This window comes from Hordeum vulgare, chromosome 1H, assembly GCF_904849725.1.
Source record: "Hordeum vulgare subsp. vulgare chromosome 1H, MorexV3_pseudomolecules_assembly, whole genome shotgun sequence".
NCBI lineage: Eukaryota > Viridiplantae > Streptophyta > Magnoliopsida > Poales > Poaceae > Hordeum > Hordeum vulgare.
The window spans coordinates 27,973,617-28,045,705 of record NC_058518.1 but is presented as its reverse complement, the minus strand read 5'-3'; the positions used below and the strand labels follow the sequence as shown (position 1 = coordinate 28,045,705).

Genomic DNA, 72,089 nt, shown 5'->3' with positions numbered 1-72,089 from the left:
GTTCCACTACATCAACCGCGTTCTCTTACGCTTCTGCTGTACGATCTACAGGGGTACGTAGATCACTCATGCCCTCTCGTAGATGGACATCACCATGATAGGTCTTCGTGCGCGTAGGAAAATTTTTGTTTCCCATGCAACGTTCCCCAACATAAGATGCGTGAATCTGAAAATTGTGAGGAAGAAATTCATGAAGTGATTCACGAGGGCTCCTTGGATGAAAAGAATGATTGCAATGATTTCACTATAAATCCTATTAGTGACAATCATGCTAAAAATATGCAAAACCCTAAGCTTGGGGATGCTAGTTTTGCTTTGTCCACTACTTGTTGCACTAATCGTGATTGGGGTGATGATCTTTCTTATGATCTTGAAAATTTGTTCAAACCTCATGATGAATATGATATTTGCAACAATATTGGAACTGGGTTTGGAGAAGTCATGACTTTAGATGATAATCCCACTATTTTTGAAGAGCATCAACTTTGCATGCATGTGGATCATGAAAAGAATATTCTATGTGATAGTTACATTGTTGAATTCGATTATGATCCCACATGTAATTGCTATGAGAGAGGAAAATATCGTGGTAGAAACTTTCATGTTACCAAATTACCTCTCGTTTTGTGGAGATTCATATTGTCTCTTTATTCTTCCTTGCATATGGCAACTATTGGTTGTCTTGACAATCTGTTTTGCTATAAAATACCTATGCATAGGAAGTATGTTAGACTTAGATGTGGTTTTCACATGCTTTAGGATGCTTTCATTGTGCTTCAATTCTTGTCTTTTGTGAGAGCATCATTGAATGCCTAGCTAAGGGCGTTAAACAAAAGTGCTTGTTGGGAGGCAACCCAACGAATCTATCCTTTTTCTTTCTGTTTTGTGTTTTCCACACTTTCATAATTCTTTTATGATTGTGTTTTTTGTGTTTCTTTTTTGCGTTTGTGCCAAGAAAAACCGTTATGATTAGTCTTGGGGATGATCGTTTGGTCATGCTGGAAAAGACAGAAACTTTCTGCTCAGGAAAATAATTTACATTTTTTCTGTAAGAGCTTTTGAGTTGATTCTTTTTGCTGCTGATTGCTACGCAAATTCTTCAGACTGTCGTAATTGTTCATAATTTTTTAAGTAGCAGAGGTATACGAAATATACAGATTGCTACAGACTGGTCTGCTATTAACATATTTTGTTTTTGTTGTGTTGGTTGCTTATTCTGATGAAACTACGGATGGTATCGGGGGGTATAGCCATGGAAGATTAAAAGTACAGTAACCCAACATCAGCACAAGTAGAATTTAAGTTTGCTACAGTACCTAAGGAAGTGGTGGTTTGCTTTCTTGTACTAATGTTATCACGAGTTTCTGTTTAAGTTTCGTGTTGTGAAGTTTTCAAGTTTTGGGTGAAGTTCTTATGGACAAAGAGATAAATAGTGGCAAGAGCTCAAGCATGGGGATGCCCAAGGCACCCCAAGAGATGCAAGGATGCCGTAAAAGCCTAAGCTTGGGGATGCCCCGGGAAGGCATCCCCTCTCTCGTCTTCAATCCATCGGTAACGTTACTTGGGGCTATATTTTTTTTCACCACATGTTATGTGTTTTTGCTTGAAGCGTCTTGTATCTAGGAGTCTTTTATTTTTGTTGTGTCACAGTCATCCTTGCTGCACACCTAGAGAGAGAGACATGCACACACCGTGATTTTGTCGAGCTTCACTTATATCTTTTTGTAGACAATTCAGCTCACATGTGCTTCACTTATATATTTGAGCTAGATACTTTTGCTCTGTGTGCTTCACTTATATCTTTTAGAGCGCAGCAGTGCGTGGCTTGGTAGTTGATCTATGCTTTCAAAGTAGTCTCAAAAGGGGTAGTTATCCAAAGGGATACGAAAACTTCCACCTTCATGTGCATTGAATAGTTAGAGAAGTTTGATTCATCTCAATTAGTTTTGAGTTGTGGGTATGGTAATATTGAAGTCATGCTAGTAAGGTGTTGTGGATCTAGAAAGACTTGTGTTGAAGTTAGTGATTCCCGTAGAATGCACGTGGTGAACCGCTATGTGATGAAATCTGAGCATGATTAGTATATTGATTGTCATCCTTTGCGTGGCGGTCGGGATCGCGCGATGGTTTATACCTACCAACCCTTCCCCTAGGAGTATGCGGTGAATGCTTTGTTTCGATTACTAATAAAACTTTTGCAACAAGTATATGAATTCTTCATGACTAATTTTGAGTCCATGGTTTAGATGCACTTTCACCTTCCACCAACAATACCTTCTTAGTGCCGTGCAACTTTCGCCGGTGCACAAAACCCACCATTAGCCTCCCTCAAAATAGCCACCATACCTACCTATTATGGCTTTTTCAAAGTTATTCCGAGATATATTGCCATGCAACTACCACCATGACATGTGCCACCATGTCTACTTTGCCTTTGCACGATCATAAGATAGCTAGCATGATGTTTCCATTGATGTTTATGCCATGCTAGATCATTGCCACGGTACACTACCGAAAGCATTCCATATAGAGTCATCGTTACTCTAAGTTTTGAGTTGAAAGTGTGATGATCATCATTAATGGAGCATTGTCCCATCTGAGGAAATAAAAGAGGCCAAAGAAGACCCAAAAAAAGAGGCCAAAGAGCCCACCAAAATAAAATAAAATAAAATAAAAAATGAGAGAAAAAGAGAGAAGGGACAATGCTACCACTTTTTCCACACTTGTGCACATTAAGCACCATGATCTTCATGATTGAGAGTCTCTCGTTTTTTCACCACCATATAGCTAGTGGGAAATTTTCATTATATCACTTGGCTTGTATATTCCAATGATAGGCTCCCTCAAAATTGCCTTAGGTCTTCGTGAGCAAGCAAGTTGGATGCACACCCACTAGTTTTCTTTAAGAGCTTTCACATACTCGTAGCTCTAGTGCATCATTTGTATGGCAATCCCTACTCATTCACATTGATATCTATTGATGGGCATCTCCACAGCTCATTGATATGCCTAGTTAATGTGACTATCTTCTCCTTTTTTTGTCTTGCAACCTCCACTACATTCCACACCATCTATAGTGCTATAACCATGGCTCATGCTCATGTACTGCGTGAGAGTTGAAAATGTTTGAGAAAGTAAAGGTGTGAAACAATTACTTGGACAATACTGGGGTTGTGCATGATTTAAATTCGTTGTGCAATGATGATAGAGCATAGCCAGACTATATGCTTTTCTAGGGATAACTTTCTTTTGGCCTTGTTATTTTGAAAGTTCATGATTACTTTGCTAGTTTGCTTGAATTATTATTGTTTCCACGTCAATAGCAAACTATTGTTTTGAAGCTAATGGATCTGAACATTCACGTCACATAAGAGGAATTACAAAGGACACCTATGCTAGGTAGCATGAAAGCATCAAAAATTCATTCTTATCACTTCCCTACTCGAGGACGAGCAGGAGTTAAGCTTGGGGATGCTTGATACGTCTCAAACATATCTATAATTTTGATGGTTTCACGATGTTATCTTGTCTTCTTTGGTTGTTTTATGTACCTTTTATATCTTTTTTGGGACTAACTTATTAATTCAGTGCCAGTTCCTGTTTTTTCCGTGTTTTTGACTCTTTCCAGATCTGATTTTGGAACGGAGTCCAAACGGAAGAAAAACCCTGAAATGATTTTTTCCCGAACGAAAGAAGACGAGGGAGCTTTTGGGCCAAGCCAGGTGGGATCCAGGGAGCCCACAAGCTCCCACCATGCCACTAGGGGGAGGCGGCGGTGGGCAAGCTTGTGGCCTCCCTGGCTGCCCCCTGACCTAGGTCTTTGGCCTATAAATTCCCAAATATTCCGCGAAAAATTAGGGGAGCCTCGAAAATACTTTTCCGCCGCCGCAAGCTTCTGTTTTCGCGAGATCTCATTTGGAGACCCTTCCCGGTGCCCCGCCGGAGGGGACTTTGGAGTTGGAGGGCTTCTTCATCATCATCATCGCCCCTCCAATGACTCGTGAGTAGTTCACTTCAGACATACGGGTCCGTAGTTAGTAGCTAGATGGCTTCTTCTCTCTCTCTTGGATCTTCAATACAATGATGAATTGTGGATTTGTAATCAGATTATCTATGATATATATTTGAGTCTTTGCTGATTTCTCATATGCATGATTTGATATCCTTGTAAGTCTCTCCGAGTCTTGGGTTTTGTTTGGCCAACTAGATCTATGATTCTTGCAATGGGAGAAGTGCTTGGTTTTGGGTTCTACCATGGGGTGACCTTTCCCAGTGACAGTAGGGGCAGCAAGGCACACATCAAGTAGTTGCCATCAAGGGTAAAAGGATGGGGTTTTTATCATTGGTTTGAGATTAGCGCTCTACATCATGTCATCTTGCTTAAGGCGTTACTCTGTTCTTATGGACTTAATACACTAGATGCATGCTGGATAGCGGTCGACGTGTGGAGTAATAATAGTAGATGTAGAAAGTATCGGTCTACTTGTTTCGGACATGATGCCTATAGAAACAATCATGGCATAGATATCGTCACGACTTTGCGCAGTTCTATCAATTGCTTGACAGTAATTTGTTCACCCACCGTCTACTTGCTTTCATGAGAGAAGCCACTAGTAAACACTACGGCCCCCGGGTCTATTCACATTCATCGTTTACACATCCGCTTTTACTTTGCTCTGTTACTTTGTTGCTTTCATTTCTCACTTGGCAAACAATCTATAAGGGATTGACAACCCCTTCATAGCGTTGGGAGCAAGTTTTTGTGTTTGTGCAGGATCTTGAGATACTCCTCCACTGGATTGATACCTTGGTTTCTCAAACTGAGGGAAGTACTTACCACCGCTACGCTACATCACCCTTTCCGCTTCGAGGGAACACCAACGCAAGGCTCCAAGGCCACGGGGGAAATCCTTTGCATACTTGCCTAGGAAGTCCCTTAAGGCGTAGCCGCAGCTGAAGGATTCCTGGTGCCGTTGCTGAGGAGTATCAAGCAACACTCCTATTTCTGGCGCCGTTGGAAGGTCTTTTGTTGCAGTAGCAGGGTGGACCGGCGCTTGGGTACTGCCCTTACTTGGACAAGCATCCTACTTATGATTAACCCCTCTCGCAATCATCCGCAACTACGAAAGAAGAATTAAGACAAAGTCTAACCATAGCATTAAACTAGTGTATCCAAATCAGCCCCTTACGAAGCAACGCATAAACTAGGGTTTAAGCTTCTGTCACGCTAGCAACCCATCATCTACTTACTACTTCCCAATGCCTTCCTCTAGGCCCAAATAATGGTGAAGTGTTATGTAGTCGACGTTCACATAACACCACTAGAGGAAAAACAACATACAACACATCAAAATATCGAACGAATACCAAATTCACATGACTACTATTAGCATGACTCATCCCATGTCCTCAGGAACAAAAGTAACTACTCACGAAGCATAATCATATTCATGACCAGAGAGGTAATGAGTAGCATCAAGGATTTGACCAGAGAGGTGATGACGATGGCGACGATTTCCCCCTCCGGGAGGGAAGTTTCCCCAGCAGGATCGTCCTGCTGAAGCTCTAGATTGGTTCTGCTCAAGTTCCGCCTCGTGGCGGCGGCGAATCCACGAAAAAGCTCCTCCTTGATTTTTTTTCCTGGACGAAACCCTTCATATAGCAGAAGAGAGGGGTAGTGGGCTAGCAGGCTGCACACAAGCCCCCTTGGCGCGGCCTGGGGGGTGGCCGCGCCGTGCAGGCTTGTGGTCACCTGCTCGCGCCCCTCTAGCGCTTCTTCGGCCCAGTATTTTTTATAAATCTGGAAAAAAATCCTCGTTGATTTTTATGACGTTTGGAGTTGCGCAGAATAGGTATCTCAACTTTGCTCCACTTTCATGCCAGAATTCCAGCTGCCGGCATTCTCCCTCTTCATGTAAACCTTGCAAAATAAGATAGAAAAGGCATAAGAATTGTACCGTGGAGTGAAATAACAGCCCAAGAAGCGATAAATATCAACATGAAAACATGATGCAAAATGGACGTATCAACTCCCCCAAGCTTAGACCTCGCTTGTCCTCAAGCGAAAGCATAGCTCAATAAATATGTCCACATTTTTAGGGAGAGAGGTGTCGACAAAACAAGATACGAACATGCATGCATCATGATCATGATCAGAACAGCAATACAAACATATAATCTCTCATGCTAAAGTGATAATTCCTTCACAAAGTAAAGCATGGATCAAGAACCTTACCGAGAAGTAACAACCGATAGCCTTTAGTCATTGAAGCAATTGCAATTTATCACAACATTAGAAAGAGTCAAATAAGAGCTTGTAAAGCAAATCCACATACTCAATCATTCTTTCGTTCTCTACAATTGCCACAACTCACGTGGTACTCATGAGATCAAAGTTCCAGCTGGACACAGAGAAAGATAGGGGCTTATAGTTTTGCCTCCCAACTACTTACCTCAAGGGTAATGTCAACAATAATAATTCATGAATACTTACCTCCAAGTTGACATATGAATATAGATCTTTCCCAAGAATATGACGTTAGCCAATATAAAGGCGAAATAAGGAATTGGTGAAGATCACCATGACTCTTACAACGGCAAAAAGTAAAGCTACAAGATAGGCCCTTCGCAGAGGGAAGCAGAGGTTGTCATCCGCTTTTGAGATTTGGATGTGTGTCCTCTTAGTGCGGAGGAACGTCACTATATATTGCCTCCTGTGATAAAGAACTTTATTATGCAGTCTGTCGCTTTTATGTCTTCCTCATCACAGGTTCGTACAAAGCTTATTTTCCACACACTAACAGATCATACATATTAGAGAGAAATTTTTATTGCTTGCACCGATGAAAACTTACTTGAGGGATCTTATTCAATCCATAGGTAGGTATGGTGGACTCACATGGCAAAACTGGGTTGATGGTTTATGGATGCACAAGTAGTATCTCTACTTAGTGCGGGAGGTTTGGCTAATGTGAGTGGAAGCAATCGTCACATGCTAAGGGATCTCTAATCATATAACATTGTTCGGAGCCAAGCAAACACAATTCATTATGTTGTCTTCCTTGTGCAACATCTACTTCTAGGCATGTGGTAGTTTAGTGAGTGTTCACAATCATAGATGGTGTCAGAGATGATATATATGTGAACCTCTCCTTCTTTATCACTTCCTATTAATTGCAACAATGACAAGGTCTACGTTTGCCTACCCTCAACAAGTTTCAATCCTCATTCTTTTTATATGTGAAGCAATCACTTCCCATAAGATCATTACATGATCTTTCATGCTTTTTTTCTTTTCTCACTCTTTTGATCATGGCAAGAGGCAAAGCCCTTCAACTAAGACACTCTTTATTATATGGCTTACGAGCTCGAATACATAGGGGGTGACACTAAGCAAAACTCAAGACTAAAACACTAAGACTTTTATTCTACTAGATAAAAAGAAAACTAAAAAGGAAAACTAAAACAAAGATAAGGCAAAAGATGTGATGGTGATACGATACCGGGGCAACACCACCAAGCTTGGCAAAAGCCAAGGGGATTGCCCATACCCTTGCTTAGGTGTCTTCCTTTGGAGGTGATGGTGGTGGAGTTGTTGAAGCGGTCTTGAGCTTGTTTAATTTCCACTTGAGCATAAAATTATGCTCCCTCAGATCATCATTTTCCTCTTCAAGCTTCAACACCCGTTGGCATAATTCCTGCTTACTCTCCTGCAAGAAACAAGAAGGGATAAACAAAGTCTTAGACTTCTTCCTTGAGTCAGGGCGGCTCGACTTCTTGAACTCCACATGTGTGTGTCCAGGTTGGGGTAGAGGAGCCTCCTCTTCATCAGAACTTGTTTGTTCCGTCCCCTTCGGGTCATAATCTTCTTCCTCATCAGTGGTCCAGCCATAAGTATCCAAGTCCCCATAGACCTTGGGATTAGCAAGGTAATCTGCCATAAAGCTCTCCTCTGAATCTTGAGAAGACATCTTGCCCCAAATTTGCGGCAGAAAACAGGCTCGAAACGAAAAACAAAGGGAATCTGCGTGATGCAGGGTCAGACCAAATGGGAGTATATATAATGATTTTTTTTCAGACCAGAAGGATACCCCGCATGAAAACGGAGTCCGGGAGGCGCACGAGGTGGCCACAAGCCCTCCCGGCGCGGCCAGGGGGTGGGCCCGCGCCGGGCAGGCTTGTCGCCTCCTCGCGCACTTTCCGGACTACTTCCAATTTTTGTATTTATTCAAATATTCCAAAACGGAGAAAATTTCCTACTCGAAAAGTTTTGGACTCTGTTTTCTTACCGAATCACATACCTCTTCGTTTTCGGAGTGTGAAACAGGATGATAAATATCCCTTAGGTATTCTTCCGAAGTTATGGTATTGATAATATTGCTTTCAACATTTATGGCATCACCTGAGATATAATGCTTGATTCTCTGCCCATTTACAACTCTCGGACAATTACCTTCCGTGTTGTTGATCTTGATAGCACCGGAACGATATACTTCATCAACAACATAGGGACCTTCCCATTTAGAGAGAAGCTTGCCTCCAAAGAATCTTAAACGAGAGTTATAAAGCAAGACATAATCACCTACATTGAACTCACGCTTTTGTATCCTCTTATCATGCCACCTCTTAACCTTCTCTTTGAACAACTTGGCATTCTCATATGCCTGAGTTCTCCATTCATCAAGCGAGCTAATGTCAAATAACCTCTTCTCACCATCAAGTTTGAAATCAAAGTTGAGCTCTTTGATTGCCCAATAAGCTTTATGCTCTATCTCAAGAGGTAAATGACATGCTTTACCATACACCATTTTGTACGGAGACATGCCCATGGGATTCTTATAGGCACTTCTATAAGCCCATAGTGCATCATCGAGCTTCGTAGACCAATTCTTTCTAGACCTATTGACAATCTTTTGCAGAATTAGTTTAATCTCGCTATTGCTTAGCTCTACTTGACCACTTGACTGAGGGTGGTATGGCGACGCAATTCTATGGTTCACATTGTACTTAGCAGGCGTTTTACGGAAAGCACCGTGAATGAAATGTGAACCACCGTCGGTCATTAAATATCTAGGGACTCCAAATCTTGGGAAAATAACTTCTTTAAGCATCCTGATAAAAGTGTTGTGATCAGCACTACTAGTGGGGATAGCTTCTACCCACTTAGTGACGTAATCAACAACAACTAAGATGTGAGTATACCCGTTGGATTTTGGAAAAGGTCCCATATAATCAAAGCCCCAAACATCAAATGGTTCAATGACAAGTGAATAGTTCATAGGCATTTCCTGACGTTTGCTAATATTACCTATTCTTTGACATTCGTCACAAGACAAGACAAACTTACGGGCATCCTTGAAGAGAGTGGGCCAATAGAAACCTGATTGCAATACCTTGTGTGCAGTTCTATCTCCCGCATGGTGTCCTTCGTAGGCCTCGGAGTGACACTTCTGTAGGATTTGTCCCTGTTCAAGTTCAGGTACACAATGTCTAATAACACCATCTACTCCTTCCTTATAAAGGTGAGGATCATCCCAAAAGTAGTGTCTCAAGTCAAAGAAGAATTTCTTCTTTTGTTGGTACGTGAAACTAGGTGGTATGTATTTGGCAACGATATAGTTTGCATAATCAGCATACCACGGGGCACTATGTGAAGCATTGATGACATTCAGTTGCTCATCGGTAAAGCTATCATCAATAGGTTGTGGGTCATCAAGAACGTTCTCCAACCTAGACAAGTTATCTGCTACTAGGTTATCAGCACCCTTCCTGTCATCAACATGCAAATCAAATTCTTGTAGCAAGAGAACCCATCTGATAAGTCTAGGTTTAGCGTCCTTCTTCTCCATGAGGTACTTAATAGCAGCATGATCAGTGTGAATAGTGACTTTGGAATCAACTATGTAAGACCTGAACTTTTCACATGCAAACACGACTGCTAAAAATTCCTTTTCCGTAGTGGCGTAGTTTCTTTGCGCACTGTCTAAAGTTTTACTAGCATAGTGAATAGCATTCAACTTCTTATCAACTCTTTGCCCTAGAACAACACCAACAGCATAATCACTAGCAGCACACATGATTTCAAAAGGTAAGTTCCAATCAGGTGGTTGAACAATAGGTGCAGTTATCAAAGCCCTCTTAAGTATTTCGAAGGCTTCCTCACAGTCATCGTCAAAAACAAAAGGAATATCCTTTTGCAAGAGATTGGTAAGATGCCTAGAAATCTTAGAGAAGTCTTTAATGAACCTTCTATAGAAACCAGCATGACCAAGGAAACTTCTTATACCTTTGATATCTATGGGGTATGGCATTTTCTCGATTGCATCAAGCTTAGCCTTATTGACTCCAATACCTCTTTCAGAAATTTTATGTCCTAAGACGATGCCTTCATTAACCATAAAGTGGCACTTCTCTCAATTCAAGACAAGATTGGTGTCTTTACATCTCTGCAAGACTCGATCAAGGTTGTTGAGGTAATCATCAAAGGAAGATCCGTAAACAGAGAAGTCATCCATGAAAACCTCGACAATCTTTTCACAAAAGTCAGAGAATATAGCCATCATACATCTTTGAAAGGTGGCAGGTGCATTACATAAGCCAAAAGGCATACATCTATAAGCAAAGGTACCGAAAGGGCAGGTGAAAGTGGTTTTCTCCTGATCAGATTGTGCAACTGGTATTTGGGAGAAACCAGAATAACCGTCCAGAAAGCAAAAGTGTGTGTGTTTAGGCAGGCTTTCTAACATTTGGTCGATAAAAGGCAAAGGGTAATGATCTTTCCTAGTGGCTTTGTTCAATTTCCTAAAATCGATCACCATCCTATAGCCAGTAATAATCCTCTGTGGGATCAATTCATCCTTATCATTAGGGACAACGGTAATGCCTCCCTTCTTAGGGGCGCAGTGCACCGGACTCACCCAATCGCTATGAGCAACAGGATAGATAATACCCGCTTCGAGGAGCTTTAGTATTTCTTTTCTTACTACTTCTTTCATCTTAGGATTCAATCTCCTTTGATGATCAGCAACTGGTTTGAAATCAGGATCGGTTTTAATCTTGTGATGGAAAAGAGTAGGACTAATGCCCTTAAGATCATCAAGAGTATATCCAATAGCAGCATGGTGCTTCCTTGGAGTTTTTAGCAACTTCTTTTCTTCATGCTCTGAGAGGCTAGCACTAATTATGATAGGATATATCTCTTTTTCATCAGGATAAGCATACTTAAGAGTATCAGGCAACTGTTTAAGCTCGAACACAGGATCACCCTTTGGTGGGGGTGGATCCCCAAGCGGTTCAACAGGCAGATTATTCTTAAGGATAGGATATTGTTCTAAGACAACTCTATCTATCTCATCCCTTTCATCCATATGCATATCATTTTCATGCTCAAGCAAGTGTTGCTCTAATAGATCAGTAGGAGGCACGACAATAGAAGCTAAGGCAATAGTTTCATCCTTACTAGGTAACTCCTTTTCATGAGGTTGTCTACCAAACTTGGAGAAATGGAACTCATGTGACACACCTTCAAAGCCAACAGTGACAGTTTGCTTCTCACATTCAATATGAGCATTGACGGTATTGAGAAAAGGTCTACCAAATATGATGAGACAAAAGCTATCTTGTGCGGTAGCAAGAACGAGGAAATCAGCAGGATACTTCGTTTTACCACACAAGACTTCAACATCCCTAACAATTCCCACAAGGCGGATAGTATCTCTATTGGCAAGCTGAATAGTGACATCAATAGGCTCTATCTCAACAGGTGCAATCTCATCTTTGATTTCATCGTATAAGGATTGAGGTATTGCACTAACACTAGCACCCACGTCACATAAACCATGATAACAATGATCTCCTATCTTAACAGAAACCATAGGCATGCCAACAACAGGCCTATGTTTGTCTCTAGCGTGAGGTTTAGCAATTCCAGCAGCATCATCATAGAAGTGAATATTATGTCCCTCGACATCATCGGACAGAAGATCTTTGATGATAGCAACTCTAGGTTCAACTCTAATTTTCTCAGGGGGTGTAGGTGTTCTAATATAGCATCTACGTATCATAGTTGAAGCTTTAGAATGATCCTTTATCCTAACAGGGAAAGGTGGTTTCTCAATGTAAGCACTGGGAACCACAGGATCATTATAGGCAATGACTTTCTCTTCAACTGGAGTGGGTTTAACCACATTGACTTCTAAAGGAGGATGATATTTAAACCACTTCTCTTTGGGGAGATCAGTATGAGCAGCAAAGGATTCACACAATGAAGCTACTATCTCAGAGTCAAGTATGGTACAAAAAATTCCATTTGAAGTCAATATCTCTCTTCATAAAAGAACCGGTACAAAAAGTGTCAAGCATGGTGCAATCATCATGAGAAAGCCGAGCATAGAAGTTCTGAATGATAATTTCTCTTGAGAGTTCATGATTGAGGCATGAATATAGCATTGATTTAAGCCTCCCCCAAGCTTGAGCGATGCTTTCTCTGTCACGAGGCAAAAAATTATAAATATAATTCCGATCACGATGTACTAAATGCATATGATAAAACTTTTGATGAAATTCCAATTTCAACCGATTGTAGTCCCATGATCCAGTATCATCACATAGCCTATACCATGTCAACGCCTTATCCTTCAAAGATAAAGGAAAGACCTTATTCTTGACCTCATCCTCGGGCAAACCTGCAAGATTAAATAAACCACAAACTTCATCTACGTAGATTAGATGCAAGTCTGGATGTGATGTTCCATCTCGTGTAAAAGGATTAGCCAGCAGTTTCTCCAGCATACCCGAAGGAAATTCAAAGGAAATATTTTCAGTAGGTGAAGCAGGTTGAGGAGCAACTCTTTGTGCTTTTGTTTGAGGTGAAGATACCCCGAACAAGCCCCTCAAAGGATTAGTTTCCATAGTGACAAGTGAAAACAAATTTCCGCACACTATATGAATGTTTCCTTACCAAGTTCCACTTACCAAAGGCGCTTCACTCCCCAGCAACGGCGCTAGAAAAGGGTCTTGATGACCCACAAGTATAGGGGATCAATCGTAGTCCTTTCGATAAGTAAGAGTGCCGAACCCAACGAGGAGCAGAAGGATCTGACAAGTGGTTTTAAGCAAGGTAAAATCTGCAGGCACTGAAATTGTCGGTAACAAATGATTGTGTAGTGAGATGATTCGTAGCAAGCAACAAGTAACAAAAGTAGCAACGGTGCAGCAAAGTGGCCCAATCCCTTTTGTAGCAAGGGACAAGCCTGGACAAAGTCTTATAGGAGGAAAAACGCTCCCGAGGACACACGGGAATTTCTGTCATGCTAGTTTTCATCATGTTCATATGATTCGCGTTCGTTACTTTGATAGTTTGATATGTGGGTGGACCGGCGCTTGGGTACTGCCCTTACTTGGACAAGCATCCCACTTATGATTAACCCCTCTCGCAAGAATCCGCAACTACGAAATAAGAATTAAGACAAATTCTAACCATAGCATTAAACTAGTGGATCCAAATTAGCCCCTTACGAAGCAACGCATAAACTAGGGTTTAAGCTTCTGTCACTCTAGCAACCCATCATCTACTTACTACTTCCCAATGCCTTCCTCTAGGCCCAAATAATGGTGAAGTGTTATGTAGTCGACGTTCACATAACACCACTAGACGAAAAACAACATACAACACATCAAATTACCGAACGAATACCAAATTTACATGACTACTATTAGCATGACTTATCCCATGTCCTTAGGAACAAAAGTAACTACTCACAAAGCATAATCATATTTATGACCAGACAGGTAATGAGTAGCATCAAGGATCTGAACATAAACTCTTCCACCAAGTAATCCAACTAGCATCAACTACAAAGAGTAATCAACATTACTAGCAACCTTACAAGTACCAATCGGAGTCGCGAGATGGAGAATGGTTACAAGTGATGAACTAGGGTTTGGAGATGAGATGGTGCTGATGAAGATGTTGATGGTGACGAGTCCCCTCGGATGAGAGGAGTGTTGGTGATGACGATGGCGACGATTTCCCCCTCCGGGAGGGAAGTTTCCCCGGCAGGACCGTCCTGCCGGAGCTCTAGATTGGTTCTGCTCAAGTTCCGCCTCGTGGCAGCGGTGAATCCACGAAAAAGCTCCTCCTTGACTTTTTCCTGGACGAAACCCTTCATATAGCAGAAGAGGGGGCCAGTGGGCCAGCAGGCTGCCCACAAGCCCCCTTGGCGCGGCCTGGGGATGGCCGCGCCGTGCAGACTTGTGGCCACCTACTGGCGCCCCTCTGGCGCTTCTTCGGCCCAGTATTTTTTATAAATCCGGAAAAAAATCCTCGTTGATTTTTATGGCGTTTGGATTTGTGCAGAATAGGAACTTTGCTCCACTTTCAGGCCAGAATTCCAGCTGCCGGCATTCTCCCTCTTCATGTAAACCTTGCAAAATAAGAGAGAAAAGGCATAAGAATTGTACCGTGAAGTGAAGTAACAGCCCAAGAAGCGATAAATATCAACATGAAAACATGATGCAAAATGGACGTATCAGTATGCGGATACCGACGATGGAATCTCGGGCAAGTAACATACCGAAGGACAAAGGGAATGACATACGGGATTGCCTGAATCCTTGACACTGAGGTTCAACCGATAAGTTATTCGGAGAATATGTTGGATCCAATATGGGCATCCAGGTCCCGCTGTTGGATATTGACCGAGGAGTACCTCGGGGCATGTCTGCATAGTTCTCGAACCTGCAGAGTCTGCACACTTAAGGTTCGGCGATGTTTTTGTATAGTTGAGTTATATGTGTGGTTACCAAATGTTGTTCGGAGTCCCGGATGATATCACGGACGTCACTAGGGTTTCCGGAATGGTCCGGAGACGAATATTGATATATAGGATGACCTCATTTGGTTACCGGAAAGTTTTCGGGCATTACCGGGAATGTACCGGGAGTGACGAATGGGTTCTGGATGTTCACCGGGAGGGGCCAGTCCACCCGGGGAAGCCCATAGGCCTTAGGGGTGCCGCACCAGCCCTTGGTGGGCTGGTGGGACAGCCCAAAAAGGGCCCTATGCACAGGAGATAGAAAATCAAAAAGAAAAATAAAAAAAGGTGGGAAGGAAGGGAAGGACTCCACCTTCCAATCCTAGTTGGACTAGGAGTGGAGGTGGACTCCTCCACCTCCTTGACCAGCAGACCCTTGGGGTCTTGGAACCCAAGGCAAGCCTCCACTCCCCTCCTCCTATATATAGTGGAGTTCTAGGGCTGATTTGAGACAACTTTTGCCACGGCAGCCCGACCACAAACACCACGGTTTTTCCTCTAGATCGTATTTCTGCGGAGCTCGGGCGGAGCCCTGCAGGAGTAGATCCTTCACCACCACCGGAGCGCCGTCACGCTGCCGGAGAACTCATCTACTTCTCCGTCTTGCTTGTTGGATCAAGAAGGCCGAGATCATCGTCGAGCTGTACGTGTGCTGAACACGGAGGTGTCGTCCGTTCGACACTAGATCGGAGTGGATCATGGGATGGATCGCGGGACGGTTCGTGGGACGGTTCACGGGGCGGATCGAGGGACGTGAGGACGTTCCACTACATCAACCGCATTTCTTAATGCTTCCTGTTGTGCGATCTACAAGGGTACGTAGATCCAAATCTCCTCTCGTAGATGGACATCACCATGATAGGTCTTCGTGCGTGTAGGAAAATTTTTGTTTCCCATGCGACGTTCCCCAACAGAATATACTTATCAGCAAAAAAGGTGGCACATTACTTTCAAGATCAATACATATTAGTCGTCAATGATGCCCCACTATCAGATATTCTTCACAATCGGGATGCAACGGGTTGAGTGGCTAAATGGGCCATGGAGTTGTTATATTTGGACATCAAATTTGAGGCAAAGAAAGCCATCAAGTCTGAGGCCCTTGCTGATTTTATGGCCGAGTGGGTGGAACAGCAACAGCCAGCCCAGATTCACTAGGCTCATTGGACTATGTTCTTCGATGGATCCAAAATGTTAAATTGGTTCGGTGCTGGTGTGGTACTGGTATCTCCAAAAGGCGACAAGCTTAATTATGTCCTCGAGATTCACTTCGATTCCTCCAACAATGAAGCTGAGTATGAAGCTCTCCTTTACGGTTGTGTATGCCCATTTCACTCGGCGCCCGGCGCCTGATGGTCTACGGCAACTCAGATTTGGTGGTCAATCAGGTGATGAAGGAGTGGGATGTCAGGAACCCCGCGATGACTGGATACTGCAATGAAGTGAGGAAGCTGGAGAAGAAGTTTGAAGGCTTAGAACTCCATCATGTACCCCGACTGAAAAACTAGGCAGCTGAAGAATTGGCTAAGATCGGATTAACTTGGAGACCTATACCCAGCAATGTGTGTTTGGAACACTTGCACAGTCCGTCTGTGCAAGATGACCCTTTCACTGAAGAGCCCCCGCAACCAACAAGTGCTTCCAATCTGACTGAAGTCGATGTTCCAGCAGTCGTCGATCTGATCATGGAAATTCTGGTAATCACCCCCGACTGGACAGTACCATATATTGCATACATCTTAAGGCGAGAGTTGCCAAAGGACAAAGACGAAGCTCGACAGATTGTCCGCAGGTCAAAGGCCTTCATAGTGATGGGTGATCAGCTCTACAGAGAGAGCGTGACCGGGATAGCTCAATGATGTATCTCCCCTGAGGAGAGCCAACTGATTCTGGAAGAAATCCACTCGGGGACCTATGGCCATCATGCGTCCTCTCGGACCAATGTTGCCAAAGCATACCGAGCTGGATTCTTCTGGTCACACGCGAATGAAATGGCCAAAGATCTCATCGACCGTTGTGAAGGTTGTCGGTTCTACTCCAACTTGTCCCACAAACCTGCATCTGCTTTGAAGACTATCCCTCCCATATGGCCGTTCGCTGTCTGGGGCTTAGATATGGCCGGGCCTTTCCGGACAGGTGAGAGTGGGTTCACAGACTTGCTCGTTGTATTCGACAAGTTTACCAAATGGATCGAAGCTAAACCAATCAAGAAGCTGGATTCCCGTACAGCCATCAAGTTTGTGAAAGAAATTACATTCTGATATGGAGTCCCGCACAACATCGTCATGGACAATGGGTCAAACTTTGACTCAGATGAATTCAGACGTTTCTGCACTAACCAAGGGACCTGAGTGGATTATGCATCTGTTGCCCATCCTCAAACCAACGGCCAAGCTGAGCGAGCGAATGGCCTTATCTCCAAGGATTGAAGCCTCGACTCATGCGAGACCTTGATTATGTCGCAGACGCTTGGGTGACTGAACTACCTTCTGTTCCCTGAGGTCTAAGGACAACCCCGAATCGGTCGACTCGGCGAACACATTTCTTCCTGTGTATGTAGTTGAAGCCATTCTACCGAGTGATTTACTTCATAATTCACCACGAATGGATCTCTATTCAGAAGCTGAAGCCAAGAAAGCACGTCAAGATGGGTTGGATCTCTTGGAGGAGGAACGCGAGATGGAGTTGATTCGGTCAACAGTTTATCAACAAGACCTATGGCGGTTTCACTCAAGGCATGTCAGGAGTCGGGCGTTTCATGAAGGCAATTTGGTGCTCCGAGTGGATCAACAACGACCTCATAAACTAGCTCCTGCTTGGGAAGGGCCTTTCCACGTCACCAAGGTGTTGAATAATGGGGCTTATCAACTTTACAATCTCAAGAAGAGGATCGACGAGCTGCACGCATGGAATGCAGATTTACTCAAACGATTTTATGCTTGATCGCTGGTTGATCCAATGTAACAGATGAAGTTTGTTGAACAATATTGCTTGTCAAAGTCATAACTACTTCAATTTTTGTCGATTCCGGTCGAGTGGCTACATGCCCAAATCATACTCCAAGTGAAGAGCGATTCTCACACTCGGGGGCTTAGCTGCGAACATGATTCGCCTAAGTTACAAAACTCTTCCGAGTGAATAAAAACTATTTGCTCGGATGCTTAGTTGTGAACCAGTTTTCGCCTAAGTACAAAACGTACTCCGATGGGAGAGCAATCCTCACACTCGGGGGCTTAGCTGTGAACATGATTCGCCTAAGTTATAAAACTCTTACGAGTGAATAAAAACTATTCATGCGGATGCTTAGCTGCGAACCAGTTTTCGCCTAAGTACAAAACATACTCCGAGTGGAGAGCGATCCTCACATTCGAGGGCCTGAACATGATTCGCCTAAGTTACAAAACTCTTCCGAGTGAATAAAAACTATTTGCTTGGATGCTTAGTTGCGAACCAGTTTTCGCCTAAGTACAAAACATACTCCGATGGGAGAGCGATCCTCACACTCGGGGACTTAGCTGCGAACATGATTTGCCTAAGTTACAAAACTCTTCCGAGTGAATAAAAACTATTCACTCGGATGCTTAGCTGTGAACCAGTTTTCGCCTAAGTACAAAACTTACTCCGAGTGGAGAGCGATCCTCACACTCGGGGGCTTAGCTGCGAACATGATTCGCCTAAGGCACAAAACTCTTCTGAGTGAATATAAACTATTCACTCAGATGCTTAGCTGCGAACCAGTCTTCGCCTAAGTAAAAAACGTACTCCGAGTGAAGAGAAATTCTCACACTCAGGGGCTTAGCTGCGAACATGATTCGCCTAAGTAAAGATATACTCTGAGTGAAAGGAGAACTTTACACTCGGAGACTTAGCCGCGAGAAAATCGCCTAAGTCAAAAAACTTTTCCCGAATGAATAGCAATCTATTCACTCGAGAGAAACCAAGCAATTCTCGGAAGCAGATAAATCCAAAAGGGGCTCAACACGAATCAAAGTCATCCGTGCAGCCATAAAGTACTCGGGTTCCACACCCGAACGAAGTTTAACAGTACATAAACCACTTGGCATACCGAGGCAAATTTAAAGTTTTTGGGAATAACGACAGTTTCCTTCTCACGCCCCCCCCCCATGACTTGCTGGCTCGACGAAGGTATCGTGATCAATTCTATCAGCAATGTGAGTCACAGAAGTGATGAAGGTCTCCATGAAATTCTCGAACTGGAGTTTCTTCGTGTTCGCCACTTGGAGCGCCTTCAGCTTGTCTTCTCTCGCCTCCTTGCAATGGACCCTGACGACTGAGAGGGTGACATCAGCTCCACACTGCACGGTGGATTTCTTCCATGCCTGGACCCTGTCAAGAACCTGACCCAGGCGATCCATCACAGCCTCCTCATCGATTTGGAAAGTGTCCTCATGCCACAATTCCTTGTCGATCCTCCCCATAGCGGCCCGCAGCCGAGCGCTATACCCTTGAACTTTCAGGAGACGAGATTTCAGACAGAACATGTCCACAGCCAAAGCGTCTGGAATGAGAATCTTGATGAGGTCCAGTTTTGGCTCCACCTCAAAGGTTTCCTTTTCGAAGTCTGGGCAAAATTCTGTGCGAAAGGAAAAATGAAGCATCAGTCACAATTCATTCGGTGAAGTTCACGATATTCACTCGGTGAAAGGAACATACCAATGAGCGTCGCCAGCATCTTCGTCGGGAAGTGTTTCACGAACTTTTCTATAGCATTTCCCCTCTTCGCCATGGAGTCAAGTTTTTTGCTCCACTCCAGCCTTTATTTCTTCATTTTACCATTTTCTTCCACCAACCTATTAAAGTCCGCAAGCTTTTGATCATCAGCTTCGGACTTCTGCTTAAGCTTTGCAAGGACTTGGTCCTCGTCTTCAAGCACCTTCTTCATAGCATCGTACTCCTGCTGTAGCTGGTTCTTTTGTGATTCTATGTGGGTGTATTTCGACCCAATCTTGCAAGCCTTCTAAAAAACATCAACAATTCGTTTCAGTTGATGCTTCAATTTTTCCTACTTCTAAGTGGAAAAATAAGTTTCAATCAACATTATTATTTTTCTACTTCCGAGTGGAGAAATACAATTCATTCGACCAATTAGCGGCCCGCCGCACCCACCCAAGTTCTTAAGACTAATGCCCTTCGTAAATGATCGACATTAGTCTCGGGGACTACACCAAGTGGGTGCACTTAGCGTGCCCCCACTGTTTATAGAACTACTCAGACAGACCCATCTCGACCGAGTAAAAGACTTACTGATTCCCAATTAGACCCCTGTCGAGGCAAGCACTCGACAACGGTCTCGAAGACTACACCAAGTGGGTGCACTGAGAGTGCCCCCAGTGGATACAAAACCACTCGGCCAGGTTCGGCCTGGCCGTGTCAAAAAACAGAGCATGACTCTCAAGTTCAGACTCCTGCTGATGCAAGCATTCAACAACAGTCTCGGGGACTACACCCAGTGGGTTCACTAAGCGTGCCCCCACTGGAATAAAGACAAACAACTACACGTCAAAACCCCCAGTGGGTGTAAAGTAAGATTGACAATATTCAATCGAAAAACAAGATTTACAAGATTGGATTGGAAACTAACTTAAAGTGGAACATACTCGGATGTTCGCCTGTAGCGCTGAGCTGGCGTCATACACAACTTACTGGCCTCGAACGCCTCCTTAGTCCGCTGCATCATCAGCTCATCTTGGATCATAGCCTCTTTGGCAGCTCCAGTCTGCTCATCTGGGACGCGGTGCAGGGAAAATGCAAGCGATGAGGAGGTTGGCATCATAACAGTGGTAGCATGGGTTACCGGAGGCGCGGTCAGCACAGTCGTCACAATGCTCGATCCAATCGGAGGAGTTGTAGCCATATCACCCGAACTGACCGGAGGCACACTCGACGCAGGCGTCGCAAGCATTCCCAACGCAGATGTTGCAGGCACGACAGGAGTCTGTTCTACAGTTGTATGTTGTATGATGCGTCTCTTGTTCGTCATCTAAGAAAATGACATCTGAAGCTACAACAGCGGTGGTCAAGTCAATCGACAGATCCAATCCATAAAACCGAGTAAAATTAATACTTGTCATACTTGGTCGAGGAGCGGGCTTATCAACGACGTCCAAGTCCATGTGGTCCTCTCCAGCCCCGACAGGAGTCGACACCGAAGTAGCAGCACTGGTGAGCGAATTACACTCGGCTAATCAGAAACACGGAAAGTCATAATGGCGAAATGAAAAGGATGAATACTCACACTGAGGCAACCGGCACGACGATTCTCATTCGGGGCAAGGCCTTCCGAAGCTTGTGCGCGTCAAGTTTTGGCTGCTTCACAGCCTTCTCCGCGGAGTCAGTTGTAGGGGCTCAGTCACGCTTCACATTCCTGCTGCTGGAGGCGACTGTTTTGATCAGAGCAGCTCCTCGGTCGTGGCGTTGTTTGGATCGTAGTTCATGGCGCAGAGGAGGATGGTCTTCTTCTTCACTATCATGTGAAGCGTCTTCACTTTCTTATCTGTCGTCAACATATTCACTCTCGGCACTGCCGCCTTCACTTTCCACCCCGAGATCAAATTGCTCCCCGTTGGGCACACGAGAGTGCAAGTTCGTCCACTCCTACAAAGAATAAAAACAACAGATTAAGTCGGACAAGTATGCAGTCACTCGAAAATACATGAACGCGATCAGAAAAGAAATTACATACCACTTTTCGCGGCTTATTCTCAATGGAATAAGGCACGACTCGTTTGGATCCCATGGGATTATCGCAAGGCCCGGTGATGCTCTTGATACACTCGCTTACCGTCTCTTCTGACACTTGCTCAGGGTGTGACCAAGTGGAATCTTCAGGACCCGAGTAATGCCACATGGCATGGTCCCTCGCCTGACGGGGATGGATGCGCCGGCTAAGGAACGTCTCGAGCAGATCCATTCCAGTCAGTCCATTCCTGACCAAGTTGATCACCTCACCCACCAACATCTCCACCTCTGCCTTCTGATCCTCAAATACAGTCAGTATTCTAGGAGCAGTCGGACGATCTAAGGTGAAAGGAGGGAGGCCAGTCGACATGTTCGGAGATGCGATATCATTGCAGTAGAACCATGTCGACTACCAGTTCCTAACCGATTCAGGAAGGGTCATTGGGGGATAAGTGCTCCTACCCTTTTTCTCGATCCCTAAACCTCCACACAACTAGATGACATTGGTCCTAGTGTCGCCTAGATTCGCTTTTTTCACCCTCTGGGATCGTGTAGTGAATATGTGCTTGAACAACCCCTAGTGAGGAGGACAACCAAGGAAACACTCGCACAGAGTGATAAACGCAGAAAGATATGCGACAGTATTCGGTGGGAGATTGTGAAGTTCTGCCCCAAAGTAAAAGAGGAAGCCCCGGATAAAAGGGTGTGGAGGCAGAGAAAAACCTCGTTCGACATGTGTGAGGAGAAGGACCCGCTCCGCCTCACGAGGCGCCGGCTCGAGCTCCCCCTCCGACAATCTCCAAGAGTTCTCGACCACCATCCCGTGCTCCACGAGATCCGGGACGTCCTCCTTCGTCACGGTGTACGGGAGAAAATCCCCCTGAATCCACCCTGGCGGCACTGCGGTCTGACCTGGCTTCCTCGCCTTGCCGCCCTTCTTGACGTGCTCGAGCTTGGAGGTCTTTCTTTTCGGCTTGGTCGCGGCAGTGGAGGAAAACTTGAGCAAAGCTTGCGGGAGGAAGGTGGAGGAGAAGCAAGAAGAGTTCAAAGATCAAGGCACAGTCGTAAACCCTAGCGCCAGACGCATTTATATAGCCGACCGGCTGATTCACCGACTGGTGGGTCCCCCAGATCTCAGCTTATCCTGATATCAGAGGAGACGTGATGCGTGGCGATGATGACGGTGCAATAATTGAGGCGTCGTGGCGATGATGACGTGATGCGTGGCGATGATGACAGTTGCGTCGTCCCCGCAAGGCGCGCGGAAATCAAATTATGAATCCCGTGAAATCCAGGCCTGCCGCAGTGATCCGTCATATCAAAAGATCCCGTCAGCCACTCGGAATAACTTCAAGCATCTAAAGTCACTTGGATACACTTCACAAGAGAATCGGTCAAGGCGGATGATGAAGATTTTAGTCGACATGCAGTTTTATCAATCCCAGGAAAATGACCAAGGTCAATATGGCTCAACACGAACTCATATCTACCCCTTCATCACTCGAACCGCGATCCATTCGAGGGCTAATGATGGGGATATGTACCTAGGGTAGGGTCACAGGCCTGTCCTGAATGTCCTACCCAAGGGTACCTCATTATTAGGCCAAGGGTCACACAGGAGATTCCGACTAGATGGACATGGCACCTCAAAACTGACTCAGTACTCAAACACTCGGATTACATTCCCATCCACTCGACGACCTGTATCCACTCGGAATGGTTCCAGTCGACATTGAAGACCAGAAGTCACCCCCACGAAGGCCAATAGACATACGTACAGCCAATGGTCTTTAATAGCATTTAGTACTTGGATACGTTATCAGCAACGTATATCTTTAACTCATATTGATCGAGCCCTTAGATGATGAGGCCTTGATGAGGGGTAGCGCACTCTATATAATCCACCCCTCCCCTCTGGCACAAGGGTTCAGACCCCTTGTATTACACAATCCACACTACAAGACCTCCCGAGCACTGAGACGTAGGGTTGTTACCTCCAAGAGAGGGGACTGAACTCATACAACTTGTGTACAAGCTTTCCGTAGCTAGGACTCTGCCCTCTCCATTCGTACCCTACACCTCTATTGTCAGGTTCATTCCCAGAACAGCAGCTGACTCCTCGAGCGAGCGGGCGGCGCTGGCCTCGGGCCCGGGAGGGCCTGGCTCGGGCCGGTGGGCCTGGTGGATGGTGGGAGAGAGAGGAGGTGGGAAGGGGTTGTGGTGGGGCTAGGGTTAGGTCTAGCACGGGAAATGAGGAGAATTAGGGTTTGGGTCAAAATCTGGTTGGGGTTGTTAATAGGGAATAGGGGCTACATTTAGAGGGTTTTTGCACCGATTCCAACCGCACGATCGCGATCGGATGGCCCCGGTCACGGGCTTAGGCTAGGGTGATTACTGGCTATGTAGAGGGGGGGTTGTGCCCGGCAACGAGATTTAAAACACTGAAAACCGTCCTACGATAAACCGATGATGGTGCCGCTACGGTCGACCGTTCGGCTATCAAACAAACACCGATTGCAATGAAATTTGGCAGGCGGCCTACCTTTATTAAAGTCAGACCGCACACCAACTTTCAACCCAATCCGAGAATATTTTCCCTACACTTTTAAAAACAATATTTTTATGATGTTGCGGGTGCGTGCGTGTGTGGTTGGGCTCAAAACGGTCAATGATGGACACGGGAGAACCGACAACTAACAGCGGATGCAGTGTTTGTAAAATGGCGACAACAGAGTGCCGATGCAATGCGCATGATGCGCATGATGCGATGATGAGTGCGACAGACAAAATAATAACACGACGACAATGGAATAAAAGGGGAATCTTCTGGAGCGTCGGTCTCGGGCTGTCACAACTCTCCTACACTAACAAGAGATGTCGCCCCAAGATCTAAGAATGAAAGGGGAAGAGGAAGAGAAGGAGGTAAAACTTGGTTTCTTCTTTGACAAACGAGTGAAACCAACGATCCTTGAAGGATGGTAGAGATGTAGAATGACATGAGAAACAAGCAAGAATCCAAACAAAATTTTGGCAACACTTTGGTAGGAAAAGGGGACAAAAAAATGATAATATTGAAAGATCTTGACAAGATTCACAACAAACCAACTAAATTGAACAACCAATGAGAGAACATGATCTTGACAAAGTTGGACGAATGATTCAAAGAGAGCAACACCACAACACCTCCGGAACACGAGAATAGAAACTAGATCATTGAGAAGAAGGAATGGAGAAGAAAATGACAATTACTATCACAATTGAATTTTACAAGCAGACTTGCAAGAAGAATTGAACGGAGTTGTTGGCAAACCAACAACGGAAAGAACAAGCTTGTAGTGGACTTATGAAAACCCTCTCAACAATTATGAGGTGACAACCAACCACTAACAGAAACAAGGATTGATTGGATGTAACAAGAAATGCACAACTTCTTACACCCAAAGGATACATTGAGAACTTGGATTAATGGCAACACCATAATAGCAACGGTCCTTAGACAAAGCTTTTGGTGAAGTCTAAACCAAGATAGCTCAATGAAGAAATCATGGGTTAAAATTATCTCATGATCAAAGGATTGGTGGAATTAAATATTTAATTCTTGAAATAACTCCATTCGAGGCTCCTCCACTAACAAGAATGCTATAGCAACACCTCAAAAGCAAAAGGAGGAAGAATTGCACTTTGAAATGCAAGACAAAGAATACTTGAGGTTCTCCAACAAGAATCTTGAAGAAGACCTTGAGAATGAAGAGATCCTAAGCCGCCTAACAGAAAACTTGAATGAGGCACCAGAATAATTGAGATATGAACAAAGGGACAACAACTGAGAAGAATTGTGATGAAAGCTGAAAGCTGAGAGCGAAGAAATCTTCTGAAATGATGGCCTTCGGAGGAGCGAGAATGAAAACAAATTTGAAATGCACCGGATAGATATGGAAGGAATTTCTCATGAACGAAAACAAATGAGAGGATAACACGAAGCTGAGATGACAATCTTCAAAAGAATGGAGCAAGATTTAAGAGAAACTCTCCTTCAGTCTTCCAAGTTGAGAATGATGAGAAGGGACACCACCAAAATTACTCTGAGATACTGCACCGGTATAACTAAAAACTTGATGAGATTGGGAACCCCGAAATAATTGAAAGGATTGAGAACAAGAAACTCTGAGATATCTTGAACACTCCGGACAGAATGGAGAGAGAGGAAAAACAAGAAAGACTTGAATAAGAATTTCCAACACAGGAATCATTGAACAAAAGAAAAGGATATGATGAACACCGAGATCTTAAATTGAATCCACCGGAAAAGAGAACAAAAATGGAAAAATGATGAACTTGAAACTCCTGAGGATCATCACAATGAATCACCGGATACAACACGGAAGAGAAGATAGCGGAAGCAACAATGAAATGAAATGCACTTGGATGATAATTGAATAACTCAAGAAAAAGGGCAAGAGGCGGGAAAAACAAGACAGCTTGGGACAAATGAGACAAACTCCGGAAAGAAATGAGAGATTGACCTTGTAAAATTGGAGAGGATAGAATTCACTCAAGGGAAGCACACTGATTGAAAGGAATTGATATGACGACTCCGGTTGACAAAATTGAAAATAAAACTTGATTGAGGAAAAGAATTTGCATTCCCATAAAAATATGACAACACCACTTGGAAAGTTATGAATTCACCACTTTACATCGAAGCAACTCGAATTACCATACTCCAACACAAAAAAGGATGAGGCTTAGGAAACAAGCCTGAACAAATTCATGACAGAGATTTTGTCCGATATTTTCGTGGATAGGATCGCACGGGCTCTATCCTACAGTAGCCATCATGTACAGTGCAGTGCACACGACATACGAAGCGTCCCCGAGTCGTAGCAAGCTACAAGGACTCTTTAAGACACAACGAGAACCGTTGTAAGACGACCTTGAACAAAAGAATCCACTAGATGTCGAACCCCAACCTCACATCATGCATCTGTTGAAGATTGTCCTATAAGTAACTACTTGAATTCCCACCTAAGAACTTCCGAAATTTCTGGTCATGCAATCGGGTCCACGGATACAAGGAGTAAAATCCATCACTCAACTCCTAGCAATAACACTAACCCTTCTAATGTATCACATCCGTCAACACATAAGCACAGATCTCAGAAACTCATCTACCTCAGATCCTCGTAATCACAACGACACTAAGTATGGGGATGTCGGGCTTATCTCGCCACTACTAGTATTGAAGCAATTTTGAACATCCTCCATCCTGAGATACTAAGAAACCTGAATGATAACGATGTGCTCAAGAATCGGATGTTAAACAAAGTTTCCACGTTGCCACATAACTGCGGGCACGGCTTTCCGAAAGATTTAACCACGCAGAGGTGCTCCAACTAGTCCATCACAAACTACCACACGCTGCGATAGAATAACCTCGATCAGGGAAACCCGTGATCTCCTCTGGCTCCTATTGGAAAACCTCAACCTCGAGATAACCCAAAGCATCCTCGGAATCCCTCGCACAAGACGCTCGAGAAAGGTAAAACAAGTCCAGCAAGGCCGCCCGACGTGCCGACTATCCCGATAGGAGCCGCGTATCTCGTTCTCACGACACGATCGGATGAGCGCAGCGTATAGTGGCTTGATCGAAATCAGCTGAGTTGCCCCGGGTTGGCCCCGCACACGACTCTATTTAGGACTAGCACCATCAGCACTGGCCCTCCCTATATTATGTTGAATTACTCCTCGGGTTCATGACGTCCTATGTTTTCAGTATTAACAGAACTATTATGTTGGGCAAATACAATACCAAAGTTGGGCCTTGCCAGACAACTTTATCCCAAAACAAAAGTCAAGGGGGTCCCCATAACAACCCCAAGCATGTTAGGAGCGCTCATTTATGGAACATAACACGGGTAGCCGAAACTAAGGCGACAAAGGTGGAACAAAACACCAGGCTAGAAAGGCCGAGCCTTCCACCTTTTACCAAGTATATAGGTGCATTAATTAATTAGCAAAAATATGGTGATCTAACAAGGAACCCATGTTTTGACATGGAAGCAACTCCACCTGCAACTATCAACGCTAACACATGGATAAGCAAGCGGTAACATAGCCAATCAGTGGTTTGCTAGGTTGTAGAAAGGTTGAGGGCTTCATGTGCTCATGGCAATGTTGAGAGGCTGACATTTAATAGGTGGTAGGCAACGAGACATAACGAAAAAATGAGACAACTAGCATGGCATTGATAGTAATGGTATCTAGGGAAATGATCATCTTGCCTGAGATCCCGCTTGGAAGAAGAACGACTTTGTGAAGCAGACGAACCACCGTAGTCGAACGGATCCTCACATTTCGGCACGCTTGCGGAACTCTATCGAGACAAAACAAACCGGAAACAAGAATCAACACACGATATTCACCACGGCACATGCAAGATATGATGCACACCACATCACATGTGATGCATGATCAGCTCAATTATGCAAGGCATGGCATGGCGACTCGCAAGAATCAAACACTACACATTAAGTGAAGCTTGCATATTGACGAAACTCCACGTTTAATTATTTAGTTCACTCTCGTTTATGTACACGACAATATTTAATGTTGTTTAACATGTCAAGGGGTGAAGCACAAATAAACTACCTATCTGGGCATTTTAAATGAGGCCGGAAACAACATATAGCATCTCCGAAATGACCCCACACATTAACTTCGTAATCTATCCAGATGTGTCCTAACCACATTTTATGTTTGTTAAACGGAAAAACAAAGTGGTTCATGTAATTCTACTTGTCGTTCTGGTCCATTACTTATATGGCTCATCTCCAATGGAGCTATGGTTAAATAACTACAAACTAAACCATTCATATCACGTTGACACGCAAACCAATGCAAACATCACGTAAAACAGTTTTAAATATGCATGAGAGTTGGAAAATATTAATCTACGTGAAATTCTACATGTTTTACATATCTAACTTGTCGCAATCTGACGCACGGTTTAAAAACTACGGGCGTTTGAAAATATGCATGTTTTCTGAAATTAATAAATTCGCAACCTAAAAAAACTAAGTGGGTCGAAATTTGCTACAGGGCTAAACAGAGGCATGCGCAAGATAACTATATCGCGCATAGGCAATGGATAGGGCAGCGGGGTTGTCGGCTCACCTTGGGCCTCCTGGGCGAGGTCGGTCGATGGAGATGGAGGCTGGGCCGCGGGAGGGTGCGAGCTGGGCCTCGCTCGATGGTGGAGGGCGCTGAAGGCCGGGCCGGCTGGAGGCGAAGGGAGCTCGACGAGGGTGAGAACCTGCGTTTGGGCGGGGGTCGACCCACCAGCGGTCAACGGGCCGGCGGCGGCTCAATCTGGATCTCGATCCAGAGGTGTTAGGCGAGGGCGATCCCTGGCGATCCAGATCGGGGCGACACGGGGTTGAGGCGCTCGGCAGCGGGGCTACGAGGGAGGCCGAGGGGCGGCGACCGGCGGGCACCGGCGCAGGGAGGTAGCAGCGACCGGAGGACCTGGCGGCGGTGGGGTTCCGGTGGAGCACGGGAGGAGGACGACTCGGCTGCCATGGAGGAGCTCGGGAGGAGCTGGGTCTTGGGGCAGGTGCCTCCTCGAGCGAGCAGGCGGTCTTGGCCTCGGGCCGGCGGGCCTGGCAGCTGGTGGGAGAGAGAGGAGGTGGGAAGGGGTTGTGGTGGCGCTAGGGTTTGGTCTAGCACGAGAAATGAGGAGAATTAGGGTTTGGGTCAAAATCAGGCAGGGGGTTGTTAAATAGGGAATGGGGGTTATGTTTAGAAGGATTTTGCACCGTTTCCAACTGCACGATCATGATCGTACGGTCCCGGTCGCGGGCTTAAGCTAGGTGGTTTAGTGGTTGTGTAGAGGGGGGGTTTGCGCCCGGCAACGAGATTTAAAACACTGAAAACCGTTTGATCATAAACAGATGAGGGTGCTGCTACGGTCGACCGTTCGGCTATCAAACGAGCTCCGATTTTGACGAAATTTGGTAGGCGGCCTATCTATATTAAAATAAGACTGCACACCAAGTTTCAACCCAATCCGAGAATATTTTACCGACACTTTTAAAAACAATATTTTTACGATGTCGCGGGCGCGTGCGTGTGTGGTTGGGCTCAAAATGGTCAACGACGAACACGGGGAGAACCGGCAACTAATAACGGATGCAATATTTGAAAACTGACGGCAACGGAGTGCCAATTCAATGCGGATGATGCGCATGATGCGATGATGAGTGTGACAGACAAAATAATAACACGGCGACAACGGAATAAAAGGGGAATCTTCTCGAGCGTCGGTCTCGGGCTGTCACAAACTTACACCATAGTTAGTGTATCCCCTTCGACATAATTTTCTACATTCACATATGCACGATTTTTACCAACTCCAAGGAAATAACCACCAAAATTAATGCAAATACTGAAGTTTGATGCATAGTCAATTTCATCTGCAGGTTGACATAAAACCCTAGATTAACCGCCTAAAATCCATAGCAGAACGAAAATCCTAGTAGTTACATCAAAATCTGAAGGAAAATAAGAGCGATTAACCACCTAATTGACCTGAAATCACTAGTTTCAGAGAGAAAAGAGAGGGCGGGGTTGCAGAGGTTCAGAGAGGAAACAGGGGCTTACCATACATAGGCGCTGGGTCTCCTTGTGCTCGACGACGAGGCGCCATGGTTCAAGTTATCGATGGATCCTCTGGCCGCCGTCGCTCTGTCGGTGGATGCCTCCGTCGGCGGCGACAAAACCCTAACCTATAACCACTGCGATCGCCTCCTCCCCTATCCTTTCTCTTCTCCTCTGTCACGCCGATGAAAAGGTGAACCATCCCGAACAGGTGGTGGTTGCTGGCTTCTTTATTTTTTGTCGACGTGTCATGTCCAACTCGCGAGTCAAAGCGTTTTTTGGTCAAATTTGTCCACGTGGACGTCATACGAGCCGAAATGGTATAGGTTACCGCACAATGCCCCGGTTCAGCGATTCCAGAGACCGTAAGTTGCGTTTTCATTAATGCAGTGACCAAAGTGAACCGTAAAACCAAGTTCAGTTACTTACTGTAGATGTAATTTTCTCCGTCATACTAGAACATAGTAATGGATAACTATGAGGAAATAATAATCACCAAGACAGAATAAAATGGGTCTTATTTGAAGCCCTCATAGATATGAACCTAATTCTTAAGATCATTTAAAAACCTAATGGTTAAGATGGATCACTCGTTGACTCATCAATTTTTAAGCTATCTAGAGAACAAAAAAGATTCATCAATTTTTTAAGTAGTACGTTATTTTGAATTTTTAGAATTAGCAATTAATGAGGAAAAATCCTAATTAAAGGCAAGGAGTGGAAAGACTAATGAGGGAACATGCCCTTTTAGATATTCCAAGTATTTTAAACCATCTAAGCCCTAGTACCCCCTGCTAAATATAAGGTGTATGAACTTTTTTTGAAGTTAAATATTCCTCTATTTGCCTAGTTTATTAATAAATATATCAACATCTATAACACCAATAAAATATGAAATATCATTTTGTGATTTATCTAATGATACTATATTAGATATTGTAGATGTAATCAATATTTTTCTAAATAAACTTGGTCAAATTTTGAGAAGTTTTACTTTTGGAAGAAAAAGAAGACAATAATCATTGGATTTTAGAATGGATGGAGTACGAGTTTAAGAGATAAGGACATCTTCAAGGGCAAACATCAAATGACATCTCCTTATTTCATGTCCATGGGCATGGCTCATTTGTTTGTGAAAAACCAAAACCAACGCCCAATGACATCCCCTATTCAGCGTCCCCATTTGCCTGGTCTGCATTTTTGCCCATTTTTCCTTCAACCAAACTTGAACACTTGAAAGACATAGTTAAAACGTGTAAATACATACTACAAATTTAGAAATGCATAAATTCTTAAAATATAAATAGTATTTAGACATAGTTCAAACATAAAAAAAATCAAAGGATACAACTAATCTATTGGTTTCCATGTTGTATCCACAAATGCTCTACAAGATCATTTAGGTGTTGTTGATGCATTTCTCAATCTGGAAATTGTCGATGCATCTCAAGAAAATGTGCAACTTGGTTTGCCTGTTGTTCTAGGAGGTGGATGTTTGGGCCAGGGTTTTCAAAATCAGGATTACATACATCATCAACCTCATCCTCCACAATTCTATTTTCCATAATCATAAACCCACAATGTATCAGGATCCCACATATTTGCTAGTCCATAAAAAATAGCCCAGGAGCACTCCAAATGCCCTCTCCACAACCTTCCTAAAACCATCTTGCATTTGGGCAAAGAGACGTTTCATGTTATCTTCTGGCTCAAAGACAGTCTTCACAATCATCGCCCAATGACGATAGATACTATCGGCAAGTATTACCCCATATTGTACTTGTGCCCATTGATGATATAGTTGCACCCTGGAGTCTACCCATGAGAAAGTTTTGCAAATAATGGAGATTGTTGAAGCATGTAAATATTGCTATGAGACCTGGACATATCAAAGAAAGAGTGTCAAATCCACAGTTTTTGTGATGCCAATTCCTTCTAGCATTTGGACATGAAGGGAGTATCTGCCAGTATACTTGTGCCCACTGGTGATATAGTTACACTGTGGAGGCTACCCATGACAAAGTTTAGCAAATAATGGAGATTGTTGAAGCACGTAAATATTGCTATGTGACCTTGACATATCAAAGAAGGAGTGTCAAATTCACAGATCTTGTGATGCCAATTAAATACTTATAGCATTATTGTGGACTCTCTGGTATGATGCTCGCACTGTCCTTGCATGCCATCGATGGAATCGAGCATACTGAGAAACCCTCTTACTTTCTCAAGTGCACAAAAACAACGGGTTGCGTTTGCTGTGATTGAAGACGGCCGGCTGGGCAGGGGCCAATAGCTCCTGTGCGACGTCTTTCCTGGGAATTGGAAGCAGTGCGACATCTTTCGATGAAATAGCTCTCGTGCGACGGTTTGCAGGGAGAAAATAGCTCACGGCCACACATGCGATAAAACCTTAGTCAACTAGTCCAATTTGCGTTAAGTCATGTCTTACCTAATTTGGGCCCAAATTAATTAGCACCGCATCTCGTGAAACTGCTCGACTAGAGCTGTCCGAAACTGCCCGACATCTTCAGCTCCGGCAGCGGCTACGGCGGAGGAGCCCTCTTTCTCGGCGTAGCCCCCTTTCGGCGCCGGCGGCGGCCATGGTGGTGAGTGAATTCGATACTCTAGTCCCAATCCCCTCCGCCTTGTAGATCTGAGCTCTCTGTTTTTCTTGGTGAAATCGATAGAAGGTGAGAGGGGGTGGCACGGTGAGAGGAGCCCGTGGTCAGGTCGAGAAGGAGCCGCCAGATTCAGCTTCGAACAGGTAATGCGCCTCCCTTCCGCCCATTTTGTGCGTGCGATTGAAGGCAATCTTTGCTTTGTCTGACGCTGCCCGCCCGCCTATAACAGAGGGAATGCTGCTGAAACATTTGAATTTGCAATCAATTTCTTTCCATCGACGGCAAAATTAGTTGATGGTAGCATTGAGAACATCCAGAGAGACACAATTGTGAAATGGGAGGTTGATTGTGCAGAAATTGATCCCATTGAGATACAGTCGATGGAAGAGAAGGCAGTGAGGAAATTGGTGGCGAAAATTGGGGAAACTGTGCTTTGGGGTCCAGAGCAAGAGGTTTCACTATTGCGGTATGATGATTTCAAAGGAGAGTATGTCAGAATTGAAGATGGTGAAGATATTGTTGTTGAAATCGATAGGCAAGAGGGCTGGGCAAGCCTCAGGGCTGAATTTTTTGCTGAGCTCGTTGATCTGAATATTGACTCGAAGGTAGGTTATGTGCCGTCACACTTGGCTATGCAGAAGGCAGATGATGGTTGGGCTTCGCAGAGGCATATCGTTCCCATTATTACGGATCTAACAGTAATAGCCGATGGAGCTAATGCACATGCAGAAGAGGGAAATGTTAATGTTGTTGATTGGAATGCAGTTGAGTTGGAGGAGCCTACTGATTTGGTCATTGCACCAATTGCTAACACTGAGATGGCCAAACTGTTTGGCATTCCAGTCGATGACAGAGATGAGGAGGAGAGGGATGAAGCTAATACAAGTGATAATGATGACAGAGAATTGAGTGATGTAGATGAACAGTTGATGAAAGATGATGCAGATGATGTAGATGATGCACATGATGAAGAGCTAGTGCATGTGTATGACAAGCAAAACCCTGTCATTCGAGTGGGGAAGTTGTGGCCAAACATGGATGAGTTCAGGTTGTCTTTCAAGACTTATGCAGTCAGACATCAATTTGATGCCAAGACAGTTTGGACTGATAGAAAGAAGCTTTATGCTAAGTGCAGAGGTTTTGATGGTAGTGGTAGGAGGGCTTGCAAGTGGTACATATCTGCTAGACTGCAGCCTGATGGAAGTACTGTCAGGGTTAACCAAATCCCTAATAAACATACTTGTCTCACAAGTTCACAGAAAAAATCAAGCATGACATCACAGATTTGGGTTGCAGAAAAGATAACTCCAGTTTTGGCCAAAACACCCAACACTACTGCAAAAAGACTCCAAGTAGACTTGGAAAAGTTGTACCCCATTAAACTGCATTATACCACAGTGTGGAAGGCTAAACAAAGGGCAATGAAGAATTTGTATGGTGATTGGGCAAACACATTTAGGCTGCTTTTCAATTTCAAAGCAGAGGTGGAGAAAAGGTCACCTGGCAGTGTTGTCGAGATAGATACTGAGGTATCAGAGGATGGCAAGGTTTATTTCTCCAAAAAATTTATGGCTTTAAAGCCTTGCATCGATGGCTTCAAAGCAGGATGTCGTCCATATTTGAGCATAGACTCATCATTTTTGACAGGCAAGTGGAATGGTCAGTTGGCAGCATGTAATGCTCTAGATGGACATAACTGGATGTTTCCAGTTGCTATTGGCTTGTTTCAGTCAGAGACAGAGGCTTCATGGACATGGTTCATGATGCAGTTGAAAAGATGCTTAGGGCTAGTGTCACCTTTGGCAATACACACCGATGCATGCAAAGGTCTAGAAAATGCAGTTAAAAATGTGTTCCCACATGCTGAGCAAAGGGAGTGCTTCGGCCATTTGTGGATGAATTTGATCAAAAAATTTAGATGAGATGAATTTGGGAGAATGTGTCCAGCAGCAAGATCTTACACTAAACAGACACATTCATATCATCTTAGTAAGGTAATGGCAACATGTGAGGAGTTTGGTACATGGTTGAACACCTACCATTCTTTATTATGGTACAGGTCAGGATTCAACACTGCCATCAAGTGTGACCATATCAACAACAATTTGGCAGAAAGTTTCAACAACAAGGTGAAGCAGCTAAAAGATTTGCCTGTGCATGACATGGTTGATCAAATCAGGATCATGCTCATGCGGCTGTGGGAATTGAGAAAAAAGATTGTTGATTGTCTGCAAGGTGATAAACTTCCAGCAGTGGTGCAACATGTGGTCAACAGAAGCAGAGGTCTTACACATTTGTCTGTTGAAAAATCATCACTGTGGGGTGTTGAAGTTAGAGATAACAAGACTGGAAGGAGGCATGTTGTTAACACTGAATTGCATGATTGCAGTTGCCTCGAATGGCAGGCCACTGGTAAACCATGTGATCATGCCATTCTATTCTTAGCCGGCCAACCAAAGATAAATATGCATCCATATCTGCATGAGTATTATTCGGTAGTAAAATTCAGAGCTGCATATGCAACTCCAATTCCACCTCTTACAAATCAGGAACAGTGGCCAGAAGTGCCTCTTGAATATTCCATGTGTCCTCCTCTAACAAAAAGAAAGGCAGGCAGACCTAAACAGAGTAGATTCAAAGCATGGTTTGAAAAAGGTGGGAGTAGTAAGAAGGGCAAGAAGGACAAGAAAGGTGCAAAGCCAAAAAGGGCTCAAAAGGGTAACAAAAACAGATGCAAAAGGTGCCAAATACTTGGACACACAGAGGGATCCAGACTATGCATTGTCTCTCCTCCTAATCCGAGAAAGTATGTGCTTGTTTATTTGTGTTTGTTCATATTCTGATTTTGTTTAAATTATAAATATGTGGCATGCTTTGTTGTTTTCAGGAGGAAGCTTCCAAGTGAGCCTATTGTTGTTGAACAGTGTTGGCCAACAAAAAGAGCAAGAGTGAGTGCAGCAGAAGGCAAACAAGTCAGTGGATGGAACAGTTTGGTGCTGCAAGTGACGAAATTGAAGTTGTGCACACTGTCGAAACTGTCGAAACTGAAGTTGTTGAAACTGTCGAAACTGTCGAAACTGAAGTTGTGCACACTGTCGAAACTGTCGAAACTGAAGTTGTGCACACTGTCGAAACTGAAACTGAAGCTGTGCACAGTGTCGAAACTGTCGAAACCGAAGCTGATATCGAGTTTCATGAGGCGATAGCATCGAGTCCAGTGAAGAAAACCAAGATGATCAGCGAACTTGTGTGTGCAATACAACCAAAAACAAGAAATGCCAAGGCGAAGAAAGGTACACGGCGTGGTCGGAAGAGATAGAACTGTTGATCATTTGAAATTTATGGCATGTAATAAAATTTGTTGGGCACTATGTCCCCATGTACCCACATGTTTCCATCAAAACTTGTTTGATTATTATTGTTTTCAAACTGAATTTCAAATTTGATGAAAAATAAAAACTTCGGTTTAAATTCAAATTTGGAGTAAGTTGAACTTTTGACTCGGGTATGATGTTTCAATGCTACCACAACAACTCAAATATGGTTGTTATGTCATCATTCTGAGCTCTTTTGTTAAGTTAGAGCCATGGTCATGAAAAATGTGTGACAAACGACCTCATAAGGTAGGGTAAACATCATCTTCTTAAAGGCATTTTCCTGCAAATGTATATAAACCATGTTTATATATATTTTTAGTTGCTATGCAACATAATAGGACTATGGGCACAAGTTTTGATTTTTTTTTTGAATTATTTGTGCTCATTTGAAAAATAGTCAACTTATTCACAAAAACGTTGACCGACTCAAAATCAAAGTTTATATTTTTGTTTGCTAAGTATGTGATGTAAAATGACAATGTGTGCTGGTTTTATATTTTTTTGATATTTTTTGAATTAATTATGTTCAACCCTAGCTCATTTCGTTGACATCGTGAACGTGTGAATTTTGGTTTTAAACTTTGCATATAACAAGTTTCCATTTTTTTATAGCAACTCAGTTGAATAAGTACACAATGTGCGCTGGTTTTGTATTTTTTGAATTTTTTTTTGAATTACTTATGCTCTACCCTAGATCATTCCATCAATAACATGAATTGTGTGAATCTTTTTCATTTAAACATGGATATAACATGAATCAATTTTTTTATAGCAACGTAGTTGCATCAGTAGACAGTGGGAGAAAGTTTCATATTTTTTTGATTTGTTTTGAATTTTTTATACTCAACCCTAGCCCACTGCAACCCTAAACCCCGAACACCCCATCCTAAACCCCTTCATAGTATATTGTACATTGTAACAAAATCCCATCTTCTTGAAGGCATTTTCCTGCAATTGTATATATACCATGTTTATATATTTTTTTGGTTGCTATGCAACATAATAGGAATATGGGCACAAGTTTTGATTTTTTTTTTGAATTATTTGTGCTCATTTGAAAAATAGTCAACTTTTTGACAAAAACGTTGACCGACTCAAAATCAAAGTTTATATTTTTGTTTGCTAAGTATGTGATGTAAAATGACAATGTGTGCTGGTTTTATATTTTTTTATTTTTTTTGAATTAATTATGTTCAACCCTAGCTCATTTCGTCGATATCATGAACGTGTGAATTTTGGTTTTAAACTTTGCATATAACAAGTTTCCATTTTTTTATAGCAACTCGGTTGAATAAGTACACAATGTGCGTTGGTTTTGTATTTTTTTGAATTTTTTTTGAATTACTTATGCTCTACCCTAGATCATTCCATCAATAACATAAATTGTGTGAATCTTTTTCATTTAAACATGGATATAACATGAATCAATTTTTTTATAGCAACGTAGTTGCATCAATAGACAGTGGGAGAAAGTTTCATATTTTTTTGATTTTTTTTGAATTTTTTGTGCTCAACCCTAGCTCACTGCAACCCTAAACCCCATAACCCCGGAAACCCCATCCGAAACCCCGCCATGTTTATAGCCATCGATCATTGCTGAGTCAGCGGTTGGATCTGACCCCGCCATGTTTGTGATCCGCCCGTGATCCGCGTGTGCTAATTGACTGGCGAGCGGGGGTTTGGATCGAGGGCCCGAGTGAGGGCCTGTCCGTTGGATCTAGTCAGTTCGGTGAAGATCCGACGATTGGAAATGAATCGGTGCATGGATGTGGCGTACGCGCCTCTGACTTCGTGTGCTTCTTTGGTGCATGACACGCGTCGGTTTTTCTGCATGCATGCACGCGTCGCATCAGAGCCATTAGCAGCGCAGCGAGGACCGCAGTCTGAATGGGCTCTGAATATGAGGGGGCGTGCTCGACGCGGTGCACCGACGAAAGTCTGAACGGGGGGCGTGCTCGACGCAGTCCTCGACGCAGTGTGTGAATCAGCGACGCACCCTTTGATCCAATAGGCAAACGCGAATGGGCAGCATCCATTAATTGCTGCAACTGAATCGACGAACCACAACCGACGCGGTCCAAAACCTGCTATTTAACCCTCCTTTGCCCCGTGCACATCTTCATCTTCCTCCTTGCCCTCCTCACATCCAAGCAACCGCAAGCCCCGGCATGGAGTTCCACGGCCCGACGTTCCAAGCGCCCAGCACCAGGCCGGAAAGGATGTACCCCGCTGGGGTCATCGTGGAGAACCAGCTCCGAGTCTGGGCCATGTCGCGTTGGCGGGTTGGATGGGAGTTCGCGGGGCTCTTCCTTCGCGCCCTCTATTGCCACCTCCCTGTGGGAACTCCGCAGATGTTCACCATCGACGAGTCTCGCATGGGAGGAACGGGCATGATCGTGCGCTTCTGCAACCCCTACGACGCGTATCACCTCCTCGGCCGTGTCTGGTTTGGCGGGTGCAAGTTCATCTGCTTCACCACCTACAACATCTTCACCGACCTCGATAGCATCTGGCCCAACGAGCACGCCATGCACACCCTCCCCTACAACCTCCCGCCGGCCGACGACGAGGAGTGAAGACGCGCGCCCGTCGCCCCTCCATGTCGGGTTTATCGTAGTTTAATCTTTCTTATCTATCGTATCTGTAATGTTAAACACTATCTTATCTGTAAGCTTATTGTAATCGCCCGTACTATTGTGCCCTACGTACTGTTCTGCCAGTTTATGTGATGCCCGTGTTTATATCGGGCCCGTTTATATCTTATCTATGTTGTGCACATCTATGTGTTTATTTGGGGCTATCTGTCAGTTTATATATTTATCAGTGACCGTGACGCAGTGCACCAGGTATTGGGCTGATCCTTTCTTCTCACCATTCATGGTTCTGTGTTTATCTTGTCACCATTCACCAGGAACTAATCTCTCGTTTGGTTGACCCAGGAGCAGCAGGGCCCGGAGCAGCAAGGCAGCAATGGAGGGGAGACAATGGAGCGCAGCCGCAGCGACCAAGGGGCTCCGGTTTGGCAGCCAGAACCTGTTCCAGCCGGGCCCGTTCCAGCCAGAACAGGCGATTCTGCAGAAAAGAACAGTGAGTAAGGGCCAGAAAAGAAGCAGCCAGAACCTGTTCCAGCCACTGTTCCACGCATCACAGGCGTTCTCAAGCGAGTAAGCCCCAGAAAAGGAGCAGTCAGAAGACGTGCCCGACGTTCCTCATGTGTAGTTGCCCCGTGTAGTACTTGCTCTGTAGATTTTACACTTGTATCTTGCAGGCCGCTTAGGCCATGTTTGTAAATAATACAAATCAGATTAGATGTTCAACCCTGTTAAGATAAATGAACTTGGATTGTTGTATATAATCCGTCGTTTTTATTTCCTATTGAAAATCATACATGACCAGTCAAATAATTTTGGGCCTGGTTATTCCTATTGAAATCAGTAGTACCTTTTGTAAATTACACCTTTGCGCCTGGTTATAATCCGTCGTTTTTATTTTGGGCCCAACATCTATTCACCAACCCACGAATAATTTTTTGTACTGAAACTGAACTTTCTTTGGTCTCGCACTCGGCAGCCCAATTTTGTTTTTTTACTGCAAACTGAATTTGGGTGTGTACTCTGTTAACTGAAGAACAAAAAACAGAGGAAACACAACATGAAAACTGAATAATTTGTGTTCCAAACTGCTGATTCATTTAAGATACATGAACTTGTCATCAGATCACATCATCTACACTGGACAGACCTAAATGCCCCCTCTAATGACGATGAATAGCAAGTAAAACATAAACAGAGCAATGGCACAGCAATAAAAAAACACTGCCATGATATTTGCTTGCTTCTGCAAATCGATCATCTCCCTTTGATTTTTCTTTATCTTCTTCAGTTCATCGGTCAGTTCAGACTCCAAGTACCTCCCATCGGCACAACTCTGCCCGCCCCTCTGTCCGAGCTCCCCCAATTCTCCATCTGCGGCACCCCGCCCAAATTGAGCACCCAGGTTGCGGCCACGCTAGAATCAATGTAGCCCTCAGATTTAATCTTGTGAACATATTCATCAGTCCACTAGAAATGTGTGCATTTCTTCAGGATCTGCAAACCACAAAATGAACCCTAAATCTCAAATTCGAGGAGAAAAAACAAAATATGGAGAAATCAAAGCAAACAACAGCGAAAGAACGGGCTTAGAACCGAGATCTATCCTTGCCATCCCTTCATGCCATTGGTTTGCTCAAGCATTTCACAAACTCCTGCCCAAGATTGCCATTCTCATCAGTCTTAGTCACCAACCGTTTGAGAGGCTCTGGACGTGGGCAGTTAGGGCACCTTGTGAGCATCACTGGACCATACTGACGCCAGTTTGATTGCGTGGCCGAGGAGGTGGACATCTGCACTAGGTCGCCGGAGACCCGAGGAAGAAGAAGAATGGGGAAAGGGGAAAGCAATGGGCGGCGGCGGACGGACGGGCACGGGCGGAATCGCTTCTAGCCGCGACGAGGTAGGTCCCGCGCTTACTGGACAAGTGGTGGGTCCCGCGCTTACGTGGATACGTTGTGGGTCCAACCCATAACAGCTAATGAGAATATCAGTTCAGCTTAAGGGTCATGTCGCACAGGAGCTATTTACTCGCTCAAAAGTGTCGCTGCCGAGCCATTCTGTCGAACAACGTCTCATTCTATCCAATTCCTAGGAAAGACGTCGTACATGAGCTATTGGCCCGCTGGGCAGATGATTTCTATAGGAAGCCATCCGGTTGATTACAAGCCACCAAACCACCAACACTCCACTCACTCCAACTCACTCCGGTAGTAGAGTCACTCATCACAAGCACACACAATCTCACTCACTCCGGCTCTACCGCGCGCGCAGCACACGTGCATTGCCGTGACAAGACAATGCCGCTACTCCTCCTCCTGCTCGTGCTCCTTCTGCCGGCCACGCCCGTGGCGACGCCGTCGGCGCTGCTGGGCATCAACTATGGCCGGGTGGGGAACAACCTCCCACCGACGACCTCGGCGCTGCAGCTCCTCGCCGGCCTGGGCGTCGGCCGCGTCCGCCTCTACGACGCTGACCCGGCCACCCTCCGCTCCTTCGCCAAACGGGCGTCGAGCTCGTCGTCGGCGTCCCCGACGAGTGCCTCGCCACCGTCTCCACCCCCTCCGGCGCCTCCTCCTGGGTCCGCTCCGTCATCCAGCCGGCGCTCCCGGCCACCAAGATCGCCGTCCTCGCCATCGGCAACGAGGTGCTCACGGCGCCAACAGCTCCGCGCTCACGCCCTCGCTGCTCCCGGCCATGCAGTGCATCCACGACGTGCTCGTGCAGCTCGGCCTCGACAAGCAGGTCGCAGTCACCACCGCACACAACCTCGGCGTGCTCGCCACCTCCTACCCGCCCTCGTCGGCCTACTTCCGCAAGGACCTCCTCCCGGTGCTCTGCCCGATCCTCGACTTCCATGCCCGCACTGGCTCGCCGTTCCTTGTCAACGCCTACCCCTACTTCGCCTACGCCGAGGACCCCGCCGGCGTGGAGCTCGAGTACGCCCTGCTCGAGCCCGGCCACAGCGGCGTCCCGGACCCATCCTCCGGGCTACGCTACCCCAACATGCTGGTGGCACAGGTGGACGCCGTGTACCACGCGATCACGGCGACCAACCGCGTGGTGGCGCGCGCGGTGGAGGTGCGTGTGTCGGAGACCGGGTGGCCGTCGACCGGCGACAGCAACGAGACCGGCGCGACGCCACGGAACGCCGCAAGGTACAATGGCAACGTGATGCGGCTAGTGGGCGAGGGCAAGGGCACGCCGCTGCGTCCGGACGGGGCGCTGCGCGTCTACATGTTCGCGCTCTTCAACGAAAACATGAAGCCCGGCCCCTCGTCGGAGCGCAACTACGGGCTCTTCAAGCCCGGCGGCACGCCGGTGTACGAGCTCGCCTACCGCCTGCGAAAGGACAACGCCACCACCTCATCCGGCGTCGGAGGCATTACCGCCGGCGGCGGCGGGTACAATGGCCACGGCGACGGGCAGCAGAACAACGGCTACTACAGCATCACGGCATCGGCAAAGGCAAACATGGTGAGAGCTCTGCTTTTTGCTCTTGTAAATGTCCATCATCCGTGCTTCGCATCGATTCCTTTCTGAACTGAAAAGGCTCCATTTTGGATCAGTTTGCAAAGTTTTCATGGTAAAAGGCAACTGAAAAGGCAAGTGTATGCTTGGTGATGCCTTTTGTCAGCCCCAAGGTAATAATATCATGGCATAAAGGAGCATGCCATTGCCTGATCCAACACTCTGATGATGTACTGTGAGAGCTCATAAGCAAAGTAATTTGAAAATAAATTATAAGAACATGCCACTGGACCCACAGGTGAGGCCGTCGATAGACACTTAACTTGTTCTGCTGTCAGTACAAAACTATGAAACCATAATAAAGGAGGAGAAGAGTGTCAAGTGACCTGTAATCATCGACGAAGAAGAACAAATTAATTCTGAGTGACCTGTCTTCATGTTGGCTCTGCTCCCCTTTGGTCACCTGGTGATGTGTCTCCTTGTGTTTGTGCTTCTTGATAGGGTCGGTGGACATGGACACAAGCATGTGCGGCTGCCCTGTTGATGATGATGATGATGATGACATTCTGATTCTGAACAACTTCCAAGTTTCTTGAGTGGAAAACTATTTTGTCCTTCCGCTCCAATCTTCCATGTTGTTTCAGTCGATGTGGTCCTGTAATTGGTGGCAAGCTAATGGGTTAGTCATTGTCATTAAACCAGGCATTGTTTTTTTGTTACTGATAATCATACAATGCAAGGTGAGTTGGATATGTTGATTGCCAAATTACTCGCCGGCTCCAATTCAGAAAGCGCTTCAAATTTTAGTGACAATATTCGAGAGTTGCCTAGTAAAATAGTACATATGTTCGTTGAAACATTTGTTTTGACAATATACTCCTTTTCCCAGTTTTATTTAAACAAATCTAGTAAATATAATACATCGTACAACCGAAGTGTAGATACAACAATGCCTCGTACACTAATATGTGGTAGTAGGGCATATATCTGAAATATGGATTTGTATTTGCACATGTAAAGGAGTACTTTTTTTTTGTGTGCATATATACACTACATGGTGGTCTTATATACTCCACGCTACCGCTAGTCCGCTACATAATCCAAGTTAAGGTAGACCTGGTAGTACTGAAAATTCTAGTGGCAGATGCAGTTATACAATCCCACATGACAAATCTGATTACATCCGTTTATTAAGTAATAATGGTTTATTAAGTAATAATGAAAGATTGGGCACACACCACACAGAGCATAGGTACTGCATCCAAAATGGTCTTATTATATGGAAAGCATAGAGATGGACTGAAGTGGACGGGAGGAACATATGCTCTGCTTTTTGCGCCCATCAAGGCAGAACTTTCTGCATAGAAGAGAAAAGGCTCACCGTGATGGCATGCGCGCTTTACTTTGTAAACGGGAGCCTTTATGACTTTGGGACCTTTGCTCCACGCAATGGTCATCTGCTGCAGGAATAATTCAGCCGGGTGTAAATTGCCGCGGAAAGAGGAATGGTTTCTTGGTGAACCCTTTGGGATGAGAATAAGGGATCAACATTTGGGATGAGAATAATCATGAGATGTCGGATCACCTGCGCTGTCTCTGGATCAACATTTGCACAGTTCTAGGGAGGGAGGGAGAAAGGGAGGGAGAGAGAGCCCAGTATATGTACAATTAATTGGTAAATACTCTCTCTGTATCCAAATATAAGACGTTTCTTTCTTATATTTGGATACAGAGGGTTAGCAACAGAAACCTGGCTGCTATCATGTTTCTCCTGCAACTATTCCTACGCAAATGTTGTGGGAATACTTCTATTTTAATGCAGATTACAACTGAACACTACCAACAGTACACCAAATAACAGCAAAGAAACATTTATTGCATAACCATGGGCAGAACTAAATGAAAGATGCACTGGACTAGACATAAAACTCCACTAAAAATTTGATAAATCTTAACTTTTACAGGCTGCATACAAACAGGAATTTGGCTGAATGCTTAGCCAGCTCTGCGGCTGAACCTAGCTTTCTAGATAACCAAAGTTTCGGTAACATACAAGAACATAAGAGTGGTTCGCCTTCAACTATTTTCAGATAGCGCGAGGTAAAATCAAGCTGAACTCAACAGCAGTGGAAAAATGCCACTACAATTCTTCCACACTTATTTGTATGCCATTATACACGGTGAAAGGACCAAAGTGCCCATATGACTTCGTTCTATTGTCATCCAAATTGCCATCCCATCATCTCCCCCAACCTTTCTTGGGCTCGTCCTACACAGGCCTCCTGTGCCTCGTTGCAGCAAGGCTGTGCAGCAGGATGCTGGGAGATGCAGGTGGGCATGATATCTATCGACGAAGCACACATGCTCATGGGTCTACCCCTGCAGCATGTTCAGGGTCGTCCCGATGCTCCACGCGCTCTAGGAACATGCATGCCTAGCTCGGCTTCGTGGGCAACATGCCGTCCACATTGGGCTTGCCGTCAACTTCGCCGATCTTAAGCTCCCGAGATCTTTGAAGGCTCAAACCGGTGGAGGACGGCCGTGCATGCACTTGTTCCCACCGCCGCACGGTGCGCGTCATTGTCCTTGGCCAGCAAAGTCGCAAGTGAAGTCGCACAACACCACGACTGCGGTTTTGCCCAGCATGGCGACGTATGCGGCAACCAACACGTGTGCATAGCAGACGCGTCGCGCAGTTGTGGGCGCGCCGATGCACAGCTCCGTCCTCGTCCGCCTCGGTGCACAGCGCGGAGAAAGGAGAAGGGAGACGACGGGGGCATTTTGGTCTCAAAATGTATATGATGGCATATGAAGAAGTATGGAAGAATTGTACCGACATTTTTCAATAGTGTAAAATTGTAATGGCATTTTTTCCGATGAACGGAAGGTGTAGTGGCATATATCAAATTAACCCTATTATATACTATATCTGCATAAGTGCTTGGCCAGATTTTTTTTAAAGACGAATTGAAAAGCTCGCTGTACCTAAGAAATTAATGAACAGGAATTTGATTTCCCCTCACACGTTAACACAAGCATGGTACTAGGTCAGCTCGGCACAAACGTGAACCAAAGAAGCACGTCAAAAAAAAAAGGAAGGGGAATACAAGAGAAAAAGACTTACAGCCGGAGCTTTTCTTGCACACACTGCATGAACAGCATGACGGGGTGCAGCAGGTCCAGGTAGCTCCCGTGACGGGCCACGAGTACACGGTAGCAGCAGGCCGCAACAGCTCCACGGTGTTGTAGTCCTTCCACTCGTAGATTAAAATGAATTCATATGAAGAAGAAAAATGGATGCTCACCAGCCTCTACAAAATCGCAAACCAAGAGAATCCACACACAAAGGGCGGGCCTACTCTGCCCATGAAATACCTTAAATTGATACGCTTATCCAAATTGGGTTCCTGATATTCAAAGTTAATAACACCTTTCAAAATGAGCATTGCAGTCCGCAATGTGGCATTTAATCTTCTCAGTGACAAATGAACCTCCATGCCTTCGCTGATGGCGCTTAAACTTCTTCTTTAGCTGCTTAGTGCCATAGATACCACACTGAGGTCATGGGCCTTGAGGCACACCACATTAGTATAAGTCTTCATGCAGCTGGGTTTGTAGCAGTAACATCAGTGTAATCCAACTTGACTGCATCATAAGATTAGAAACATCAACTTACAAGATTGAGACTGCTAGGCAATTCTTATTACACTTCAGAAAAATAACTATCGAAATCTTATAGAAAATCAGTTTCTCATCATGTGATTTCTCATGTTTCTGTAACTTGGAAGCATATTTGAAAGTCTTCCTACAGTTAACCTCTGTATACATGAATCCTTTCTTGCTTCTACTTTGAGGGCCATGCTCTTGAATTTCCATGCCTCTGCATTTTACCCTTGATACTGATCTTACGAATGCATCCTTCCACAAGGCATATAAATAGTTTTCCTTGATATGTAAGGAAAAAGACTGTTTTACAGAGATTACAAAATTACATTGTGGCTAGTAGAAAAAGATTGTATACCTTTCCCAATCGCCATCAGAAGTAATTACGCCTCAAATTGTAACCAGTCGCGCTACACTCATTGTCTACCTTTCCTCGTCCATCCAAGATTTAAAAGATCCATAGACATGTGTCATGTGATCCGGACAAACCGGAAAATGGACTCAACTATACAAGTAGGCAGTTTGGATTTCTTATACAGTTGTTCTGGCAGGAGAGCTTTCACAAGCAATAACATAACCGTGCTTTCCGAAGAATTAGTTCATATACAGCGTAACAGGTAGTCAACCAAATCCATTGAAAAATTGATACTTTGCAGGGAGCAACTTAATATCCTCCTGATGTTTCCCTTTCCTTGAAAAGAGAGACAACATCAATGAGGTAGTTGAGGCTTCAAGTGAGATACCCTTCCCATCAACTTTAGACAAATAATTTCCAGCCTTGGCTATCTCACCTCTCTCCAACAACATTCTGATGATATCATTTATAAGACGGGAACTGGGAACGATAGCACTGTTGTCCATTGATGAAAACATATTCTCAGCATCTTCCACTGCTCCATCTTTTAGAAGATTTCTTATCATTACTGCGTAAGTAGATTCATTAGGCACCAACCCACTGTCTGATATTGCAGCAAACAACTCCTTAGCTTCTTCTTTTCTTTGAACCTTGTACATTGCATCAATCATGGTATTGAGTATTGTAATACTGAACTTTACATTCATTGCTCCTAATTTCTGGAACAGGACAATCGCTTCGTCTGCACAATTATTTCTACAAAGACCTCCAAGTATTATACCGTATGTGGAAATGGTCACTGTTGTTCCACTTTCGATCATCTCATGGAACATTTTCCTTGCAGCAACAGTTTGCCCGGATCGGAACAACCCATCCAGTATGATGTTGTATGTAATAGTATCAGGTTTAACTCCCTTACACAACATTTCTCTAAACAGAGTCAATCCATTATCGATTCTTCTATTACTACAATAGCCACTAACAAGTGTATTGTAAGTAACAATATCAGGCTCAACACCAACTACTTCCATGGCATCAAGTATTTTAAATGCTTTATCCATTTTGCCGACTAAGCAATATCCGTCAATCAGTGAAGTAAATGTAATGACATCAGGCCTCTCACCTATGTCTGTAACCAAGTCAAAGATATCATGTGCATCCATAACCCTTCCATCTTTGCACAGACTGTTTATTACTGAATTGAAGAACACAATGTCAGGACGAGGAATACCTTTGTTTATCATTTCAGAAACCAGTTCCTTGGCTTTAACCAAACCACCGTGCATACAAAAGCCCTGAATTATGGATCTATAAACAGCTGTGTTCGGTTGAATTCCCCTGGCAACCATCTGATTAAATTTCTCCATGGCATCGGTCAACCTACCCATTCTAGAAAATGCTGATATCACAGTTGAATATGTGACTACATTTGGACTCACACCTTGTTGCTGCATTTCCGTAAATATGAGCATTGCATCATCCACCATTCCGCGTTTAGCATAGGCATGGATTAATATGTTGAAAACACGGCAGTCGGCTGCAATACCATTGCTTTTCATTGAATTAAAGAGACCAATCATATCAGCAAAGCATCCTTCACTGGCATACCCATGAAGCAAAGTACAGTATGAGACGATATCCGGTTTGTGGCCCTTGGCTGTCATGGAATCAAAAAATTCTGCAGCTTCTTTGCTTCTTCCATGCTTGCAAAGGGAGGCCAGGAACGAGTTGCAAATAACAATATTTGGTATAAGACCCCGACTTTTCATTTTTCTGAACATTTTAGCAGCCTCTTTCAACCGCCCTAACGTGGCATATCCACGGATCATGCAAGTATATGTCACTGTATCGGGTTGAGCACCATTGGTAGTCATATGCCGAAGGATTAGCTCTGCCTTGTCCATTGCTCTGGCCTTGCACAACGCGTCAATAATCGAGTTATATGTTGCCACACTGGGCACAACACCTTGCCGCTTCATTTCATGGAATAGACTGCATGCCTTCCCTGTTTCGCCCTCGTTAAAAAAGCCATGGATGACCGTGTTATACGCCACCACATCAGGGGAGCAGCCACCTCCTTGTTTCGCCATCATCTGGAACAGTTCGAGCGCCCGCTGGCTCATGCTATTGTCGCATAAGGCCTTCAGAACAATGGAGTATGAGAAGGCATCAGGCACACAGCCGAGCTCGGACATCCTATGAAGCAGCACGTTGACAGCCTCTTCCATACGATCGGCGTAGCAGAGGCACTTGAGGAGGGTGTTGGCAGTGATTTGGTGTATTTTCAAGCCCGTCCTGAGGATACAGCCGAATAAGGCAAGCCCTAGGTCCGGGCGACGCGCGCGGCAGCAGCAGTCCATGAGGATGCTGTAGGTGTGGACTGTGAGCGGCACCACCCGCGGGCCGGCTTGCTCCCGGCACACGCGGTTGAAGAGAGCAAGGGCGAGGGCGGGGCCATCTGTGATGCACGCGGAAGAGGATGTAGCACGGGCGAGAGCGGTAAGGAAGCCGTTCAGGGAGCGCCCGGGGACCGGGGTGGCCTGACGAAACAATTCGTCGAACATGTGGTGTGCGTCGTCTCGACTGAGCGTGCCTGCGCGTCCAAGCTTTGTGGCCGCGGCAAAGGCGTCGCGGGGAGACCAAGAAGGGGAGACCAAGAAGGGGAGGGTGGTGAGGCGGACGCGGGACATCGACGTGGTGGAGCAGTGGCGGAGGCGGAGGCCGGACTTTGGCTGGATGTAGGAGGAGCGGCGGAAGCAGGGGCGTTGAATCGGCGAGGTAAAGGAGGATGGGCAGAGGAAGCAGGAGGAGCGGCGGCAGAGGCGGATGCGCGACATCGTCGGCGGCAACGGCCGTCGAGTTCGTACGCGGTGGAGAGAGCTTTCGATTTGGATTTTGGAGTCGCAAATGGTGAGCCGTGTTTTGCTGGTTTGAGTGAGCCGAGTATTGTTTGTGTTGCAAAATACTCACTCTGTAAACAAATGTAGTGATTTAAAATGATTTATACTCGTATTTCTTTACGGAAAGAGTACTACATACTAGTCCATCCGTTTTATAATATAAGAACGATTTTTATACTAGTGTAATGTTAAAAATATTTTTATGTCATGGAACGGAGGAAGTATTTATCATGAACTTTGAACATCAATTTTAACTGATTTACCCACGTAACGGAAAATCCGCGACACAAAAAATAAACCCAGATTGTTAATATGGTATGCACCATCAAAGGAGATGTGGGGTAATAAACCCCAGACAAAGTAATTGTTGCATCATAGAACAACTCAAGAAATGCAGTCAATGATGTAATAACATGCCAAGTATCATCGGTGATTAGAGGTTCAACCCCATAATTTGCATTAATAAAACCATTGAACGAAACTCTATCTCAAATAACTGCCTTAAGCATCAAATATGTAAAGGTCCATCTAACAAGCATGTCTGAATTATACTTATGAGGAGTTGCACCTATGGAATGCAATATCTCCTATAGTTTGCAATTCGTTGAGTTGAATGCGAAAGATAAGATATTGCAGTGCGTATGCATTCAACGTATGGTTCACATATATCTAAAGCACCTTTAGCAATAAGATTAATGATATGGCAAGCACAATGTTGATGCATTAAAAAGATGCAACATATGTGGAGAATATAGGAGTGAGAGTGTTCATTGCATTCGTGTTTGCTGAAGCATTATCCAAAGTTATTGCGAAAACTTTGTCGGCAAGAGCAAAATCATTTACAACTTTTAGTATAGCTTCAGCAATGTTTGGACCACTATGTGATACATCTATTAGTTCAAATCCTATGACTCTTTTTTGTAGCTGCCAATGTTCGTTAACATAATGTGTTACCACACTAATATAGTCTTGCTTTGCACCACCAGTCCATATATCAGATGTTAACGACACTGAAAAAGTGCACGTAGAAAATTCTTCTTTTATTTTATCTTTACCAGTCTGGTAAAGCTTTTTAAGATCCCTACTTTTTCATGTTAAAGTCTGGCTCGTATCACGTCCACGTGGACGAATTTGACCAAAAGAACGCTTTGACTTGTGAGCTGGTCATGACACGCCGAGGGTTTCTTATCACCCGATTCCCCTCTCGTTCCCCTCGTCCGCAACCGATTCCTCTCTCGTCTCCCTCGTCCGCCGTCGAAATCGCTCGAATCCTCTGCTCCATCATACTGCTCCCCTTACCTCTCGTCAATTTCCAGCGAGAAATTGGTTGCGGCCGCCATGTCCGGCGCGGGTAGCTCATCGGGGGTCGCCGCGGAGAAATCGGCTGCTGATGGTTGGCTCCCTTTGATCCAGTGCCCTGATTGCAAGATCCACAAGATTAGGCAGTTTGAGTCCACTAGTGAAAACTATCCCGGGTGGATCTTGTATAAGTGTGTGAATCATAAGGTTAGTAGTTGATTGCATGTTGTTGTTAACTCTGCTTCCCTTTTCATTCCATTTTCAGATTTGTTCTCGGTTTTGTCAAATAGGTAGGGAAGAACCCTTGCAACTTTTCGCACTGGGATATAGTTACATTGATTATGTGAAGCTGCATGGACATCTGAGTTGTGAATCTCTAGATAGTGAAGTAGTAGAGAGGAAGATACAGAAGAACAAGGTACGAATGGAACCTGAAGATATGCCGAAGATGACAATGTTGTTGAAATCACTTCGAGAAGATGTTGCAGACTTGGTTGTTGTAATGAAGATAACAGTTGTACTATTATTTGCAATTATCTTTGTGTTAGTGTTAGTTCTAGTTAGGATGTGAGTCCTCGATGATGTAAGTGTTGGCTGCTATTAGTGGTAAATTATGTAAGAAGGAGACTCGTGCCACTAATAATTAAGTATTTGTGGACACATTTTTGTTGTTGCAAAGTAATGTTATTGCATGGCCTAAACTGAACACACATTTTGCATTTCATAACATTCATTTGACTGTTGAACACTGATAAAAAAGAACAAAACCATTTCTTTAGCATAACAAAAACTGACCATTCATAGCTCCTTCATAACACACATAAGTAGTTCAAAAACATACAGTACTAAAAGGTTCACAGTTTAACAAGTCTTAACATCTAAAAGTTGCAAAATACTTGATGCATTACATTAAATGGTCATTTGGGACCTGAATTCATCAAACATGTTAACTTTATTTTGCTTGTTTGATGCAACTGTTGCTTTCTTCTATGGGGTAGCAATTTTCTTTGCTTCTGTTGTTGCTTTCTTGTCTTTTGCATCCCTCTTCCTTGCCTCTAGTAGTGCTTCTTATTTAGCATCTATTTCAAGCTTCTTCACCTCAAGTTCTTGTTCTCTCTTTTTTCTTGCCTCTGCTTTCAAAGCTTCTTTTTATTGAGTTTTTTTTTCCTTTTTAGCTTGTTTCTTGGCAAGGGATTCAGCTGCTTTTTGCAAAGCAACAACTTTCCTTTGTGCTAGGATTTCAGCACACCTCTTTGCATGCAATATTTCATTGGCTTGCTGCTTGGCCTCCCTCATCACTTCAACTCTACGTGCAAGATTGCCTAATCTTGTTGCGATGATGTTGCCTACAGATGGCATTGCATCTCTAACTTCTTTCAGGAAAGATCTTTCAAGCAATGGTCATGGAATCTTTATTTTCCTTGGTGTAGGAGCCTGTAACAGTAATGAAACATGAGAACATGACAAATATTTAGATGTTCATAAAGCCAACAAGTTCAATGGATATACCTCATTTCTCATGATTTCTGTCGTGGTCTTATCACGACAGATGTCCTCATGAAAGGACTTAAAGATGGAGCCATCGCACCTTGGTGGCGACTCGAAGGGGGTGAGCGAAAGCGAGTCTCAGATTTACCCAGGTTCGACCCCTCGTGAGGAGGTAAAAGCCTACGTCCTGCTTTGTGTGGATTAATGGTGGTTTTGATTACAACGAGGGTGTAACTCGCCTGACCTAGCTCTCGATTCTCTCTAACTCGCCCGACCTTTCCCCGGGACTCGCATTTATATACAGGTCGAGGCCCTAGGGTTTACAAAAGTCCTGCCATGCTACTCCTCGTAGCTTTCCCTATCTCTGAGTCGTCGTGCTCTCCACGATTGGGAACTCCCTTGGTAATCTACCATCTGCACAACCTCTTGAACCGCCATCCAGCTTCTGGGCCACGAGACACGCTTCGAATGGTAAGTTGCCCCTTTGATGACCCGGCCCACTAAGGGCGGGTTATCCGCAGGTAATATCCCCAACATTAGGCCCCAGATTGTCTTGAATTCATTCATGTCAATAAACCTTCACCAATTTGGGGCGACTCATACCATCTTTGTATTTCGACGAATGATAAGTCGCCACTCGTTGTAGTTTTATCTGACCCGCCACGTAATCTTTGATGACATCACCTTATCCCCTTAATTCCGGGGTTTTTAATGCCACCCAACGGATCTTTTGCTCCATATTCACTTATCCCGAAAACCTAGGCGTCATCATTGCAGATTCTGACTTGTCGCCTCGATCTCCGCCCTGACCGCCTCGATTCCCATTCTGGACGCCTTGATTCTCATTCCGGCCCTTTAAATAACCGCAGGAGAAATGGGGGGAGCTCCATCACCTACCCCCATCTCTGCCTTCGTCTTCCTCGCGCTCTTCCCCTTCCTGTGCCAGCACCTCGACGTGTCACCGGCTCTGAAGCTCCTTCGTCAACCGTGGTCTTCCAGGCGCCTACAAGTCAACAGGAGGCGCGAAGATCTCCGCTTCCATCCTCGGCGCTGTTCTCCCTTCTTCAGATACACACATTCCCTCATTAGGGTTAAACCGAGAACACCATGGCCATTGTCCCCACAAGCTAGCTTCGTGACGCAACAAACGTCCCTTCCTGCTTCAGATCCGCTTTATATCTTCATAGTAGATTCCGACAGTAGCAGACCGTGGCCACTTTATTGCATCCTTTCGCTATCTTAAGATCTTACGCCGTAGATCCTGGTGATAGTACTGTCGCTGCCTTATATTTATAACCTTCATCATTCTATCGAGCATTATTCCTTCATTTTGGTCCACTCGTAGATCCATAATTTACTGCTTGTTTTTAGAAACACGTTTGTTTGTCCTCCGAGAATATCCCTAAGGAAAAGAGGACCCATGAGTGTCGCCATTTAGCTTCTGCTTCCATAGAGACTTAAACTTATCATCATAGCTACGCCCCCTTCTCTTTTGGTTGAAGGGCGAGTTACAATACTTTAAATATATTTCCATGAACCGCCCGACTAGCGAGTTATGATGTATGTCACCCATTGGCGAGTCACCAAATCCTTCTCGAACATACTATAGACCCACACCGGCGAGTTGGAACACTTCATAATCTTTACTGAACCGCCTTGTTCCCCTCTGTTTTGTAGTCATGGCTATTTCGAAGTGCAATTGGTTACCAACCAAAATCGATGATGCTACTCTCGAGAAGTTTGTTAAGTCGGGTCTTCTTGACAACAAGGAAACCATTGGTTGGAGAACCGCCCCGGGCGAGTTGATTCCCAATCCCGCCGCAGGAGAAGTAGTCATTTTCACCGACTACCTTGAACGAGGTTTTAAACCGCCCGGGTCAAAGTTTTTTTGAGACGTCTTGCATTTTATTAACGTCCATCCTCAAGACCTGGGACCCAACTCCATCAGCAACCTTTGCCAGTTCCAAGTCTTTTGTGAGGTATACTTGCAGAGAGAGCCTACAGTTCCTTTATTTTGGAACTTCTTCCATCTGAATCGCCAGACTGAGTTTACCAACGGTCCCAACCATGAACTTGGAGGAGTCAACATTCAAAGACGCCGCGAGCGTGGATTTCCATTAGTCCTTCTGCCCAGCCATCCCAAAGGCTGGGCCGAGTCATGGTTTTATTGCCGAGACACCTCTCCACCTGGCGAAAACCCACTCCCGGGTTTCAGAGAGGGTCGCCTGCCTATGGACTTCAAACTGCCCGAGAAACTCACAGAAGAGGAAGAGTCAGAATGTATCCCCATTTTCTCTGAGTTACGGTCTTTGACCAACAATGGGCTCATCGGGATTGATCTGTTCCGTTGCTGGGTGGAGTGGAATATTCTTCCCTTGAGTCGCCGAGACAGGTTAATGTATGAATATGATGGTACGGTAAACCATCTGCAGTGCTTCAACCACAAAAGACTCTCAGAGAGTGAAATTGTTGGAATCATCAAGAAGCTAACCGGTGAGCCTTTAGAAGAATGTCCACATTGCCTCCTCAAATAGAGGAGCTGAAAAGATCAGCCGCCAGGAAGGGAGTCTTGAACACCCTAAGTCGCTGTTTAGCTTACGCTTCGGAGCTCAAACCAGAAGAAATATCCACCGGCTACCCTGAACTGAAGGACGACGGGTCGGAGTTCACCGAGGAGGACTACCACCGAGTTATCAAGGAATCCCGCTTCTCGGCGACTCAGCTGGCAGCCAACTTGGATTTGAATAAGTACCAAGCCGCATATGATGAGAAGAACAAGAAGGTGACTCCCCCTTCATACGAAATTGCTAGCTTGGTTCCTCGCCGGCCTAAGAATCCCTTTGAGCTTGACACGGATCTGTCCCTCTTCCTTGATGATGAAGATGAGCTCGTCGCCCTATCCAAGTGTAACTGGGAACTGGGCGACTTACAAATTGAAGTTGGAGAGAGCTCAAGGCAAGGTGACTCGAAGGCGGCTTGAGTCTTCCCAAGGTGTAACTTGTACCTTAAAAAGACAACCTAATCCTCTCTTCATTGGGGGATGACGCCCAACTTGGCCATATGAGCCATGTAATAGCTTGTTAGATTTCGTGGAAAAATAACTGGTCATTGGCGCCTTTTGATTTGACCTTCCAGAACCATTTATTCCTTGAATATATGCTTGAACCGCCTTCATCTTGTTGGGTATGACAAATAGTAGTTAAAAACCATGAGTTTCAGCGAGTTATAAAGAGAGGCCGACTCAAAGATATTATGAAACCTTGTGGTTGTGCCATCAAGACATAAAATTTCGTCGGCTCGATGAGCTACGACAAGACAAGACGAGTTTGCAGAACTCTAGTGTCACCCTTAGAAGGCCTTTGCAAAAAGCCTTATTGTTTTAGACCGGCTGATCAGGAGCGAGTCAAGCTTCTGTGAAGCAGGTTCAATGAACCAATGGTTTCTCTATTCTCCATGTGTGACTCCGACCGGTACCTTTTATGTTTTAACCAAGGCGAGTTCAGGGTCCAAATGACGGATTGACTCGCCCTGAGTACATAGGTCCATGTGGCGATTTGTTCAACACATAGTCCAGTATAACCATTTGTAATGCGGTAATTTTTCGCTAGCCAAGAGGGTATTCAGGATGAACTCAGTGAGTGGAAGCCCCCAAGTGATCTATGACTTAGGAAAAGCCGGGCATAGGATCACAGAAGCGTATACGCTCTTACTGCGAAACAACATGGGGACTAGTAGCCCCCAAGTAAGCCGGCTTAATTCTCAAAACCACATAAGGCGCCTATGTTTGAACCGTGCAACGTGGCAACTTTGGTCCTCTTTGGCTTTATCAAGGCCCCGTTTTGAAGTAAATGCAGCATGGCGACTTACGCTCTTTGACCTTGATAGCGTCCATGTTTGGAAGACTTATAGAACAATAAAGACTCATGCTTTCAAAAGCTGAAACGGCAAAGGACCCCGAAATTCGTGGGTGCCGGCTTTATTGCTTTCATAAATCATGGATTACAATTTTCTGAAAACTGATAAAAAAGGAGCTCATGGCTCTAAGTGTAGTAAGGTCGCAAATGGGCTATGTTCCAGGGGCGAGTTGTCTCAACCTCTGTAGTTGGCCGATCTGGGCGAAGATCCACCAAGTAATATGAGCCGTTTCGAAGATTCTTGCTAATGACAAATGGGCCTTCCCACGGAGGTGATAGCTCGTGCATACCAATATGACCTTGAATCAAACGGAGCACCAAGTCGCCTTCTTGGAAAGTCCGGCTCTTGACCCGGCAGCTGTGGTAATGTCACAAGTCTTGTTGGTAAATCGCCGATCGTGATGCGGCCAAGTCACGTTCCTCCTCCAAGGCGTGCAACGAGTCTTGTCGTGCCAGCTCGTTGTCCTCTTCCACATAGGCGGCGACTCGCGGTGAATCGTGTTTGATATCACTTGGTAACACCGCTTCTGCTCCGTAGACCAGAAAGAAAGGAGTAAAACCCATGGAGCGATTTGTAGTTGTCCTGATGCTCCATAATACTGACATCAACTCCTCCACCCAACACCCTGGAGTACGTTCCAAAGGTACCATGAGCCGAGGCTTAATCCCCCGCAATATTTCCTGATTCGCCCTTTCCGCCTGCCCATTAGACTGGGGATGTGCAACCGCAGAAACGTCAATCCGGATATGCTCTCGTGAACAAAATTCTTGCATTGCACCTTTGGATAGATTAGTACATTGTGAGTAATGATACTATGAGGATATCCGAATCTGAAAATCAGTTTCTTCAAGAATTTGACGGCCGTATCTGCATCACAACTGCTAACGGGTTCCGCCTCCACCCACTTGGTAAACTTGTCAATCGCCACTAATAGGTGAGTCTTTTTAGTGGAAGACATCTTGAAAGGGCCAACCATATCAAGCCCCCAAACTACAAGCGGCCAAGTGATCGGTATCATCCTCAATTCATGAGCCGACACGTGCATCTGACGTCCAAATTTTTGGCAGCCATCGCATTGGCGAACAATCTCCTCTGCGTCTGCGTGAGCTGTCAGCCAATAGAACCCATGTCTGAAGGCTTTAGAAACCAAGGATCGGGACCCAACGTGATGACCACAGTCGCCAGCGTGAATCTCATTAAGGATCATACATCCTTCTTCAGGAGAAACGCATCTTTGAAATACCCCTGAGGTGCTTCGTTTGTGTACCTCGCCATTGTGTATGACCATGGATTTACACCGACGGACGATTTGGCAAGCTAATAATTCATCAGCAGGTAACTCGCCTCTGGTGAGATATGCCATGTAAGGAGTCGCTCAGTCTGGAGTAGCATGAAGAGCCGCCACGAGTTGAGACTCGGGATCCGGTACCGCTAAATCTTCCTCTGAAGGCAGTTTTACCGAGGGGTTATGCAATACATACAAAAAGACATTGGGAGGAACTGGCTTACGTTGTGAACCGAGACGAGAAAGAGCGTACGCTGCTTCATTAAGTCGCCGATCGATGTGATCCACTTGATAGCCATTGAAGTGACCCGCTACATCCGACACAGCTCATCTGTAAGCCGTCATCAAAGGGTCTCGTGAATCCCAGGTGCCAGAAACCTACTATGCCACCAAATCTGAATCGCCCAGACACCTGACTCGCGTGAGGTTCATCTCTTTGGCGAGTCACAAACTATGGAGCAAGGCTTCGTATTCTGTTGCATTATTGGTACATGGGAACATGAGCGGAAGGACATAGCAAAACTTGTCACCTTGAGGCGAAGTTATCACCACGCCAGCCCCCGAGCCTTCCAATTTCCTGGACCCGCCAAAACAGATGGTCCAATAAGTATGATTGGGCCTCTCCTTCGAGATTTGCAACTCGGTCCAATCATTGATGAAATCCACGAGTGCTTGAGATTTGATGGCCGTCTGAGGCGTATACCGCACATATGGGGTCCTAACTCGATGGCCCACTTAGCAATCCGTCCAGTGGCCTCTCGATTTTGTATGATGTCGCCGAGGGGGTGGAATTGACGAGCGTGATCGGGTGTTCCTGGAAGTAGTGCTTCAGCTTTCGACTCGCCATAAACACCCCAAAAACCAGCTCCTGCCAATGCGGGTAACGTTGCTTGGAGAGGGTTAGGACCTCGCTGAGAAAATACATCGGTCGCTGGACCGGATACTCCTTTCCCCCTTACTTCCACTCGACAACTACTGCCACGCTGACTGCCTTGGAATTGGCTGCAATGTACACGAGCATAGGTTCCTTGTCCGTCGGAGCCGCCAACACTGGCGGGTTAACTAATTGCTGCTTCAAGGCTTCAAAAGCTTAGTTGGCTTCGTCCGTCCATACAAAACGATCAGTTTTCTTGAGCAACTGATAGATAGGGATGGCCTTCTCCCCGAGGCGACTTATAAAGCGGCTCAGAGCTATGATTCGACCTGCCATACGCTGGACCTGGTTAACGTTGGGCGGTTTCCCCAGTGAGTTTATTGCCTCAATCTTGTCCAGGTTAGCTTCAATGCCACGTTGTCAAAGATTTCCTTGAGATCCTCTAAGAGCAACTCCTTTGTGCGAGACCAGACCACGATGTCATCCACATAAGCGTGGACATTACGACAGATCTGGTTGTGCAAGCAATTTTGGATGCAACGCTGATAAGTCGCTCCCGCACTCTTGAGCCCAAACGGCATAGACACGTAATAGAAGGCCCCGAATGGGGTTATGAAGGATGTCTTCTCATGATCCGCCACCGTCATCTTGATCTGATGGTATCCCGAATAAGCGTCCAAGAAACACAGACGCTCACAACCCGCCATCGAGTCAATAATTTGATCAATGCGGGGAAGGGCGAAGGGATCCTTCGGACAGGCTCTGTTGAGGTCAGTGTAGTCGATGCACATGCGGAACGTGCCATTCTTTTTAAGCACCAGGACCGGGTTAGCCAGCCATTCAGGATGGAAAACCTCGATGATAAACCCGGTGGCTAGAAGCCGGGCGACTTCCTCTCCGACCGCCTTACGACGCTCTTCATTGAACCCGCGAAGGTACTGTCGAACTGGCTTAACTTTGGGATCAGTATTAAGATGGTGCTCAGCGAATTCTCTCGGTACACCTGGCATGTCGGAAGGTTTCCATGCAAAGATGTCTCGATTCCCACGGATGAATTCAATGAGAGCGCTTTCCTATTTGGGGTCCAGACCCGCCCCAATAGTGAACTACTTGGTGGAGTCGCCAGGTGTAAAGTCTATGACCTTGGTATCGTCCGTCGGTTTAAACTTGAGGGGTGGCTCAAAATCGATGGTTGGCCTCTTGAGCGGCGTCATGTCTGCCGGGTCAACATTAGCTTGGTGAAATTTGAGTTCTTAACCCGCGCAAGCCGACTCGGCGTAAGCTACGTCTCCTTCTTCACATTCTTGAGCTATCTTCCTATCTCCGCTGATGGTAATAGGACCCTTAGGGCCGGGCATCTTGAGTTTGAGATAGACATAGCATGGGCGAGCCATGAATCTGGCGTACGTCGACCGTCCAAACAACGCATGATAGGGGCTCTTGATTTTGACCACCTCGAACAGGAGAGACTCTCTCCTGTAATTGGACTCTGTGCCAAAGGCCACGTTAAGTTTAATCCGCCCAATTGGATACGTCGACTTACCGGGGACGATGCCGTGGAAGACCGTGGACGATGGCATCAAGTCTTTCTCCAAGAGGTTCATCCGTCGGGAAGTATCGAAGTATAAGATGTTGATGCTGCTGCCTCCATCCATGAGGACCTTGGAAAGGGTGTACCCTCCGACTTGGGGAGCCACAACCAAAGCCAAGTCGCCAGGGTTGTCTACTCGGGGTGGGTGGTCTTCCCTGCTCCAGGTTATGGGCTGTTCAGACCAGTGAAGGTATCGAGGGAGCACCGGCTCAGCTATGCTGAAGGTTCTATGCTTCACCTTATGATCCTGCTTGCAGGTGCTGGGGGTGAACACATGATACTGCCCGCTGTTTAATTGCTTGGGGTTATTCTGAAACCCGCCACGATCTTCTTGTCGCTGGGGATCTCCTTGCGGGGGGGGGGGGGGGGGGTTGCTGGAACACTCCCGACGGGTGGTACTGTTGATTGCGAACTTGGTACTGCCCAACGTTGGGCTGTGATCCGCCCTGTGGTCCCAGGTTAGGAAAACCGCCGAACGGGACCTGACGTGACCCGGATGTGCCGGGTTGTTCCTGTCGCTGGCCCTGTTCACCACCCTGACCTCTTCTGAGCGCCTCGGCCCGGAATTCCTGCATCACGTAGCAATCCTCCCAAGAGTGAGTCGCCGGTCCCTACGCCGTGGCATGCTGCGGACAAGGGCCTTTGAGCATCTCGTGATAATTGCGGGGTTTCTTCCCACTAAAGCCCCGCTTCTTCTGGCGCGGGTTTCCGTTGCCGGTATTAGTATTGGCGATAAAATCCGTAGGACCTTCCTGTTGTCTCCTTTTGACGTGCCCACCAGAGTGGTGGTTGCCCCGACCCTGAAATTGGGAATGGCCCTTGTGTAACTCGCTCTTCCTGGCAGTACTAACTTTGTCGTCGTCCTCTCTAGGATCCTTGGTGTCGTCCGACTCAGCAAACTGCTGCGGCAACAAAAGTCCTTCCCTGGCGCTTAGGAATTCTTCTTGTTACTTCTCTGGTTTGCGTCGGTTTTCCCTTGAAGAGGAAAGGGTGATGCTGCACATGAGCAGTAAGTATTTCCCTCAATTTGAGAACCAAGGTATCGATCCAGAAGGAGGGCCTCGTCAAGTCCAAAGTACCTGCGCAAACACAAACAAGCTTGCACCCAACACTTCAAAGGGGTTGTCAATCCCTTCAAGATTGTTTGCAAAGTGAGATCTGAAGGCGGAAAGTGCAACGAAGTAAAAAGTGTAAGGCTGAAAATATGGTGTGGAGTAGACCCTGGGGGCCATAGTGTTCACTAGAGGCTTCTCTCCAAATAGCAAGTATTACGGTGGGTGAACAAATTAGTGTCGAGCAATTGATAGAACCGCGCAAAGTCATGACGATATTTAAGGCAATGATCATACATATAGGCATCACGTCCGAGACAAGTAGACCGATACTTTCTGCATCTACTACTATTACTCCACACATCGACCGCTATCCAGCAGGCATCTAGTGTATTGAGTTCATGACAAACAGAGTAACGCTTTAAGCAAGATGACATAATATAGAGGGATAATCTCAAACCAATGATGAAAACGCCATCTTTTTACCCTTGATGGCAACAACACGATGCATGCCTCGCTACCCCTTCTGTCACTGGGTGAGGTCACCGCACGGTATGATCCCAAAACCAAGCACTTCTCCCATTGCAAGAATCATAGATCTAGTTGGCCAGACAAAACCCACAACTCGAAGAGAATTACAAGGATATGAAATCATGCATAAGAGAGATTAGAAGAAACTCAAATAAGATTCATAGATAATCTGATCATAAATCCACAATTAATCAGATCTCGACAAACACACCGCAAAAGAAGATTACATCGGATAGATCTCCATGAACATCATGGAGAACTTTGTATTGAAGATCCAAGAGAGAGAAGAAGCCATCTAGTTACTAGCTATGGACCCGTAGGTCTATGGTGAACTACTCACGCAACATCGGAGAGGTCATGGTGTTGATGAAGAAGCCCTCCGTGTCTGAATCCCCCCTCCGGTAGGGCACCAGAACATGCCCCAGATAGGATCTTGCGGAGACAGAACTTGCGACGGCGGAAAAGTACTTTCGATGATCTCCTGATTTTTTTGGGATTTTTAGGGAATATATAGGTGCAACCCCTAGGTCAGGGGACGCTCAGGGGGCCCACAAGCCTGGATGGTGCGGCCTCCCCCTTGCCGCGGGGTGGGGGCTTGTGGGGCCCCTAGGGCTCCGCTGCCTTGGCTCCCAAGTTCCCCGATCTTCTTCCGTTCCAGAAAAAATCTTTTCGGGGATTTTCTTCCGTTTGGACTCCGTTTCAAAATCTCCTCTGAAAGGGGTCAAAAACATGGAAAAAACAGGAACTGGCACTTGGCACTGAGTTAATAAGTTAGTCCAAAAAATATATAAAAGGCATGCAAAACATCCAAAGTTTGACAAGATAATAGCATGAAACCATAAAAAATTATAGATACGTTGGAGACGTATCACATACCTAGTGAGGGTATCCATTAATTCGCCCATGTCATGTACTTTCCGCTCAAGTCACCCTAGATTTAGTACCAGAGGTTCGTAATGGTAGTTCTTCTCCAAGATCAACACTACCTGAGCCGCCGAGATGCCTTCTGATGAATGAATAACTTTCTCGACTCACCGAGTCCAATGGTGGGCCGACTCATCCGGCCGCTGAATGCAGTGCTGCAGGTCGACGATGGTCATCGGGCGTTTGCAAGTCCCTCTAAAATTCTTGATAAAACGCTCTTTCAGCTCTGCCCAAGTGTTGATGGAGTTGGGTGGTAAGTTTTTCAACCATGCACGTGTCGTCCCTTCGAGCATCATAGTGAAGTACTTGGCCCAAACCGCCTCATTTACATCAAGCATGTCCATTGCGAGTTCGTAACTCTCGATCCATGACCCTGGTTCGAGATCCACGAGTAATTAGGGACCTTCCGGGGCCCTTTGAAGTCCTTTAGCATTCGCTCATTGCGCAGAACCGGTGCAAGACATGATACTCCGATGTGCTTGCCTCTAGCGTCCAGGGGCGCGGGAGGTGTCGAGGTGTAAGCCGGGTAGACCTGACCCGTCGCGACTGATGTTTCTATATGACGCGCAGCTCGTGCCGCGTCCATGATATCCTAAGGTCGCATGTCGGGCATCCCGAGCGGGTTATGTTGAGGGAATCGTCGTGCCCCGCTGGTTACCGCGGGTAAGTCCTCGTGGCGACTTCTGGTGTGGCTCACCTGAGGCATGGAGTGTAGCCGATCGAGGCCATGAGAATACTGCGCATGCTAGACCACGACCGTCTTTAGCATCTCGATGGCGTTTCTGGCCTCTATCTCGACCTGGGAGTTTCCGTAAATCGGAAGGGACTCCAGGTGGTGGGTTGCCACCAGCACATTGTCCACGGGATTCAAGAAGTGACCCCGCGGTGTCTGGAACCGAGTCGTATGAGCATTCATTGGTTGAGGCGGCTGTGGATTGGGCGGTGGAACCGGACCTCCCCTCGGAACGGTTTGTAAAGGTCGATCAGGACCCTCCCCGGGGGTGCGCGGGGTGTCGAAAAGACGAGTTGGATGTAAGTCGGTCGGGATACGTCCGTGGTGCCTCCTTTGGTGAACAACGTCGGACGCGTGCTGCTGTCTCTCGAGACGCTAGCCTTCGGTGTTCAACCGCTCCATCTCTGCTGCGATCGTAGCCTACTGCGTTTCTACCCTGGCGGCTTCTGCTTCCATGTCCCGCTGCGCCTTGGCCATTGCCTCCCGCAGCTTTGCTAGTTCGGCGTTGATAGACTCCTGATTCTCGGACGTGACGGCTATTTCCATAAGGCTGGCGACCTCCACCGATAACTCCCTCATGGTTTGTGCTGGGGGTTTGGACGTCCCACCGGTCTCGTTGTTGCCGGCCGGATTTTGCTGAGGCCGTGCCGACCCTGCCATATAGATGGCGATTTGTCGATGGGATCTCTCGAGGACCTCGGGGTCCATTGCCAACGACAGCCCTCCGAGTTGTCCTTCCTGAAGAGGGTGGATTGAATCTGTCTCGCCCATGGATGACTCGTCGTCAGAATTAACAGGAGTGATCTCCTGGATCGCTGGTTCGTCTTGCACGTCGTTTCCCTGCGTAAAACCGACGAAGGCGTGGCGACTCCTGTCCCGCCGTGTGATGGGGAGGACATACCTGGCTGGCTCAACGATGTCGGTGGAGGTGTCTGGCTCAGGCATGGGCATCCCAATCATGCCAATGAAGATGTTGATTTTGCCGAAGGGGACTCGGTAGCCAGATTCGGCTGAATCGGCTTCTGGTCCCCATAGCGAGTTGTCGATGTAGTACCTCCCACGACGGCTCTTTTTCATGATGCCGACCGCATAGCTTTCCAACCCTGGTAGGGCTTCCTTCAAGAACTCAACTCCACCGTGCGCTAGCCCCACGGTGGGCGCCAACTGTTGTGGTTTTATCACGGTAGATGTCCTCATGAAAGGACTTAATGATGGAGCCATCGCACCTTGGTGGCGACTCGAAGGGGGTGAGTGAAAGCGAGACTCAGATTTACCTAGGTTCGGCCCCTCGCGAGGAGGTAAAAGCCTACGTCCTCCTTTGTGTGGATTAATGGTGGTTTCGATTACAAGGAGGGCGTAACCCGCCTGACCTAACTCTCGATTCTCTATAACTCGCCCGACCTTTCCCCGGGACTCGCCTTTATATACAGGTCTAGGCCCTAGGGTTTACAAAGGTCCTGCCATGCTACTCCTCGTAGCTTTCCTTATCTTTGAGTCGCCGTGCTCTCCACGATTGGGAACTCCCTTGGTAATCTACCATCTGCACAACCTCTTGAACCGCTATCCAGCTTATGGCCACGAGACATGCTTCGAATGGTAAGTCGCCCCTTTGATGACCCGACCCACTAAGGGCGGGTTATCCGCAGGTAATATCCCCAACAATTTCCATCATTGAATGTGGATGAAGAGCTCCTATACGAGGCATGTCATGTCTTGTGTGACAACATGCTCCTCACTTGTCTATGTCATTGATGGTCTAGGGGCTTGTTCTTCTTCTTCAAATGTTGCTCTAGATCTATTCCTCATTTGCTTCTGCAAAGGTTTTGCTGTCGGTAGGTGTTCCTTAAAGGCAGAGCATCCTTTCTTATTATGTCTAGTATTGTTATAATGGCTGCAATGAATAATTGTTCCATGTATTGTAATCTTTTTCCCTCCTTTCTGTGCTATGACCTCATCTGACTGCATTCTCCTATTCTTGGCCTTTCTCCCTCGTTTCTCCTCATACAAAGGAGGCTTAATTACACAACCACCCATTTTCTACCACTCCTCTTGTCTTTGCAAGGCATAATAATATGAGCATATGCTTTGGAGAAATTGCAAAGAGCATAACACTTGTGCACCATTTCCTCGGGATCAATTAGTTCTTCTCTATAGGAGGATATGGAGTGGGGGCAGGGAATGCGAGTTAATTGCCATCTTCTGCATGCGCATGCTTTGAAATGTAGCTCCACAATGTAGTCACTACCATGTGAAGAAACTTGGAAGATTCCCTCTCTGACATTAGTAGGGTAACAATTGTTAGACCATCCTATGTGCTTTAGAAGCCTTTTCTTGATCTTTGGGCAGATTGGACCATTAAATTTCTTAGCCTCTTGTTGTTTGCTATAATGTCTGCTAGAAAGTTGTGACTTGATTCTATCAATCATGCTGATGATTGGCAAGTCTCTAGCCTCCAAAATATATCTACAAGTAATTGAAAGAACACATATACCAAGTAAATGAATATATGAAGAACACATACCAAGTAAATGAATATATGAAGAACACATAACAAGTAAATCAACATATGATAGTAGCACTTACTTATTGAAAACCTCACAATTGTTGTTTAGTAAAATACCACATTTGGGAAAATCAGTCTTGAATTCCCTAACCCGAGTGTTGGGCCTCTTATCTGCAAGCCAAGCATGAGCCTCACTATCAAGAAATCTCATCTCTTCCATATATTCTTCATACTGATCAACTGTGGTGCACCTAGCTATCTTCCAGACCTCGGTTTTCAAAACATCTCCTCTGTATAATAACCAGGATCTACAACATTTATTAGGCCATTTTTCCTTATCAGACATGATAGTCCATGCCGAGGTAGTTTGAATCCCAAGATGTTGTTTGAGTGTGCTCAGAAACCAACTCCAAGTGTTATTATCTTCAACATCTACAATGCAGTGTGCAACAGGATAGATACAATCATTAGGATCCATGCCAACTTTAGACAGAAGCACACCTCCATACTTAGTTTTCAAATGACATCCATAAAAAAATTATGGGCCTACACCCTACAAGAAATCCTCTTTTACATGCATCAAAACCGAAGTAGCATCTCTTGAACCTTTATTCATTGTCTAATTGGATGAAAAATGTGCTACTAGGGTTGGATCTTCTAACTTCATTTGCATAATTCCAAAGCATGGTGTATTGTGTCTCAGCATCTCCATGGATTATCTTCAATGTATATCTCCTTGCTCTGCTTAGTTTACTACAAGAAGTTGTCATATTCCAGTCCTTTTGCACTAACCTCCCAAAATTTCTCAAGTTCATTCCTTGATCTACCCTGAAGTAATCGAAGTACTTTTCTGCAAGATATCTAGAAGTAAATGCCTTTACATTCCACTTCTTAGAACATTTGTGCTCATTATTGTAATTCTTGGCGACCATGCACTTTGTTCTGCTATCATAACTACACCAAATGTTCCATGGGCTGTGAGGCTGACATTTTACTGAAATTCGTTTCCTGTCATTTACTAGCAATTTGATGTCAAAACTGTCTTTGCAAGCATATTTTCTCACTATTTGTCTAAACATTTTTTGGTGACTGGAAAACCTGCCCAATTTTGAATTGTGGATCATGCAAATCTTATTTCCTAAAGCTTGTAAATTTATACCTTGCACCTGCTTCATCATCAGAATCTGGTAGATCAAGTTCTTCTTCATTAGATCCTTGTACACGTTATGGCTTTGCTCTAATATGAACATCAACAGGCTCCTCCATTGTGTCCTCTTTAAGATCATCATCTAAATCACTGACATCATAATCACTATCTACTATCTCATCAGCATAGTATGATCCTTGTTCACTCCCAATTACTTCAGCATCAGAAACTTTTAGCTCACTGTCCTCTTCACCCAGCTCCTCCACATCTTCCTCCTCATCTGCAATTGCTTCTTCTGCTGCTTGATGTGCATTTGCTTCTTTTGCTGCTTGATGTGCATTTGCTTCTTTTGCTGCTTGCTTACCATTTTCTTCTTCTACTGCTCGATGTGCATTTGCTTCTTCTACTGCTTGATCTGCAGCTTAATCTCCACTTGTTCCTTGTTCTTCTTATTCTCGATCTGCATCATCTGCAATGGTCACATGAGTGACAAACTTACACCGCATATTTTGCACTGCTTTCTCCTTAATTTTCCTATCCAATAAATCTTTCTGAATCTTCTGGTTATGCTTGTCTAGTGCTTCCTCCTTACTGATCTGAATTGGTTTGATAGGACTAACAAAAGTAGGAAAGTCTACTACAGGAAACTCTATCACATCATCCCAGTCAAACTACCTAAAGCTCTCATCATGATCAAGATACATTTGCAAAAACTTGTGTCCAAATGTCAGATGTGCCCTCATGTTCACACAGTTATCATTGCAAGTTACCTTCAACAGACCACCTTCAGTCATTGGTTAACCAGGCATACAGTAATACATGTGCAATCTTCCCTCCACTTCATAGCCCAAATGTTCAACCAGGTCTTCTAACTTTGTAAAGCCCAAGATGCAGTCCTATCCTTATTTTGGCGCGAGGGCCTCGACAGGGATAGAAACGTATCTCGTCGTTTCACAAGAATGGATATCGTTACAAGTACCTGTACTGAAAAGATGAGTTTGAGGAGTTGGCTTACACTCGCCACAAGCTACATCAGAGTCACATCAACACAACAACATAATCAATCATCATGAAGAAGAGCAAGGTCCATCTACGTACGAAAACAAACGATAAAAGAACGACGTCCATCCTTGCTATCCCAGACTGCCGGCCTGGAACCCATCCTAGATCGATGAAGAAGAAGAAGAAGAAGAAACTCCAAATATCACAATCAGCACGCTCACGGTAAATTAACTCCTTATCTGTACCTCCAACTGGTGTTGTAGTAATCTGTGATCCAAAGGGGACTCGGCAATCTGATCTCCAAAGGTATCAAGACTAGCAAAGCTTAATGGGTGAGGTGTGGTTAAGCGGTGAGGCTGCAGCAAGCGAATAAGCATTTATTTGAGGTGGCTACCTTACGAGTACACGAATAAGAGGGGGATGATCTACGCATAGCGGACGTGAACTATTGATGATCAAATGAATGATCCTGAACACCTACTTACGTCAGACATAACCCCACCGTGTCCTCGATCATAGAAGGAGCTCATGAAAGAGACAGCCATGGTTACACACTCAGTTGGCATGTTTTAATTAAGGTTACTTCAAGTTTTCTAGAACCGGATGTTAAACAAATTTTCCACATTGTCACATAACCACAGGCATGGCTTTCCACAAGATTTAACCCTACAGGCGTGCTCCAACTAGTCCATCACAAACTACCACACGCTGCGACGGAATAACATTGATCAGGGAAACCCGTGATCTCCTTGGGTTCCTATTAGAAAACCTCAACCTCGAGAGAAACCAAAGCATCCTCGGAATCCCTCGCACAAGACGCTCGAGAAAGGTAAAACAAGTCTAGCAAGGTCAGCCGACGTGCCGACTATCCCGATAGGAGCCGTGTATCTGGTTTTCAGGGCACGATCAGATGAGTGCAACATACAGTGGCCTGATAGAAATCCCCCGAGTTGCCCCGGGTTGGCACTGCACACGACTCTGTTTAGGACCAGCACCATTAGTACTGGCTCTCCCTGTATTATGTTGAATTACTCCTTGGGTTCAGGACGCCCTATGTTTTCAGTATTAACAAAATAAATATGTTGGGAAAATATAGTACCAAAGTTGGGCCTTGTCAGACAAGCTTTATCCCAAAACGAAATTCAAGGGGGTCCCCATAACAACGCCAAGCATGTTAGGAGCGCTCATTTATGGAACATAACACCGGTAGCAGAAACTAAGGTGACAAAGGTGGAACAAAACACGAGGCTAGAAAGGCCGAGCGTTCCACCTTTTACCAAGTATATAGCTGCATTAATTAATTAGCAAAAATATGGTGATATAACAAGGAACTCATGTTTTCACATGGAAGCAACTGCACCTGCAACTAGCAATGCTAACACATGGGTAAACAAGCGGTAATATAGCCAATCAGTGGTTTGCTAGGTCGTATAAAGGTTCAAGACTTCATGGCAATGTTGAGAGGCTCACATTTAACATGTGGTAGGCAATGAGACATATTGAAAGAACGAGACAACTAACATGACACTGATAGTAATGGTATCTAGGGAAATGATCATCTTGCTTGAGATCCCGTTTGGAAGAAGAGCGAGTCCGTGAAGCAGACGAACCGACGTAGTCAAACGGGTCCTCACATTCCGACACGCTTGCGGAACTCTATCGAGATGAAACAAACCGGAAACAAGAATCAACACACGATATTCACCACGCCAGATGCACGATATGATGCACACCACATGTGATGCATGATCAGCTCAATTATGCAAGACATGGCATGGAAACTCACAACAATCAAACACTACACGTTAAGTGAAGCTCAATATGCAACGAGTTGCATATTGACGAAACTCCACGTATAATTATTTAGTTTACTCCCGTTTATGTATACGGCGATATTAAATGTTGTTAAACATGGCAAGGGGTGAAGCACAAATAAACTACCTATCTAGGCATTTTAAATGAGGCTGGAAACGACATATAGCATCTTTAAAATGACCCCACACTTTAAGTTTGTAATCTGTCTAGATCTGTCCTAACCACATTTTATGTTGGTTAAACGGCAAAACAAAGTGGTTCACATGATTCTGCTCGTTGTTCTGGTCCATTACATATATGGCTCATCTCCAACGGAGCTATGGTTAAATAACTACGAACTAAGCCATTTCTGTCATGTCGACATGCAAACCGATGCAAACAACACACAAAACAGTTTTAAATATGCATGAGAGTTGGAAAATATTAATCTATGTGAAATTCTACATGTTTTACATATCTAACTTGTCGCGATCCAACACACGGTTTAAAAACTACGTGCGTTTGAAAATATGCATGTTTTTTGAAATTAATAAATTCGCAACCTAAGAAAACTAAATGGGTCGAAATCTGCTACAAGCCTAAACAGAGGCACGCGCAAGATAACTATATCCACTACTGGAATCACGGAATTTGCCATCAGCCAGTTCTTTGCCGTCTGCTGGCTGATGGCAAAGAGCCTCTTTGCCGTCAGCTTCCAGAAAACAGACGGCAAAGATCTGGCTGATGGCAAAGAGCATGTTTGCCATCAGCCACCTCTTTGTCGTGTGCCAATAAACGACAGAGAAGGTGCAGGCAAACGGCAAAGAGCTGGCTGTTGGAAAAAAACATATTGGCCATCAGCCACCTCTTTGCCGTGTGCCAACAGACGACACAAAAGCTGAAGGCAGACGACAAAGGGGACGGCCGACGCCAACCCTAACGGTCCAACCCACCCCACCCATTTGCCGTCTACCTATCAACCTTTGCTGTCCGCTGCACACGACAAAGGGGACGCCTCCCTAACGGTCCTCAGCCCCACCCGCTCCCCACTCTCTCTCCCACTCTCTACACCCCACGCGCACCCTCTCTCTGTCGCCCCTGCCCAACCCAGCGCCGCCGCCGCACCACCGCAGCCGCTCCGGCCACCCACTCCACACCTCGCCGACCCTCCTCCCTGCACCGCTCCCCCACTCCACCCCACGATGTCCCTCCTCCCAGCGTCGCTCCCTCAACCCACCCACCAACCCCACTCACCCACCCCACCCACCCCTCCCCCCATGCAGGGCCCCTGCCATGCCCAGCGCCCCCACCGCCCCCCGGTTCCCCGACCGCCCCCCGGTGCCCCTGCCGCCGCCCGGCGCCCCCACCGCCTCTGCAAAGGTATTTTTTTGTCATTTTGTTGTTGTTTTCCTTTTTACATGTTGTATATTTTGCGCATGTTGTAGGTTTTCCTTTTTACTTGGAGATTTAGTATTCTCAAAATACTTAGAAACCGAATCTTGTAGGCCGCAAACTTTAGTATTCTTACGGGGACATGTTGTAGGCCGCAAACTTTATTAGTTTATTTGGTTAGTTTATAAGGCTATTTATTAGGCTAATTAGGTTAGTATTATTAGTTTATTAAGTTAGTTTATTAGGTCAATTAGGTTAGTTAGTTAGGTTAGAATAAAAAGAAGAAAAGAAGAAGGAAAAAAATGAAAAATAAAAAAGGAAAAGAAGAAAAGAATTAGAAGAAGAAGAAGGAAAAGAAGAAGGAAAAGAAGAAGTAAAAGAAGAAGAAGAAGAAGAGGAGGAGGAGGAGAAAGAAGAAGAAGAAGAAGAAGAAGAAGAAGAAGAATAAGAAGAAGAAGAAGAAGAAGAAGCAAAAGAGGAGAGAGGATAAGAACAAAGAAGAGGAAAAAGGGAAAGAAGGAAGAAGAAGAAGAAGAATAAGAAAAGGAAAAAAGGAAAGGAAGGAAGGAAGGAAGAAGAAGAAGAAGAAGTAGGTGACATCCCGACACCCCGACACAATGCCCTGACACCCCGGCACGATGCCCCGATGCCCCGATGCGACGCCCGACATCCCGACACGACATCCCGACGACACCCCGCCACAAAACTCTGCGCAGCTGTTAATACGCCGCCACCGATGCCACTGACCCCAAACCCTGACCCCCTACACCTCTTCGGCCTCTTGTTGATCGAAAAGGTGATCTTCGACCTGCTACCTCTTAAGCTTGCATTGGTTTTTCCTTGAAGAGGAAAGGGCGATGCAGCACAACAGCAGTAAGTATTTCCCTCAGTTTGAGAACCAAGGTATCAATCCAGTAGGAGTATCAAGATGAGGCACCAATGTACCTGCGCTAAAACAAACAAACTTGCACCCAACGCTATAAAGGGGTTGTCAATCCCTTCACGATTATTTGCAAGGTGAGATCTGAAGGTGAAACGTGCAACAAAGTAATTTTGTGGAGCAGAAAATAGGATGTGAAGTAGACCCGGGGGCCATAGTGTTCACTAGAGGCTTCTCTCATGATAGCAAGTATTACGGTGGGTGAACGAATTACTGTCGAGCAATTGATAGAATCGCGCAAAGTCATGATGATATCTAAGGCAATGATCATACATATAGGCATCACGTCCGAGACAAGTAGACCGATACTTTCTGCATCTACTACTATTACTCCACACATCGACCACTATCCAACATGCATCTAGTGTATTGAGTTCATAACAAACACAGTAACGCCTTAAGCAAGAGGACATGATGTAGAGGGATAGATTCATGGAATAGATATAAACCCCATATTTTTACCCTTGATGGCAA

General features: G+C 45.3%; 1 protein-coding gene and 1 pseudogene across 1 annotated transcript; one reads left to right on the top strand and one right to left on the bottom strand.

The window, feature by feature from the left end:
- Window positions 1-41,042: 41,042 nt before the first annotated feature.
- LOC123396007 lies at window positions 41,043-42,299 on the top strand (annotated as a pseudogene).
- Window positions 42,300-42,360: 61 nt separating this feature from the next.
- LOC123400459 (protein Rf1, mitochondrial-like) lies at window positions 42,361-49,270 on the bottom strand. The gene is made up of 5 exons (XM_045094655.1): window positions 46,249-49,270; window positions 45,603-45,872; window positions 45,352-45,478; window positions 43,609-43,687; window positions 42,361-42,882 (listed from the first exon to the last, which is right to left on the bottom strand). The coding sequence occupies exon 1, from the start codon at window positions 49,080-49,082 to the stop codon at window positions 46,512-46,514; it is 2,571 nt and encodes an 856-aa protein (XP_044950590.1). The 5' UTR covers window positions 49,083-49,270; the 3' UTR covers window positions 42,361-42,882; window positions 43,609-43,687; window positions 45,352-45,478; window positions 45,603-45,872; window positions 46,249-46,511.
- Window positions 49,271-72,089: the final 22,819 nt, after the last annotated feature.

Bases quoted from the DNA above. Each gene is read 5' to 3' on its own strand.
- LOC123400459 (XM_045094655.1), bottom strand. From the start codon at position 49,082: ATGTCGCGCATCCGCCTCTGCCGCCGCTCCTCCTGCTTCCTCTGCCCA.